The 72,089-nt window shown below is 36.5% G+C and overlaps 3 protein-coding genes across 3 annotated transcripts in view; 2 read left to right on the top strand and 1 right to left on the bottom strand.

Moving 5' to 3' along the window:
• The window catches only part of LOC126964548 (ABC transporter G family member 7-like), a 4,132-nt gene extending 3,542 nt beyond the window's left edge, over positions 1-590 (top strand). The window contains exon 3 of the mRNA XM_050807741.1: positions 1-590. This exon is cut by the window's left edge and continues 196 nt beyond it. Coding sequence (XP_050663698.1) covers positions 1-276 — 276 coding nt within the window. The 3' untranslated portion in view covers positions 277-590.
• A 33,367-nt stretch (positions 591-33,957) lies between these two features.
• On the top strand, positions 33,958-60,602 carry LOC126964520 (putative cyclin-dependent serine/threonine-protein kinase DDB_G0272797/DDB_G0274007). Its single transcript, XM_050807697.1, has 6 exons — positions 33,958-33,981; positions 34,804-34,945; positions 39,788-39,861; positions 57,549-57,671; positions 58,454-58,861; positions 59,245-60,602. Exons 1-6 carry the CDS (start codon positions 33,964-33,966, stop codon positions 59,947-59,949), a joined length of 1,470 nt encoding a protein of 489 aa, XP_050663654.1. The 5' UTR covers positions 33,958-33,963; the 3' UTR covers positions 59,950-60,602.
• Positions 60,603-62,359: 1,757 nt separating this feature from the next.
• The window catches only part of LOC126964590 (uncharacterized), a 14,302-nt gene continuing 4,572 nt past the window's right edge, over positions 62,360-72,089 (bottom strand). The window contains exons 2-6 of the mRNA XM_050807791.1: positions 71,570-71,637; positions 69,378-69,499; positions 67,566-67,698; positions 63,362-63,422; positions 62,360-62,478 (exon numbers count right to left, since the gene is read on the bottom strand). Of these exons, the coding sequence (XP_050663748.1) occupies positions 62,361-62,478; positions 63,362-63,422; positions 67,566-67,698; positions 69,378-69,499; positions 71,570-71,636 (501 nt within the window). The 5' untranslated portion in view covers position 71,637 and the 3' untranslated portion in view covers position 62,360. The remainder of the gene's footprint in view (positions 62,479-63,361; positions 63,423-67,565; positions 67,699-69,377; positions 69,500-71,569; positions 71,638-72,089) is intronic.

Below are 72,089 nucleotides of genomic sequence, written 5' to 3'. Positions count from 1 at the left end.
AGGCTCAGAAAACGGTCGTACGTTGAAAGGATATGTCCATTATGCAGAAGACGATTTAAAGCAAATAAATCTGAAGGTCGAGGAAAATTATTATCTAACTTCGATAAGACAGTACAAAACAGTAGAGAGTTTTTTCGGCAAGTAAAACCTGATAGCGACAAGATTAAGAATGACGAAGAAGGTGAAAATAGAATTCGGCAAACCTTTGACATCAATCAACCAATAAGAGATCGTTACAAGAAGTCCAATAGCGTTCGTAACGCTAGAAAAGAATGAAAGAGATAATACATACTCAATGTATAGAACATAAAAAGTTTGTTATTTAGGTGTACAAAATTTCTTATTCGCTTATTTGATAGAGGAATAATATATTTTATTGTTATTATAATCGGATTTATTATTGTCGGAGCCATAAAATCTAATCTTGAGTTTTTACTTCAGAGCATCATCCTATTGGCAAAGTAAGTAAAGAATCTATGAGTAGACCATCTGCGCGATAAAGGCGACACAAGTGGTTGATGGTACAGATAAATTAATTTCAGATAAGAATTGGGATGACTTAATCTCGCAATTACAAATTTTATACTGCATCTGTTGGCCGTCTTTGGTTACTCAATGGTAGGATATTATGTTTTACTAACAGTTCATTGCAAGTAAGTAATAAAAAAACTGCCTATAGTATCACGTAGATATGCCATGGAATGGCTAGGTGATTAAAAACAAAAGCTATCCTCACTTGGCAACGTTGGCCTTCAATATTGAAATGTTGTGCTAAAGACTTGTATTTTGTGCAATGAATATTATAACAACAATATTTTCATACATCAACACAAATATATTGCCACCTCCCGCGGGTTGATAAATGGTTCCAGATATTTCTTCCCTTCCAATTAGAGAAACATGGGCGCTTTCAAATGTACGTTTGAAAGACATGAAATTTATTGTTATAAAATGTAGGGTTAAGAATTCTTATAGTCTCGTAATGAAGGTATACTAATCTATAATAGGTCTAGTAGTCAAATAGTCTAGTCAGATGAGAAATAGAAATCTTTTTCTGGGGTAAAGGATGTAAAATGAACCAAAATTTATGAACGATGCGGGATTTGAAACCACGCTTATCATGTATATAAGACAGGTAATGAACGATAAATATATTATAAGTTATATGTCGAAGACCTACACTTCCAAAAAGTAAAGTTTTAGTGAGAAGAAATGGTAACTAAATCGTTTCCAGTTTATTAAATTTAGAAATTAAGCGTTTATTTCATGATTACAGTGAAGTATACATACTTTGTATAGGAAAGTACGCATTAAATTTTATTTATCCTTTTGGGACAACAACCAATATCCCACATCATTTTTATCTTAATTCTTTTAATAAGTACCCAGACAAAATAATTTCATATTTTATATTGAACTGTCAACAAAAACTGAATTAACTTCTGCCGAACATTCTTGCGGTGCCAAAGATATCCTGAAGTATAGTTTAGACAGAAAACTGTTCGGGGAGGTCTGTTTGCCACGGACGTAAATAATTTGAGCGGAATAGCATTTCTCAAACTGTGCTAAGAATGCGTGCACATGAGTAAGCTCAAGTGACGTTTATTCTGACACTCATATTCTAAAGGCGAAGTCCGTGACTCATGAAAATCGGAAATCAGCAATGTGTGTTTTACATTAGATTTCGCGTCAAATTTACATTTTTATTATTATTTTAGCTAACCCGATGTTTCGTGACCTTTCCAGAGCACGTTTACGCAAAATCCTATGTACAAACACAGTGACAATTACACGGGTTTTTAATCCTTTAAAAAGTGTTTTATTTAAACTACCTACTGGCTTTCGCCATAATCTCTGATTGCCTCTGGGGAGATATCACGTAAGACATGATTAAGATTTTGTTATTTAACTAACAATTCAAAAGAAAAGTGATAGAAGAATGCTATGTTCTTGGCACTGCAAGCATCTTTAAATTACATTACTTGTTATCGCTTCGATGGTACTGCCAAGTTCCTTCAAATATTTATTCGATTATTTCAAGTTAAAGCATGTACAAGGCGTAAAGTTCATGTTGGCAGTGCCTGTGTTACGTTATAATACTACTATTAATAATAATCAGACGAATACTTTTATATTTATACTCTTTTACATAAATTATCATGCGCCAAACTAGGCATAGTCTGCTATGTGTACAATTTTTTTTTTTTGCGCCCAGACAAAGGGCTACTACCCTCCGGGATAACGACGGGAGAGAGGTGGTTAATGCTCATGCATACCAATGCAGCCTAAGTCTGCGTTAGCTATGTGGAACTCACGTAAAACCTAAGTGAATTCCCACTAAACACCACCTGAGGTTGACTTTGGGCAGGTGCCCTCTAAGTCTTCATCGAAGTCGACCTTCTCTTGGGGACAGAGAGGCGCAAGCGGCACTCCCTATGGAGTATCCGCTGGGAGTGCAAGACATTGATATTTATTATTCAATACGAAATACATACTTAAACGTACATAAGCACATCTTATACATATAATCCGTCACTCAGAAACAAATATCCTCATCATGGAATCTTTCGTGAGACATTAATAACTTTATTTTGTTTAAATCGGCTTTCGCTATTCATCGGTGTTGCTACCGACTTATTTCAGACCATTTGGAGGTCTATCAGAGTGTAGCGGGTTTGAGGTAACGCCCCGGCTCGCACTACCTACGGATTTTGCGCGTCTTGACAGGGCGCGGGGTACGCCTAACGTTCGTATTATAATATTTATTTGGAACGTCTTGGGGCTTAAGTGTGGTTTCAGCTGAGCGATACTATCATACTACAGGTACAAAACAATAATTATTATTCATTAGAAGTAATTGATTGTAGATATTTTCAAAATTCATAGTAATGGTAAGAATATAACAGTAATCAAATTTCTTGGGATGGGTATAAATGTTAAACTCGCGCCAAACACGTGGCCTGATCGAAAATTCGTAAGACACTCGTTGAAATTATGGATGAAAGATTTATACTTTGGATTTATAGTACGGCTATTTTAACTTATTGGTCATATAGTCATTGGACCAGTGGTTGATACATTGTGATTGCAAAGCCGAGATACCGCGAGGTCGAGGAATCGCATCTCAGCCGTGAAATATTTATAAACTTTATAGTGTAAAATAATTGTAATAGTTCTGAAGTTTATTATGTAATATAAATTGGCATTTTTGTGTACGATAGCGCAATAAATGAATATTGTACTTAAGCACATAAATGCAAATACTTTACTACTGATAAATAAAGCAATTCGTGCGAAATTATTCCCTAACCATTCCAAAATATTCAAAAACGCACAACGTTTATGTTCAAGATTTCTCTTCTGCCGCCACTCTCGGAGTGCAAGCCGTATTTTTAATCACTAATTATTATCTTTAAAATAAAGAGACGATAAACAATCAAGTTATTAAATTAATACCGATAGCTAGAGCAGCTAAGTTAGTAAAATTTGTTCTCTAGCAAGTCCCAAATTACATTTAAGTGCTGAATGTGTGGGTTAGGTCACAAATCAGAGTTATTCGCTCAGGGAATTGGTAATTATTGTGTGAAAATGGGAACGTAGCTGTTATTAACTTTACTGGAATATAAATGAAACTGTGTTATATTATATAGTATTGGAGCATCCTTCTGTTAATTGTTTGATCTTTCTGTTTTGTGAAATAAATTACACCAAGTCAGATTATTATTTTTTGAAGAGTTAATTAACAAGGACACGAAGGTTTGTCATAAATAACTTATAATGTTATACCACTCTACAAAAAAATAAAAGTAACTGACAATGCCACGGCTATGGATATTTTGTTATTTGCTTATTATTATCATAATAATATCTGACAAATTCGGTTAACGGCCGCTCACAATATTCAGTCTATCTCTTACTTGAGATAAAGATCGTAACTATCGTTGACTTTTCTGTCCCAATAAACTTATCGACGGTAAGTCAGGGTGACTTACGTCGTCTCAGGGTGATCCGTGCACGCTGTCTGTCAATGGGACGACGTATAGCTTACCAGCGATATAAAGTTTGTATGGAAATTGCAATTCACGCGTCCCAATATAAGGCGATGAGAATGACTTATTGGGTATATTGGGACAGCTTCAGATTATTGGCAGCTTATTACTGACAGTAGAAGGTAATAATTTATCTCTATCTGTAGATAGTATATTGGGGACGGCCGTTAGTTCACTTACGGCCGTTTTCAATTACCTATCTATCCTTAGTTAAACTTACTAGAGGTAGACAAATCTATCCTCTTACGCTTACTTACATTTCAATAACCTATCGTCAAACATCTAACCTATATTGGACATAACTATGGATAGATAAGATCTTGTCATTAAACGATGACAGCAATTTATCCGTAACTAGAGATACGTTATTGAAAACGGCCGTTAAACCATTGCTCTGAAATTAAATTATAAATATCAGGGACTACGCCTTTTGTATATGAGTGCCGGAATAAACGCTTTAGCACCGGCGTCAACTCAAATACTATCCGCGTCGTGTCGAACGACTACTGACTAAATAAATTTGCTAACGAAACAAAAAGACATTGTGTGCAAAAGAATTTTCGTGACTTGGAAGTTATCCCGTGCCATAGTTTCGCTAATATCTTTTACCCACAAGCAGTGAGTCCCGACGAGCACTCAATAAATTCCGTATTATCTTGTCCGCAAAGCTTGTTCAAAATGAGCGCTTATTACGTGAATAACCGGAAATATTTCTATGAAAACGTGCTGTGAATTCATTGGCAAATAATTTTATCATCACAAACACTTATGAAATTAATTTCTGTTTCGAATTAAATCTAATTAAAACCAGATTTGCTGACAAAATATTTTGTTAATTATTATAATATATTAATGCTTAATTAAATACTGAGATTTTTTTTTTATGATATAAAGCAACGAGACGAACAGGATGTTCATGTGATGGTAATTGAAACGCCCTTCCCATTACAATGCAGTTCCCTTCAGAATTCTTGGAAAACCAGAAATTCTGAGCGACTCTACAATAATTTCGCTCGTCATCTTGAGACATAAGATGTTAAGTCTCATTGGCCCAGTAATGCTTCCACATTATTGCTTCACGGCAGAAATCGCGCCGTTGTACCCATAATCTATCTGGCATCCTGTGCAAAGGAGCCTACCACTGGTAAATGACCAGTGTGTGTTTATCCATGTTTGAATTCAACAGTGTAGTATAATATGTTTAACATGTATTTATTCGAGCAGTACGGATTTACTATAGAGGGCCGGTTGGACAGTAAAGTCCTCGAATGGCGACCGAGTACCGGAAGATGCAGTGCTAGGCTAGGTAAAATCGCCAGAATACGTTAGATGAGGGCAGTGCAGGACCGATCGTCATGGAGATCTTGAGGGGAGGCCTTTGTCCAGCGGTGGACGTCTTAAGGATGAAAACAAATATAATGTGAGAAGAGAACTAGAAAACTCATTACCACTCCGTCAAGTCGCTATTCACATCTTTGCAACAAAAATACTAAGAAGATTTGTCTTATTTTAGTAAAAATGACCTTTCACGGCTGTTTTTCACGACGACAAATGGATTGCATCCAAATCTGTAGACGTAAATAATATTTTGACAACATTTACGGTTACGCGGCTCCTAGTCTCCGCTTCTGTCCGTTCGTGTGTGTTATTTCGCGGATTTATTCCGATCCTGAATAGGAGATATTGTATTTCGCTGCAATTTCTCTCTATTTGAAACACAGAAGTTCGAAAATAACATTAGACATTTTAAATGGTGTGTAATAGTTTCACCAAATAACTTTGCGGGGAAATCTTTCGTAGCAAAAGACGAAACATAAAATAGCGCGATTGGCGCCCAGTGGAGCAGACGCATTCATGACATAGTCATTAAACTTGTCGCGGTAGCGCGACGTTGAGTTTTGCCTAATCGTTCCAATAAACTGGCGTACAATCAGCTTGAATATGCTAACCTAACTTAGGTCCTTTAGAATCAATAAGAGCAAAATTTAAAGAAATAAACATCTTGACTGTTGCCTGCCAATATATTCTTGATAATGTTATGTATGTAACAAACATAAACTTATAATGCCGAATCGAGCTAAAAAGTATTTTGTGGGGCGATGTATATGTATTTACAACAAGATCCTATAAAATATTCAAAATATTGCATTGCGAAATTCAAAATAATGGTTAAAAACGTTGTGGTAAAGGTTACAATAACATAAATGACTTTCATAATGATACCACAGATTGTGAATGGAGCGACCGTCCTCAGGATTTTAAATAATAAATTTTATTGTACGATTTATAAAAAAAGAAGCCCGCTGAGTTATTTTGCGCTGTACTTCTCAGGTCTGAGGCATACATTTTGGAATCGGTGGTAAGTTTTTGACTTTCAATAAGTGATATTATATACTATTTTGAATAAAATGATGAGAATTTGAATATCCACAAAGCCGTGCAAAACTCTACAGTATTGCCAATTACGGGTTGATGTTGACGCGGTGCTACTTCGTTGGGATTATAAAGCAGTCGTGAATGCAGCATAAGTTTATACAATGATAGAAAAAATACCTGAGCTTGAGCCGTCAATCAAGAACACACTGCAAATAAGTAAAGGTATAAATATTATTTTTTAATTAAGAAGGAGGAGAAATAAAACAAGTCATGTATTTTAAATTAAACAACAAAGAGATACAGTTACACGCGTTTTAAACCTTTAATAGGTGTTTTATTTAAATGTGTAACACTCGCGGTAATCAAAGAAAAAACTAAAACATATAATGTTAAGTGATCAATGCATTTCCAACGGCATAGGATTTTTTTTTTGGGCAAACGGGCAAGATCCTCTCGGGATGGGGAGGTGTCAAGAGATGCGTTGCCGGCCTTTACGGAAAGTCTACGCGCCTTTTATGAAGGTAACCATGTCGTATCGTCCTGGAAACACCGCACAAGGAAGCTCATTCCACAGCTTCGTAGTACGTGGAAGAAAGCTCCTTGAAAACCGCACTTTTGATGGATGATGACCTAATTTGTGGCGTGTCGTGCGAAGGTGGAATTTGGCTCAGGAATCAAGTGAAACAGCTCGTCGGAACACTCCCTGTGATAAATGCGGTAGAAGACACAATGAAGCGACGCGGACGTCTCTACGCAACGCCAAGTGATCCAGCCGTTCACAGAACACTGGGTTCCCGACAATTCGAGCTGCTCTATGTTGTATGCGGTCGAATGGATCGAGCTGATGAGCTAGTATGGCAAGTTACACTAGTCTGTACATAGCCCATTTATTTAGAAGCGTACATCAAACCAGATTTCGATCTAATCGAAGTGAACATACGTCAGGAATGCTTCTATTTCACCAATTACAATCTCCTCTATATTGGAAGTTCAGTAACATAGTCTATCTATTAATTAATACATCTATGGAATAGATGCAGTCATCTACTTCACACAGACGTCACTCTCTACTCTCTACTGTTAATTGTAATTAATTTGATTGTTAATTATTGGTTAGTTAACTGGGTAGTAAGAACGTGAAGTTACTAGTACATAATAATAATTAATGAACTATATCATAATATAATACAAAGTAAAAATAATAAATGAAATGTTAAAACCGCCAAAATTATATTACATTCATGAAAATTCTTTATACAAATACGTTTCAAAGACGCAATTTTTCACCGTGAGTTCACTGACGAGTAAAAAAAGAAGGACTCCGCGACGTGATATTAGCAAGTGAAGCATCGTTATGCTAGTGTGTGTGCGGTTACGGGGGATACTAGTTACACAACTTTTTCTCCATTAAATAATCATATATGGCCACAAATACTTATATAGTATCGTTTTTACACTTTTTCACAACGCACGACAGCATTTTTTAAATATTTTATTTAGACGCAAACTGATCTGTCACAGACGATGACGATTCTCATAATGGCCGCATATCGGCCTGTAGTAGTGTGTGTGCGTTGGGCTATGTATTTACACGCTAATCGGCTTGTTTTGGTGCTATACTGTTATGTATGGTGACACGGAGTCCTTATTTTTTTACTGTGCTTCACTTGCTAATACGTTGCTTCACTTGCTAATATCACGGCGCGGAGTCCTTCTTTTCTTACTCGTCCGTGAATCCTTAATATTATTTCTACGCCTAAAATGACTGCTGAATTTAAAATAAACTGAATGAAAATAATCTGTGCTAGATACAGAAAACATATATCACATCAAACATGAATCATAGAGGATGAAAATTCTACGTAAGATGACAGTGTAACACAGGACTTCTAGAACTATTATCTATTTACAATACTTTCATTGACAAAGTCTCGAAAATCTGTCTGATTTTGAAATCGACAAAACGAGATTGATCTCCTTTATTGACATTCAGACAAGATATTGTTAATTAATCCATGCCTTCGAAATTATATTATTACCAGAAATTATCAAATTTAATTTGATTCGGATACGAAACGCAGAGTGAATAATAATTGCCGATATAAAAGATATCGTTTGTTGAAAAAAAATAATTTAGTCAATCTCTATGTTACATGATTTCGAACCATAACATATAAATATGTTTGAGCGCGGGTTGGTGATACCTGATCCAGTGATTGCATTTGATTTGTACTGAGGCGCCAGAGAACGCGTCGTTGTTGGCTATCAGGAGGATAAGCTCTTTTGATTGATATTTTTTACGACAGTAAGGGACGAGACAAGTAGGACGTTCAGCTGATGGTTGATACGCCCTGTCCATTACAATGCAGTGGCACTCAGGATTCTTGAAAACCCCAAAAATTCTAAGCGGCACTACTATTGCACTCGTCACGTTGAGACGTAAGATGTTAAGTCTCATTTGCCCAGTAATTTCACTAGCTACGGCGCCCTTTAGACTGAAACACAATAATGCTTATATTGCTTATAATGTATATAGATATATATATATATATATATATATATATGTATTTGCGATAAAAAAAATTATTGTGCTGCAGAAAAGAGCAATTCTAGCAGTCTATAAAATGCGTTCAAGGGATTCATTGAGAGAAAAGTTTAGTGAAATAAATATTATGGCAGTACACTGCCGATATACGAGAACCTCCTATACGCTCATAAAAATATTAGCCAATTTAAAAAGAATAGTGATGTACACAGTGTCAATACTCGAAACAAACATAAACTCGCAATTCCATCTACTAGGCTCCGTAAAATTGCTAAACCTTTTAAAGTAGATTGTGTTATATTTTATAATAAACTCCCAAATGAAATTAAAATATTACCTATTAAAAAATTTAAATGTGTCGTAAAAATAAATTAACATAAACAAGGCCTATTATAATGTTAAAGGATATTTGAATGATAAAGATAGTTGGAATTAATGTTCTAAATTTTGTTAATGAATATTGTTATACTCATTTGAATGCTATTGTAACTTTTGTACTTCATCATGACTTGCACTAAATAACTTATTAAGTTTTACAGTGAATAAAGATTTTTTGACTTTGACTTTGACTTACACATTTCTGCTTCACGGCAGAAATAGTGCATCCTGTGCAAAGAAGCCTGGTAAATAAGAATAGCACATGATACTGTGAATATTTCCTCATTACAGTTTTATTAACTTTTCTGATTTTTGATGTAACTTCTGATTCTATTTGATGTAATCTATACATCTATACATATAAACATATAAATAAAATTGAAATGCCTGTTTGTAATATTGAAATAACTGTTTTTACTACATGTATATTATATGAATATATATACAGTACATACACGAAAATATTTTTTTTTTACAATTTTTGTCGGTATGTCTGTTTGTTGCGGCTAATCTCTGAAATGGCTGGACCGATTTTGACGGGACTTTTATTGGCAGATAACTGATGTAATAAGGAGTAACTTAGGCTACGTTATTTTAGAAAAAAATCTGTTATTTTAGAAAAATAAAGTAATGTTGCAATGTCCAAGAAACGGTCAACTCTAAAAATAATTTATATGGTAAAACAACATTTTCCGGGTCAGCTAGTTAAAATATAAAACTAATAACAACACGGGTCAATTGATGGTAGGTGAACTACGATCACTTACAACAATAAGGATGTGCATGGATTCTGAGATACTGCCCTGACTGCTTCCACTTGCATCAACTCTTTGGATACAGGTGGAGAGAGAAGAGATGGTCGCACACATCATTCTGAAGTGTGGCCACAATAAGGTCACCTAAGACTCTTCCCGAAGTAATGGGTGACATCAGATATTTGATAATATCCTTGATGATTTGGGATGCCGAGATGCCACCCCTGCACGCAATATAAGCGCACTTAGGTCATCGGGTTGCGGAGACCAGCCAGAGATTACCTTTACGCGTACCTTTTCAGTTCTTCTCCCCATGTCATAGTCCCTTTCCGAAATGATGAAGATTCATGGCGTTTACCAAGTGTTGTTGCAATCTGTTATGTTATTGTATATACCACTCCCGATGATATACAAGTTAATCTATTCTATCTTAGATATAGACTTAGCCAGTTTCATTTACAACCCCAACTGGTCATGTATGCCCACATCCTTCTATACAAATTCGTCAATATTTAATCTTTAAATTTCATTGAAGTAGGTGTTACTTTGCGGAAATCCATAATTATACAAATGATTTAAGTTTTCTTTAGTGTTAATTCCGCCAATATTTGTTTTTTAAACAATTCGACACGTGTTTCGCCTCTACACGAGGCATCCTCAGGACGTGTTGAAACTCTGGCACGATACCTCGTCTCAGATTTTTTGGCGAGACAACACGTCCTGAGGATCATTTGTATCATTAAATTTTTGTAGTAAATTTATGTTCATCCATTTATTTTTATGGAATAGGAGGATGACCCCGCTATCTTAGAACAAACCTACCAGCGAAATGAAAGGGGCTTTGCTGGCATTCTGTGTTAGGCCCAGTATCAAAAAAGGGGAGATGTATTGTTTTTTGGAAGAGGAGGACATACGAGCGTACGTGTCACCTGGTGTTAAGTGATCACCGCCGCCCACATTCTCTTGCAACACTAGAGGAATCACAGGAGCGATTGATAACCAATTAGATTTCGATATTAGGTACCATATCTCTTCTCCGCTTAGCTTCGATGGAAATGGATCAAGCGGAGAGGAGAGGAGATGTGTCATTTGTCTATAGAATATTGTGCTGCGTCAACTTGATATTATGTATATATTATATTATATCTCTTTCCTCCGCTCTCTTCTCCCCGCGCCCCGCATACTCAAAAGCGTTGTTATAAGCACAGCTCAGATCTCCTCTCCGCTTTGGTGGAAATAACCTGACAGCTTCGCGGCTTATCTCCTCTCGTTTCCTCTCCTCTCCACTTTGATGGATACCGAGCTTAAGTGTACGTACTTTGATGACAGTACCTTGTTGTACGCGGAAAAAAATATTGAAAACATTGTTGAAGGTCGCCACACTTGGAGGCGTGTGGTGAGATGCTTGCAGGCGGCAGGGATCAGGTTAACGTTTCTTTCCAAAATACTCCCCGTCATAAATGCGGTAGAGTGACGGCGAAAACGACCAATAGAGTGACGTCACTACGCAGCGGCACGTAATCGAGACGTTCACAGAGCACTGGATCAATACACAATACTGAGCCTCGGTATCAAAATTCTCAATAACATTCACTTCATCTTCTAATATCTGATATAACCTGGGACACAACCCACAGAAAGTACACGATGCTTATCATTTCATTTGTATAAAATTAATTTCTAGTAAACCCAAACACCACCAATCGTCAGCACAAATAATGACGTCATAGTTTATGACAATAAATAGACAAGTAGAGAGGAATGGTTGTAATTGGTTGAATCGAATCAATCGCGTCGCTTTTCAAATATTTGGATTTCTCAGAAATACACTTTAACTTACTTTATACTAATTTGGGTGGTTTTGCCATGTTGGCGGTTGATGCGGCGAGGATTGGATGAGGGCAGCCACTGGACCGAACGTCGTGGAGATCGTTGGCTGGGGGCCTTTGCAGTGGACGTCCTCCGGCTGATGATGATGATGACACCTTTTAGAAATACATTTCTTGCTCGAAATAATATTATCATCAAGAATATTGATGCAGACATAATTCTAAAGCTATAAATATTAAGATAAATATTTTTTTCTGCTATTTAAATCAATAGTTAGATTATGTAACAAAAAAATGTATTTCATTGTATGTATATTTTTGTTTTTTCAGTCTTAAAACAATGATAATTTCGTAGTAACGAATAATCGATGTATGAGCAGGCGCGATAGTATTTGATACATAGGTACTACCGGGTATCGGACATAAGAATACATCGCTAATAGTAAGAAAAATGGGACAGACAATATAAATTATTAAATTGAAATAAGTCCTTGACCAATCCGACATTTTGAAGGAGTCGAAAAGCTAGTAAAAGTATTCGTTACTGTTATTAATCCTTGAAAAGTGTGCGATGTTTTAATTCAATACGACAGTTTAAAGTAGGGGAAAAGAAATCGTATCCAAATTCTCTGATATTTCGAATAATCGATATTATTATTATCAACATACCATATAGAAATTAGTTAGCCTCTATTATGACCTACACATTTCCATAATGAGTATAACAGTATGCTTTTTAGTAAAATTAGTATAATATTGTGAATATTTAGCGATGATAACTGTTGACTGCTACGCGCCTCATTTCCGCGCATTATTGTTTTATGAACGATAAAGCCTTTACGACTTACAGCAGGGTTCCCGTTGATACATCGCTTCACTTTCATAAGCACGATTAATTCCTTATTTTTAAAAAAGTCTACAAAATATGATTCAATAGAAATCTGACACTTCAATTAGTAAAATGTTATGACGTAATTTTTAATAAGAACGCATTTATTACATAGTAGAAAACGTAGTAGATTGTATATCCATAAGGGAGCAAAATAATATTTTTTCCCACCTCGATGAAAAGCTCACTTTTAGTCCCTGGTACGCGGGAGAAAAGTGGCCGATTCTCTCCCGGCAAGATGACTTTGTCCCTCGTACCAGGAGGTCTACTCGCAAAATCGACAACGATATATTCGGAACGATACGATAATAACCCGAATATATCGCACCTACCCGTTTATCGTAACAACATCGTAACCATAGACTAGTTATTTGATGTCGCTGCTAAGTGTCAAAAGTCAAAACATAGCTTAGGCGATTAGAACCATGCCAGACTCTGCACCACCAATTTACATCATTTACACAAAATGTCAATATTCAAAAATTATGCAATGAATATAATATGACCATTTAAAATTGAATAAATAATACAAAACTTGCGGATAATAAAATGTAAAAAAAGTAAGGCAACCCTTCTCGTCGTCATCCTATTTCTCAGGCGGCCATTTGCATTACTTTCTACGCATAAACGATCAACAAAATGATTTAAATTACTTGGTGGCAAATAAATCCTGTTTAATAGTAAATTACATATAATTATTTTATTTATTAAGTATGTATGGCAAATATATCTATACAACTTGAAACGATAATAGCAACGACAGCTTAGAAGGTGTCGTTGAGATATCGTAAAAGTGACGTTTGATTGTTTGTCGAATTCGAATACTCGTCTCTGACATTTTCAACTAAAAGTAGGGTTAGGACCGACAATATTGAAAATTGTTTCGTTCGTTCAATCATCGTTTCGACATTGAATACGATGTAACTAAGAGTAGGATTCGACACGACTAATGCCACGATATATCGAATTTCGATTTTAGGAGTAGGCCCCCAGGGACTAGAAGACAGCTTTTCATTGGGAAAAAAAATCGTATACGCACGACGTTAGATAGGTAGGACATTGCCACCCGTGATTGTCACATTGTTAATATTCCGCGGGTGAGAATGACCTACTTTTCTCCCTGGGTGCGTAGTATAGAGCAAAGTGAGGGATTCTTTGGTAGAATCCAGATTTATTTGAAACTTTGCACACTGGTCAAGGAGTGTTAATTGACATGATTTTATAATTTATATTGTCTGTCCCAAATTTATTACTATTAGCGATCTAATCAAAGACTATCGCGCGTGCTAATACATCGATTAATCGTTACTACGACATTATCATCGTTTTATGAATAAAAAAGCAAAAATAAACATGCATTACCATAAAATACATTGTTTGTTAATAATCCAACTATTCGTTGTTTATTCTCATTTAAAATTGTTTTATAAGTACTTTTTTGTTTAGGTTTTCTAATATTTTTTTTTTATGTTAAGCTTGTAAGAAATGACTTTACACCAACATAAAGATGTGTGTGGACTTAAGTCATCACATTAAACGGATAACTCTCGCAGCATTACAACAACACAAACACACTGACTCCCCTACACTTAAATACTATTATTATTAACGTATGTAATAATACCAGCCTAAAATAACAGATGTATTCCTATTAAATTTTGTAATTCTTAATCCTAAATTGTCATATTTGTAAGTTTATTGGAATGTTATATAAACCTGTTGGTTTATTAGTAAATAGACCAAAATGTAGCATTATCATTACATATTAAAAAACTAAGTCCTCCGCCACATCTTTCTGTTTGTCTGTTCGCGATAAACTCAAAAAGTACTGCGCTCCTTTCCATGCTGTTTTTACCAACGGAAAGTTGGGTTCTTGAGGAAAGTTAGTACATAGTATTTTTGTATACATTTTTGTAATCACTTATACACATATTTGTTGATATTAGAAAAAAATAAGCCGTCTGTGAGCTTTGAACGAAAACCCTGTCTAAACCCTTTAAGATATAACAAAATAATGTATGGCGGAATTGTGTATCATATGCAGGTCTACAGAAAAGTTCGCGAGGGCATATGTCTATCTCTTAAGGATAACATACTATATCCATTTTAATACTTTGGTAAACATTTTAATACTTTAAAAAATTGGCACTTAAAAAGCGGTTACGTAAAAACTGTTTGCACAAATACGATATTAACCCTTACGATATTCTTTTGACAAAACAGCGTCTGTCTGGTTAGCTATTATAACATAAAAAATAGAAAATAATATGGATTATGTGTCACATAATAAAATACAACTAAGTATTAATTAAAATTTCGTAATGTTTCCGTTTCCTGCAAAGTTTCCATCAAGTATTGCCGTCGGCATAGTTTTTAAGCCGGATTTTTGCTTGACCTGAGATTTCTTACCAATGACTTACTTTCTGCACGGTTACTTAATACGTAAGCCGTAAACTTATCGACGGTAACTCACCTTATCCGTACACGCTGTCTGTCAATGGGACGACGTAAAGCTTACCAGCGATAGAAGTTTGTATGGAAATTGCAATTCACGCGTCAAGATTATTGACAGCTAATTACTGATAGTAGAAGGTAGCAATTTTTTCTTTATCTGTAGATAGTATATTGGGAACGGCCGCCGTTATCTGATGAGTCTACTGAGAAGTTTTTGACAGTTCCATTTTATTCTTATTGTCATAGAGGTCATAGATTTAGAATAGTGAATTTTGGTTACTATTTTATCTGAATTTGCGTGTGCCACGTATAATTTGCGTGCTACAAGTAAACTTTCAACAGTTTAATTTACGAAAAAACTCACGCGAAGTTTAAAATGGGCAAACGGCTCTTTTTCAACCACAACAGCGAGTGCCAAGATACTACTTTTCCCGCATGAGTAATACAAAAATAGATTTTAGAACTAACCTCTACTTTTAGCAACTCACGCACACTAACACAAAGTGTAATACAATTCGCTAGTGTAAGACGTAGCTTGTCACGCACACTAAACTAGTATTCCTGGCCTGTTTTTATCGGTTGTCTAATGCAATGAGACTCTTTCTAGATGTATAAGTTATCTAAGTTGTAATGATACGGGTACACCGATCAATATTAAGTAAGCACCGGTTGAGTTTAGCGCTTGTTATATCAGTTAATTTCTTAATTTATTTTATTTTTTTTTTGATACACGTCACACATATTACCTAGTCCCAAGTATATATGATATAAGTATACTTACAAAGTTATATATGATTAATAAACGAAAACAATTTTTTGAGTGTTTTTAGAGCGATAACAGTATGATATTGTGAGCAGATTATTTCCTCCTTATATTCTCCCTCTCCTTTCCATTGCTCTTTGATTGCTCGCAATTATCTGTTTGACTTTTTCTGTAAAGGTCCACGTTTGACAGCTGTACAGTAACAATAATAATAATACCGACTTAAAAAGTACATAAATATTAATATAAAATATCAATGACTCGGAAAACAAAACATTAATATACAAACGTTTGCACCTACCGGGATTCGAACCCGGGAGTCCTAGCTACATACAGACAACTCAGTATAATTTGAAAATAAATGACTTTTAAATACTTGACAACCCTAACAGGAGTCACCTGAAAATGTACACATTACCAAATTACTCTCGGCAATTATATGGAATTAGCTGTTTTATGATCCACCTTACTTGCTGATGCGGCAACAACATTTTATACTTGCGAGAGGCGCGCTCCGGTGGATAATACAAGAGTTTAATTCTGTTTGTAAATGTGAATATACATCCAGCGAAATTATTGTCTTGATTAAAACTTTGTTATGTCTTTCAGTGCTTTATAACTTTTACAGTTAACGAACTTAGGTAATTGCCTAATTTTATATTAACAACATTAACATTAAGAGTTTTTTTTATAAGGGAATTGATGCCCTGACCATTATAATGCAGTGCCGCTCAGGATTCATGAAAAACCCAAAAATTCTGAGTGGCACTACAACTGCGCTTGTCACCCGTCTAAACATAAGATGTTAAATCTCATTTGCCCAGTTATTTCACTAGCTACGGCGCCCTTCACACCTAAACACAGTAATGCTTACATATTACTGCTTCACGACAAAAATAGGCGCCTTTGTGGTACCCATAATCTAGCGGGATCCTGTGCAAAGGAGTCTCCCACTGGTAAAATTAATATATACATAACATTAACATAGAAATTTTAAACCGTATGTTAAAGTTAATATTAATGAGTACCTACATCGTGTTATAGTCGGATCTGATATAAACATTGTTTGGTATTTTTGTCCATAATTTATTTAAGTTAAAGATATACGTTTTGACCATTTAGACCATGTCACCTGCATGCATAATGTGTCATTTAGACGATTGGCAAGTGGTCAAAGCGCGGAGCGTATCTTGAGAGTCACGGCGTCGAATATTGCATTGGCCATAAATTTAGTATATTTCGATTCATATTATATAGTGAAATTTTACTTTGAAAATAAATCTTATTAGACACAAATTAACTTTAGGAACAAAATTTATATACGATGCGGCACTCAAACCCTCGACCTCTTCGCGTTCCTTGTTCGCTCTTTTACTTGAGAGTTGAACAAGACATAAGAATATATCAAGATTTAACGATACGTCACTCGAACGGTTGGCTCAGTGGATAAAATTTCTGAAGTAGGCTTTACTTTGCGGAAATCCATAATTATCAAAATGATTTGAGTTTTCTTTAGTGTTAATTCCGCTAATATTTGTCGTTAATCAATTCGACACGTGTTTCGCCTCTACACGAGGTATCCTCAGGACGTGTTGTCTCGCAAAAATCTGGCACGAGACTCGTGATGAGCGGAATTAACACTAAAGAAAACTCAAATCATTTGGTTAAATTTTCGATAAAAGTAAATTTGTGTAATGAATCCCCATGCAAAATTCAACTTATTGAGGGATCAAAATTAGCCTATAAAAATGTGAAACTTTCCATCTTCTACCTGTGTAACAACTGCAAATTGTCTTTACGTTGAAACAAAACAAAAAGATCGATTGAAATTTAAGCAACCAGCTCTCACTTAAACTGTGGCAAATAAAAAGATGTGAGAAAAATTGTGGTACCGGTAGAAAGCAAAGAGGATGTAAATACTACGTAATAAGCGGCGGGACTGCCTAAATAAAATTGAAATTTAGTTGAGTATGAAACGTGCAGTCATTTGACGTAAGTTTGAAATAGTAGTAATTACAGTATCGCTAGGCTAGGCCACGAAGTATAATCCGTCTAAGTTTGAAAGCGAACAGATGCTTCAAACGTAGTGGATTTCGGCTACCTCCATTTTTTACAAGATTATAGCCGTCATCTGTATACCTATCAATGACTGCACGTTTCAAACAATCGATTGAATCGCTTTTTTATTAGAGAGTTTCGCTAGCCTGGTAGAAAGGGAGCGGAAATAGTCTGGTAGTGTTGTCGGTCGACGGCGTGAGGTAATATGACGTAATGGAGGTTGTTGACGATACACATGTGTGGTGAAAGTTGATCTTGTTTGCAGTAACAGCGGATGGCAGGTCGCGTAATTCAAACAAGTGGATTCGATTCCTGCATTTAGTGTGTTGCTACGTGTGTTACTAGAACTAGGACAAATTACTAGTTACTAATAAAATTTAATATTATTAAATATTTTTTATGGATAGGAGGACAAACAAGCGTGCTGGTCACCTGGTGTTAAGCGATCACCGCTGCCCACTTTCTCTTGCAACACTAAAGGAATCACAGGAGCGTTGCCGGCCTTTAAGAAAGGTGTACCTGCTTTTTTGAAGTTACCCATTTCGTTTCGTCCCGGAAACACTGCGCAAGGAAGCTCATTTTACAGCTTTGTAATACGAGTAATAATGTATATAAACTGTTCAATTCAAAATGAGATAGAATAAACATTGTCAAAACAATAATATGTAACAATATCATGCGAAGTTTGCAAGCATTCATCGTTGAAAACCATTTTCAAATCTATTTAGCCGTCTTTGAGATAATTGTGCACTAAGGACCAGAAAAACTAACAGATGGAGTAATTATTTGCAAAAATTTCCCTCTGAAAAGTTGCTCCGAAAAATTCACGAAACGTCGCGTTAGCTAAAATAATAATAAAAACAGTATTAAAAATCCTTTAAAAAGTGTTTTTTTTTTTATATTTTCATGCATATTACAATTATAAAAATTGTAGCTTAAATAAAGAAATAACACGAATAACGTAAAAATGAGAATCAAAATTCTTTCCAGGCAACTGAAGCTATTGTTTTCTATTTCGACAATAATTATCAATTAGTACATAACCACTATTGTCATTATTATAATTAATGCAAGTAACACACTTCGTAATTATCACGAGCGTGAGATAATTATAATTTAGTTATTTGGAAACTAGATCGTAGACTAGCAGTGATAACATCCAATCACCACAAGATTGAGAATTGTTACGTCTGTTAAAATGTTTTGGATAATAAACGCTATGGGTTTACTTAAATTATCGAACTTCTAGTGAAAGCATGACTGAATCAAGCAGGGGGAAACGTTGCGGCTGGTTAACTCGGAAGTAATGTGCACGAAATAAGCGATATTCTTGATATTTTCTTAACAAACGCATATTTTTTAAATGTCACGTCACGTGTGTCAAGTAATTACCCCGTATTAAAGGTAAATTTGTTAGTTTTTTTGAAGTGGAAACTTCTTTAGCGATAGTTGTGATTTGAAAGTTGATGAAATGAAAAAGCGAGACAAATGAGACAGACACATAAATTTATAAGATTTAACGTGGGAGAAAATGAGGGAGGAGGCATTATACAGAATTTGGTACCAGGCGATCATAGTTGAAGAAGATATTGTCTTATATATGAGATGAGTATACTTTTATTATTATTCTGATGTCATGCGATGACGTATTACTACATAGACACCAGGAGAACATAAATATGGTAGCGGTGACAGTAATGTCTTTCATAGCGGTTCAAATCATGTTGTGTCATTCTAGCAACATGTTCCAACAATCTAGTATTTGTTAACAGAAAGATTTAGATACTATCTAATATATTAAATTCTCGTGTCCCGGAATTTGTTACCAAACTCCTTCGAAACGGCTGAACCGATTTGTATGAAATTTTGTGTGCATATCGGGTAGGTCTGAGAATTGGCCAACATCTATTTTTCATTCCCCGAAATGATAAGGGTGACCCACCCCTAAATATATTTTTTTATTTTTTGACAATATATTTTTATTCTTTTATGATTCAGCATTCAAAAATGCGTTCAAATTTTCACTCTTCTATGGTCTACTACTATTTTTGTATCGCGATATTAATATTATTCTGTTCCATATACAAATCCGCTATAGGGTTGCAAGATGGCAATCGATAAGTCTGAGAATCCGGCGCATCTATTTTTTATACCCCAAGTTTATGTTTAATTTTTTTGGGCTTTGCCCACAAGCCTGGCTGGATTCTAGTGACTTGCGAAAATGATTTCAGCCGAGAGTGGCTTGTGGACAAAGTCAAGGATCTGAAGCCGTGGCCGGAGGCAGAGCTCTCATGCATGTCGGAGGAACAACTGCCCAAACCCTCCATAGCCACGACTTTTCTGCCGAATACTGAGGCTGACACAGTCGAAGAGGCACTGAAGCTGATCCGAGCGTAAAATGCGGGACTGAACACCGAACACTGGAAGGTGCTCCACGCGAGGGAGGACAAGGGAGGCCAAGTGGTTACTTTTTCCTTGGACGATCCCTCCGCGGAGACTCTGAAAGAGTCCGAGTGCAGAGCTGCCCTTGGTTTTAGAAAGATCAATTTTAAGATCAAGGGCGTCTCTGAGGGTTCCGCAGCAGCGAGTGGACAGCAACCCACCCAGACCAGCGGGCCTGTGCGACCGGGAACATCCGGGATCTCAAAGACCCCGCTACGGCCGGCTGCCCCCACAACTACGTTCCGGGGCAAAGGGCCGATGTCGAGGAACGTCTCAGGTCCCCTCAGGGGAGGGAAGGATCAGAGTCGGGCTAATTCTGGCCGCGGGCGGAAACACCCATACCAGAAGACAGACCGACCTAAGCCTTCCACCTCCGGTGGGATCCAATGACGCTCCGCAGAAATAGGGCGAGGATACTCCAGGCAAACCTCCACCACGCCAAAGCTGCTACTGCAGTAATGGAGAAATGCCTTGCGAGTGGTGAAATCCTCTTTGCCCTACTACAAGAGCCGTGGGTCAATACCGGCAAAATACTGGGACTGAACACCGCTGGTAAGTTAATCTACAATACCAGCGGATCAAAACCCAGAGCTTGCATAGTCTTTAACAAGAACACTTATTTCTTACCTGTTACAGAGGTCTGCACCGACGACCTTGTTGCGGCGTATTTCTGTTTCGAAGGTTGGGAAGGCACCAAAGTGATCGTTTGCTCGGCGTACCTTCCATATGAAGAAAGAGACCCGACAACAGAATTGGCGAGAGTGGTCGAGTATGCACGACGCAACAACGCCGAACTGATTGTCGGGGCCGACGTCAATGCGCACCACACAACTTGGGGAAGCAGCGACGTCAACCACAGAGGTGAGCAACTTCTTAATTTCTTAGACACTAACGGCCTACAGGTACTAAACAGAGGTAATAAGCCAACCTTCGTTACCTCAAACAGGCAGGAAGTTCTAGATATTACTTTCGCTACCGACAACATTGCCAGGCGAATATCAAACTGGCGAGTCAGTGATGAAATTTCGCTATCGGATCACCGTCACATAGCATACGACATCTTGACTTGCCTCGAAAAACAACTATATACGTTTAGGGATCCAAAGAAAACAAACTGGACTGTCTATAAAGAGAAACTCAGGAGTAATTTGGAGAATATCCCTAAGCGCATCAGAACCCTGGATGAGCTAGAGTTGGCAGTGAAAGAAACCACGGATGGCATCACTGACGCCTACGAGGCTAGCTGCCCTCTCTCCTTACAACACTCAAACAGGAAAGTGCCTTGGTGGAATTCAAACTTGAACAAACTAAGGCAGAAATCCAGAAGGCTGTTTAACAGGGCTAAAAAAACCCAAGAATGGGAACCTTACAAAGAAGCCCTAACAGATTACAACAGAGAAGTTAGGAAGGCCAAACGAGCATCTTGGAAGAGGTTCTGCGAGGATTTAACTAAAATTCCCCAAGGATCCCGAGTACACAAACTGCTCGCCAAGGACAAACCTAGCCAAATCGGCCTGCTTAAGAGACCAGATGGATCTTTTACAGCCGACGACGTAGAAAACGTAAGAGTACTGATGGTCCACCACTTTCCGGGGGCTACCTATCAACCAACTGTAGCAACGCCTACACAACGGCCTCTTGACGAGGACTGGCGTAGAGCGGCAAAGATAATCAGACCCCGGGATATAAGGTGCGCCATCAAGACTCTGAAACCCTACAAGTCAAGCGGTCTAGACAACATTTTTCCAGCGCTTCTTCAAAAAGGCCTGGATATCCTAGTACCGCTACTAGTCAAGATATACCGGGTAAGCTTTGCCTGGGGCTATCTTCCAGAGCAATGGACTAGGGCTAAAGTACTATTTATACCTAAGGCAGGCAGAAAGGACTACTCCCTGCCAAGCTCCTTCAGACCCATTAGCCTAACCTCCTTTCTCCTGAAGGTTATTGAGAAAGTCTTGGACAGACACATAAGAGAGCATGCTCTAAGCCTAAAGCCCATTCATAGTTCTCAACACGCCTACTGTAGAGGCAGGTCTACAGAAACGGCCCTTCTACAACTTGTGGATAGAGTCGAGAAGGCGTTACAAGACAAACAGATTGCACTTTGTGCGTTTCTAGACATTGAGGGCGCCTTTGACAATACCCCGACAGACACGCTAGTGAAGGGACTAATTAACAAAAATGTAGACTCCACCACTGTCAAATGGGTAAGGTCAATGCTCTCAAATCGCAAAGCTCTAATCTCCCTCCATGGGACATCACTGGAGCTATACACTACGCGAGGTTGCCCACAAGGTGGCGTTCTTTCGCCACTTCTATGGACACTAGCAGTAGACGAACTACTTAGTAAGCTGGCAGAACTCAGAATTGATGCACTAGGGTACGCAGACGACCTAGTTATTATCGTCAGAGGTTTCTGCCAAAGCTTACTAAGCTCTATACTGCAAAAGGCGCTAAACACCATCTCACACCAAACACAACAAACTGTCAGTCAACGCAGGAAAGACTGTTATTGTGCCATTCACGAGGAAACGGAGACTTAACAAACTGAAGTCTCCCACCTTGAACGGCTCTACTTTGGAATTCTCAGCTGAGGTTAAGTATCTGGGAGTCACATTCGACCAGAAACTCACATGGAATTCTCACATCGACAAAGCCGTGAAAAAGGCTAAAACAACCTTGGGTGTATGTCGACGTCTGGTAGGGAGACATTGGGGAATGCGCCCCAAGATCCTCCTATGGCTATTCAAAGCAATTGTGAGACCAACAATCACATACGCCTCCATTGTGTGGTGGAACAAAGCCAACCAGAAAACAACTGCAGACAGACTAAATAGCCTGCAGAGACTTGCCTGTATGTTGGTAACCGGAGCCATGACGTTTTCTCCTGGTGCGGCCATTGAAGCAATGCTAAACCTACCGCCTCTTCCACTGTTCATACAGCAAGAGGCGAATCGCCCAGGGGGGTTCATGTAACTGGATGTCGCAAACGCTTAGGACCTTAGAGGACTCAGTTCTGCGAGACCACATATTAGGCATGTTACCTGATCAGATGATTCCACAATTAATCTCTGTTAAACACTATATCGTGGAACTACCTTCCAGGGACGACTGGATGAACAACAAAGTCACGTGGAAGGACGGGAGCCTCATGTGGTTCACCGATGGGTCCAAAATGGAAAATGAAGTCGGCTGTGGGGTCTATGGAGAACGCCCCAGGTTTAAATCCAGCACAAACCTGGGAAGCTTTACCTCCATATTTCAAGCAGAGGTGTACGCCATCCTGGAATGCGCGGAAACAAATATCCAAAAAGGCTACTTCAATCATAACATATACATTCACTCTGATAGTCAGGCAGCATTGTTGGCTTTAGACGCTGACTTGACGTCGTCTAAGTTAGTCAATAATTGCGTCGAATGCCTGAATTCATTAGGCATGAAAAACAGAGTGATTCTCAGATGGGTCCCAGGGCACGCCGGAATCATAGGCAATGAAATGGCCGATGAGATCGCAAGAGCTGGGGCTAAAGCAGTCCGATATGGTCCGGAACCCATTTGTGGACTGCCAAAGAGCGCCATCCGACACACCCTGAGTAACCAATGTAAACAAGAAGCACTTAAACGCTGGAACAACTCTTCAGGTTTAAACCACTCTAAAGCACTGATAAGGGCATTCAACAGTAGCTATGCGAATGAAGCCCTATCATTGAACAGGAAAAATCTATGCATACTCACTAGGATGCTAACCGGGCACTGTCGCCTAAACAAGCACCTCAGTGTGGTCGGCATCAGAAGCGACAAGGCTTGTAGGTTCTGCCTTGAGGATGATGAAACACCTATTCATCTACTCTGCGACTGCGGCCCACTAATGCATAAGCGTAACACAATCTTTGGCAACTACTTCGTACCACCAGATAGTGTTTGCAACACTCGCGTCAAGGAACTACTGCGGTTTGTAAAGGCGGTAGGGCTTGACGATGAGCTTTAGTATGAGTGGCGAACACAATAGTCCAATTCTGGACGCGGTGTTACTAGGAACCTTTTAGGACCAGGAAATAGCCAACCTCTTCAAATAATAATAATATGTTTAATTACTTCATATGGCAATACAACGTTTGCTTGGTCAGCTAGTTTTCATATAAATTTTAAATTATCTTGTTATAAAAGATATGTTTTGTTTTGTAGACGGTATTTTTTCATAATATGTTTTTTGTAAACAGAATCTATTGATTAAATAAATTTTAAGACAGATACAATTTGTGACAAAAAAATCTATTTAAAACGTGAATGAATCAGGAAATCAAAAACAAAATTTTGGTTATTTTAAAGTGTTCTACGTTTGTAGCACCTGATGTTAAGTGACCAACGCCACCCACACGCTTTTATAACAGAGGAGTCTCAGGAGCTTATCCTTGCTTTCAGGTAGCTTTTCATACCTTTATTGTGAGTAGTCATGTCGTGTCGCCTTGGAAGCGATGGGAGAAAGTTAAGTGGAAAGAAGTGCATGAAATTCTTAAAGAAAGAACGGAATCTTTATGAGCGATTGAAGTAAAACTTAAAAATAATTAACTTTAGGAAAAATTTACAGATACATAAATACATCATATACATTAATTAAGGCCGTGTTACCAACTAAGCATTCGCGTATTCCTGAAGAGCTAGGAGCATTGTTAGATTTGTTTGCTATTTTTTCATCTCTTTTGAGCAAAGTTGGCATTTCATTAGACACCTACCTACACCTAGAATAAAAAAAATATCTTTAAAATTATATTTTTTTAACAAGTGAGATTTTATTTATTTTACAATGAGTGATATAGAGTTATATTATTCATTAGAAAATAAACACTTACATTTTTTACAGGTTCACAGGTTTATCGGGTTCTTGATTTTCTCTTTTATTCTTATTTATTGATGAAAGAAATGTTCCTGGGATTCCACCATTTCATTTAACTGATTATTATTTTCATTTTAAATTCTATTTATAATTCATTAATACCACTTGCACGTTTTAAATTTATCACTCATTAAATAAAATAGTTAACAATAAGAATTTTAAGGTTATAATATTAATTTTCACACATCAATATGACGTTGTTATTCTATTTATAATTAATTAACCCGTCAGTGGCTAAGCTGTAAGCACAAAGCGTGTGGCACCCTAAAACTTGCACGTTTTAAAATTTTTACTTATAAATTAAATAATTGAAAATAAGAAATTGAAACTTACATTATTAATTACCACATATCAATATGAGGTTGTTATTTAATATTAGCGAATATGGCTGTATGGGCTCGAACCCTTTGCCTGTCCTAATAATGGACGAATAAACCAAAATCCGGTTGGTACACAAACATGACGCCATCTTGCCGTGATGGACTTCCGCTTCCTGAATTGACAAGTTTTACTTAAATAACTTATACAGTACGTAAGTGTCATGAAATAAAAACAAAAACAATACGAATGGATTCAATTTTAAGTAAGCGGTTTCAATTAGTGAGACTACGTTCACCAACGTCCAATTCTCTTAATGTAACGGGCCGGGTCTAACAACGGCAGCTTGCTTCACCCTAGAAACCGCTATTTTACAGACAAGAAAAGCCTTTTAAAATATGTTTCTTATTGTGTTTTTGTAGTTTAAACTGTATTCATTTGGGATTCCCTATCATTTCGATGTGAAAACATCTTTAGCCGCGTTAGGCACTTTTTGGTATGGCAAAATCTTATGGATTCGTGACACCGTCATTCTCATGACTGGTGCACGCGATAAATAAATATAAATATATATTGTGAGGCACTTTTTGGTAGGACTACATCATATGGATTCGTGACACCGTCATGCTCATGACTGGTGCACGTGATAAATAAATATAAATATATATTGTGAGGCACTTTTTGGTAGGGCTACATCATATGGATTCGTGACACCGTCATTCTCATGACTGATGCACGCGATAAATAAATATAAATATATATTGTGAGGCACTTTTTGGTAGGACTACATCATATGGATTCGTGACACCGTCATGCTCATGACTGGTGCACGTGATAAACAAATATATATTGTGAGGCACTTTTTGGTAGGGCTACATCATATGGATTCGTGACACCGTCATTCTCATGACTGGTGCACGTGATAAATAAATATAAATATATATTGTGAGGCACTTTTTGGTAGGGCTACATCATATGGATTCGTGACACCGTCATTCTCATGACTGGTGCACGTGATAAATAAATATAAATATATATTGTGAGGCACTTTTTGGTAGGGCTACATCATATTGATTCGTGACACCGTCATTCTCATGACTGGTGCACGTGATAAATAAATATAAATATATATTGTGAGGCACTTTTTGGTAGGGCTATACATCATATGGATTCGTGACACCGTCATTCTCATGACTGGTGCACGCGATAAATATATATTGGGAGGCACTTTTTGGTAGGGCTACATCATATGGATTCGTGACACCGTCATGCTCATGACTGGTGCACAGGATAAATAAATATAAATATATATTGTGAGGCACTTTTTGGTAGGGCTACATCATATGGATTCGTGACACCGTCATTCTCCTGACTGGTGCACGTGATAAATAAATATAAATATATATTGTGAGGCACTTTTTGGTAGGACTATACATCATATGGATTCGTGACACCGTCATTCTCATGACTGGTGCACGCGATAAATATATATTGGGAGGCACTTTTTGGTAGGGCTACATCATATGGATTCGTGACACCGTCATGCTCATGACTGGTGCACAGGATAAATAAATATAAATATATATTGTGAGGCACTTTTTGGTAGGGCTACATCATATGGATTCGTGACACCGTCATTCTCCTGACTGGTGCACGTGATAAATAAATATAAATATATATTGTGAGGCACTTTTTGGATGGGTGAAATATCGTGAGTTCGCATCACCGTACAACATTAGTGCTGTGTAAGTATAAGTGACATTGAATGGATGTAGTAAAAACTTCTATGTGTATATTACTGAGCGTGGTTGAAATAGTGTTTATTATGATTTAATTTTTTATTTATTTGTTTTTAAACATTATAAAATATCTATTTTTTTATACTAGAAGTTCACTTCTATCGCCTATCTCTACAAGTGCCATTTTTTTAATGGAAGAAGAGTATAAAAGAGCATACATACGGGTCATCTGATGAATACTCTATTGTATATAAGCACATTGGGACGTGGCGGGCGAGCATCAAACCTGGGGTCCCGTTCTGACAGTAATCCGTTCTATCTATTGCATCACCGACACATTTTGACCTATTGCAACGTAATGAATCCAATGATTTTGAAAAGTTTCCTCACTGGTTATGAAAGATGAACCATTTAGATATACACACAGATACTAACGTGAGAAAAAGGTCGTGTTTAAAATTTAATTCAGTTGTACAGAATGGTGAAGCCCGGTTAGGTGCGAAATAGAATGATGCTTAACGAACGGTTTGGAGTAGTATCGTTTATTATTAGCGTTTAGCGCCAGGCAATATACAATTTAGATTTTACTCTCAAAAGTTGATGAGACTCAAGCAAAAAATTCAGTTCAAGTCAAAAGATATATAAAATAATTTTCCTGGTCAAAACTTCTGTTAGAAATCAAAAAACTCCTGGTGTTGATGTCCATGGGCGGTTGCCTAATAACTCCCCACTACGTGAGCCACTTGCACTTTCCCTCTGGTATATACATCTCCAGTTCAAGTTTCAAGAAGATTCTAATATTATCTCTATTAGTAACGACGACCCATATTGCCGAATGGTTAGCGAGCCTGACTACTAAGCTAGAGGTCCCGGGTTCGAACCCCAGTAGGTGCAATCATTTATATGATGAATATTGATGTTTGTTTCCGTGTCATGGATGTTTATTTGTATTTATGTATGTATATTGTATTAAATATATCCCATAGTACAGGCTTTGCTAGTTTAGGACAAGATAATTTGTTTAAAATTGTGTCAATATAAAAAAAAATATTATAATTAAAAAAAAATATGAATTTTGTAATGAAAATGTTAAAGTATTAATAATGTTTATAGCTAGACTATGTAGTATTATATAAGTGCAACACATCTGGGAACTATTTACACTCTGACAACTTCATGAAATTGTATCAAATTAAAATAACTACAGCATATTTAGATCGTTGTTGATGTAGACATTGCGAAACATATAGTAAAATATTAAAGTGTAATTGAAGAATTTATAAGATTAATATGCTCCATATTAGTGCTATAATTTAAATAAATTAAGTAAATATGCAGTACGTAGACCGTGCATTGGTAGAATTATCTTGTTATGTTACTATCACATTTAATTCAACTACAAACTAAGCAGTGAAAAGCTTATGAGAAACGTTACAGTTTCTTGTTACAGAATTGACTCCTTAATACTCTTGAAGGTGTATCTCCAATTAATTCTTATCATATGGTTTGCTAACAGATCTGTTTTTTTTATTCTTGAGTGTACCGAACTTTGAAGTTCAGAGGAATTGTGATTTTAGCTTTTGAGAACAAAATCTGTCCAAAAAATTAACAGGCACATAATCTTGACTTGGCATGTGATCATGTGAACAGCGTACTCAAGACTGGTCGATCGTTTCAAAATTAACGTCGCAGTGGAACAGAAGCCACTGGTTCCGATACCTGGAGTGTTCACACAAAAGAAAAGAACAATAAAATAGAAGTAATCCAAGGGGCAGTATAGAGAAATCTACTTGGATAGGCCTCGAAACGCAAAGCAACCCCAAAGCACCAATGGCGTGGTCACATTGTGATAAAAGAAGGTTCCTGACGGCTGTGAAAACTTGATGGGAAGACCGCAAATGCGCTGGAAAGATAATAATATTAAATGGATTGCAAGGGTGAACTGAGTTTATACTCGTAAGATAAAAATACATGGCACCAGGTAAAGGCGACTTACACTATTAAGGAACCTACAGACCGAAAAAATATGTATGAGATAAATAGGAAATTACAAAAAAAATATTGACACACTATTACAAAATTTATAATTATAAATAGGTAATCATGCATCATAATAGATTTCATATTTGAATGAAATACTTTTTAAAGGATTAAAACGCGTGTAAATGGTTAATGTATTTTTACATAATTCTCGACTCCTGTCAACCACAGACCACCGCAATGGTTAGTAAAAATATCTCCTTTACACAAAAATAAAAATACAGTTACAATTTCACGCGTTCTAATCCTATAAAAAGTATTTTATTTAAATTCTAAACACTTTCGTGAGACATTATAAACTTTATTTGTCTAACACGGCTTTAGTCACGGTTTGATAAATTGGTAGGGTTTGAGACGGAAATCACTGAACTTACCCACGTGAAGGACTTCCGAATATCCTAAACTAGTCAGTACCAGCTCCATGAGCAAAGCCATCTTTGACAAATAAAGTATATAATTTAAATGTGAAACACTTTCGTTACTTAGTACAGCTATGTAATGTGTATTAATGACGAATAAATATAAAATTCCAATATTGACAATCAAATATTTGTATTTATTATTTGTACCAATTGTTAAGAACTGTGTTACCACGATTCATACAAATAAATTAATTTCATTTCATTTCAATCATAAATGATTTCATATCTCTGAACGCGGGCTATAAGTCGGTGTTGCAGACTTTTGCTTTGTAGACAACCGCTTGGTTTGTGAACAGCCTTATTGTAAGGGACACGTGTCACGTCGCACACACTGTGTCAAATAATGTGATGGATCTGAGCTTTAGTTCAGAGTGGGCCTTTCACAAGATCTTGTGAGAAACAACGTATTTACTTGTAAAATATATTATAACAGTATTCTATCTTGCGAAAATATTGTTATCTTATGAGAATATGTGATAGTAAGACCAGTGGGAGGCTCCTTTGCATAACGGCTAGATTATAGGTACCACAAAACATCAAACTGTAAACATTATTGTGTTTTGGTCTGAAGGGCGCCGTCACTAGAGAAATTACTGGGCAAATGAGGCTTAACATCTTATGTCTCAAAGTGACGAGCGCAATTGTAGTGCCGCTCATAATTCTTGGGCTTTCCAAGAATCCTGAGCGGCACTGCATTGTAATGGGCCGGGTGTATCAATTACCATCAGCTGAACGTCCTGCTCGTCTGGTCCCTTATTTTCAATAAAATGATATTATCTTGGTAGGTGGATTGTTAATCAAAAAATCACCACAGAGCAAATCATGATTCTCAATTTCTTCTATCGTCTTAGTTTGACGATGACGTCAGTGTTCAAATTTAAATTGTACTCGAACGGTGAGTCATTATAATTTATGTAATAGTGACTAGTGACCGCGGGATCAAAAGCCGTTACCTACAAAGTGAATGCGAAAATGCGAAAGTGCACTTCGATGTTTTTGCATACTCTGTGAATGCTGGATCGGTCTACTGGTACTAAAATAGCGTTACAGCCTGGGATCACACCCGGAGACATGTCACTATCGACAAAATTGAATCGTGCATCACCTTTTCCTACAATGATACTAAACAAGTAGGTCGAAATTCGCTTGAACATACATTTCCTAAGTATAATTTTATTAGATACTGACCGTCAATCAATGTTAATGTAATATTTTTCGTACAAATATAAACCTAACTGTACTTATGATTTTAAAAATACATAATACTAGGATGCCGCAATCGCTCGTCGTACCGCTTCGCTGAGGCGTATATTTGAGCGAAGCAAGGTAAACTAAGTCTGTGTACAAAAACAAAACAAAATTAATTCAAACAAAAAGAATACGAAGTATATTTTGGAATTTGTCGCCATATTTAAACATAAGGAATTAGCGCCTTATACGGTCACATGCGATTTTTTTAAATAAATATATAAAGCGCGTGCTAATTTAGAATAATTTGTAAATCATCTTTGTTTTTATTATAATATTTGAATCAATTCGAAATTCAATATTCTGTCTCGACAATAACCTAGAAAATTTTGAAAGCTTTCTATGAGTTCAATTTTTTTATAAATCGGTCCAGAAATAGCCGAGAAACAATTTAACACAGAAATCAATTGGAGACACCCACTGGGAGCTCCGCTCAACTTCGCTCAATAAAGTATCTAATTTATACAATCACCAGCAGAACTTCGTCACCCACCAGATCACCAGAAATTCGTAGTGACGTGTTTGCGTCCAGCCCGACTGATGCCCTTCGACTCCTTCGGGGTTGATCGCCAGGACCCGCATATACCAGCGCCCAACTCAATGGACATGACACCTGAGTTGAGGGAACATACGGTCACTCAAATACAAAAGATCACAAAGGGGAGCATACGCTTCCTCAACCATAATAACCATAAAAAATGTAGAAGAAGATAGCAGGAAGCAACCACTGTCAACCCAATGACATGCTCATATCAACGGGGGGAGATTGAAAGTTGCAGGGGAAGTAGTCCCGAACAGTATTCCCCCACCGGAGAAGAAACCGAAGAAAACCACGACGCGTAGGTCCTGATGTGTTCTTCTCTTGCAAAGAGTATGATCACTTATAATAAAGTGACCCATACGCTCGTATGTCCTCTTCTTTCATAAAAACGGAGCTTAAGTTTTTTATGACTCTCCTCAAGACAAAATTATTTTTACACACTTTTATTAGCTTAATTAGTATCCTATGTAACAGAATTTATAAACGCGATTTTTAAACACGTTGCATTGAAGTGAACCTTTACAGAATCACCAAGAAGAAATGACCGTTAAATTATTTATAAAGTCAAATCCATTACTTCTACCGGGCTCTATAGGATTAGCGATTTTTTTTGTATCACACACCAAAAAGACGATTATGCCTTGTATAGGGGCAAAACATGTGTCAAATTGTGTGTTTATTATTATGAATTTCCGCGTAATAACGCCACTACAATCAAATCAAAATCACTGCATGTAGGTCACGGAAATGACACTTATGAATGTCAAAAAAAATATTTTTCTAATTGAATATAATTTAATAATATTTGTAACAGAGATAATAAATAAAACTTAAAAAAAACTTAAAAACGCACTTTAATAGAAAACTACACTTAAATTTGAAAATAGTATTTAAAACTGTAATAAATACTTATGAACTTGTTAATCTTGCCATCAACTATCTTGCCATCTCTACTATAAAGATAAATTTAGAAATACATGTTAGACAATATTTTATATATTTATTTGGATCATCAACATTACTCATATTTTACAAACTTATGCTAGGTACATTTCTGATTTATGTAACCATTAAAGATGGACACATCATTCAATGGAAACAGTATGGAATACATTAGTCTGGCCATAAATATTGTTACAATTAAAAATAAACAAAATATTACATTTGAATTTGGAATCTGTCATTTTTATATAATGATTGTTCATTGAGTTTCCTCGTTTTGGCGCCAATACATTGTACAATATTTTGCGAGTATTAGCTAAGAAGGAATGACTGATCACTTTTGTGAAAATGGTATCACAACATCGGAACAAGTTTATCGAGATACGATTCTTGGGAAGGTAGTAAAGCCCCTTAACACCATTATCAATAACCAAAAATGATCCTTTCAGAAAGACTCGGCACCGGGTCATAAAGCTCGGTCTACGCGGTCTTGGTTGGAAACGAACGTTTCGGACTTCATCAGAGCTGAAGACTGGCCGTCGTCTAGTCCCGATCTCAATGGCTGCATTATGATTTATGGTCAGTTTAAGAGAGTACGGCTTGCTTTAAACGCCATGATAATTTGGAGTCCCTAAAACAATTCTTACGATTGGCAGTGAAGAATTTTCCCATGGAAAGGGTGCGTGCGTCTATGCGCCAATGGAGACCACTTCGAATAAGCTCTTTATATTTTAAATTGGTTTGTTATTTATGTATTAAACTTACCCATTCTAAATGTAATAAATGTTATTTGCAACAGAATTTTTTTTTCTCTATTTCAGTATTTATGCATCTTATACAGTCAAAATATCTAAATACTGAATTTATTTTAATTAGGGAAGCGAGAAATAGAAAACAGTTCTTTTTTTAATAGTTATTGTTTGTATATAATGGTAAAAAATTTTGGTATAAATTTGATGTATAAATTCAAAACAAGAAACTCTCTTATGTTTTTTGTATGGTTTTATAACGAATATAGGTAATTAATACTTGGAGAAAGTACAGAAAGAAAGATTTAATTGAAAGCTCCCCAATTTTTAATAAAATTAATTGGAGTGATAAATTATCACACAGCCAGCTACCTATTACATCGAACTGACATAGAATGTGATATCTGGTATCGAAGCTTTGATCGCCTTCTTGAGTTTGACTACCACGCCTTGGCCAGCTCGTATGTTACAAATGAAAGGCATATAAGAGGTGCAGTGTGTCAAAGCACATGTAGTTACATTGCTATACGCCATGAGGGTTCTAGTGCCGGTTAGTGAATTGTGATCATTTGTTTTATATTAAATTATAATTAATAATTAGAGTTTCTCATTTTTAATTCAGAAAATTTTATTATTAGCTGTTTTCTTGAAATATAACTGTTGAGTGTTCTAGTAAATTATGCTAAAGTTATTTGTTCTATTGGTGTAAGTGTGTGAGTCCTATTTCTTGGAAGGTGATCAGTTCAGCCCGATCAAAACAGTCATGCTGTTGTTAAAGGCATTTATTTTCTAAAAATTGGTTCCTTTAGAATTCTTTTTGATGTCACATGTAAAATACTAGATACAACTACCGCTTCGGAAACATATGGTGCTCTGAGAGAGAAGAAGCGACGCAAGATACTTTCCCAGCATTCTTTTTTGCGCTTTTTTTTTGGCAGCTCTAGTTTGTCAAGTGCCATGTATCTAAGATCCCGAGGAAAGGAAATTTACAACTCCTGATTCTTTCACCTAAAATCTTATTTCATTTGACCAGTTTGTAAAGCTTCACTAAGTTTGAAAGTCAAAGTCAAATAAACTTTATTCAAATAGGTTTAAACTCAGCGCTTTTGAATCGTCACTACAAATCTTTCTTTTAAATTACTGAATTTACTATATGTTCGTAAAACGTTGAGCTCGTGAGAAGAACATACAAGAAACTCAACGGCCACACTTTTACTATCAAATAGAGTATTTTACAATGGCTGTTATATAATCGTACATATCAAATTAGTTTGAAAGATCTATTCCATTTGATATATTTTTACTCTTATAAATTAGAGGCTTAATAGTCAGAAATATGAAATATTATTTAAATACCATTGTTATTATTTAGATACTTCTTTTGTGCGTGGCGTCAAGCTGGTCTGCCAAGGTGACGAGCACCAGGAGTAAGACCCAGCATGAGAAGGCAGACAAGAGAGAGCAGTCAGTTGGGAACAATGGCATTGAGAAGAGAACCCCGCTGCTACCTACAGGTAAATAAAAATTAAATCAAATCAAATATATTTTATTTCGTAGGTAAATTACAATACACTTGAAATATCTCATTTTTTTTTCATACAGCTCATTCGGAAGGCAGATTTCCTTAGAGAAGAACAAGCAAGAATCTATAAGGTTGCTTTTTTAAAACAGAATAGTACTACAAGTTCTTATTTTCAATTAAATTTACAAACCATTTCAATTATTTGCATATATTGATATGCAAAGTGATGCAACAAAAATACTCAAACGTCAAATACTAAATGCCTTACACAAGTGAGCCAAAAACTGTTAATTAATAAGTAAAACCACAAGAGTTATTGAGTACATACGTATGTTGAGTATATACATATAATGAGCATACAATACATTGAGTCATGGTAATATGTTCGAGAATCGAAGTTCTCTATCGGCCGTTCCCAATATTCAGTCTACCTCTTAATTGAGATAAAAATCGTAACTATCGTTGACTTTTCTGTCCCAATAAACTTATCGGCGGAAACTCACCCTATCCGTACACGCTGTCTGTCAATGGGACGACGTATAGCTTACCAGCGATAGAGGTTTGTATGGAAATTGCAATTCACGCGTCCCAATATAAGGCGATAAGAATTACTTGTCGGGTATGCTGGGACAGCTTCAGATTATTGAAAGCTAATTACTGACATTAGAAGGTAGTATGTAATTTATCTCTATTTGTAGATAGTATATTGAGAACGGTCGGAAATCGTATCGTTTTTATAATACAGCAGCCGACAGATGATTCCATAAAGCCATTGTAAAATTCATATAGTTTTTTTTTCTCCCATTATGACGTTATTTCCGCTGGTGTGTCGGCTGCTGGTGACTCCCCGTGAAATATGCTGTTCAAGATGTAGAGAGAACATCTGTGCAGATGCAAGGCTAATAAATCAGTCCGATCCGAGATGTCTTGACTGTCGATGATTCAAACCGCTTTTGGCTGCATGGAGACATATGAAATAAGCCCTACTGGGGAACCACCGCCCAGATGTTTAAACAATAATTCATGGGGCCATTTTGACCTTTCCTCCCAACTGACTATTGACGGAAGCCTCATATAATAACCATATAATATATAAAATATAATAACGGCAATGTCAAAAGATAATGAGGCATTTAGGAGAGCATTCTCAAGTCAATGAGATTTTTAAACACTTTTTCGCAGTGAACGCACCAACTTGTGTCTCCTTAGCGTGAAACTGGGCTTAGCATTTCTGATACTTCGCATAGCACAGCCTATATGTCAAAATACATTATACATGTTTGTAACTTTATCGACCCAGTTTTGATAATCGAGTCTCTTGACTGAATTTCTATTAACCTTAAAGAAAAGTTCCCAAACAATAATTAATAGAACCATAATATAATAACCAAAGGTTATTCCTTAGTCACGATATGATATGATAGTGGTCGGGTCAAGGCCTATCACGATACAAACAGGGCGAGTATTTTGTTACACGCGTGTGAAAGTATATTTTATCACATATACCCACGTATGTCTTGTTCGCGGTCCTTGCTAAGCTGTTTTGATTTATGTCTTTCTAACAGTACATTTGTTCACATAAGGGAGAAATAAACTACAAATATAAATTTTACAACTTGAACTTAGTAAGTTATTTGGGAACTTTAAAAAAATTATAACATTTACATGCACAGTATGTATATTTATTGTAACTTGCCAGTATCGTATTCCTTCGAAAATTTCAATATCTAAACAAAGTTATTCACCATATTTATACCTAATAAAAATATTATTCAAAAACCTTTAAATTAGTCTTCGCATGCATCTTAGTCTTTGGAACAAAGACATTACCGGTCATGTTTTAGCATGCGCCTTAGTCTTTGGCACAAATACATTACCGGTCAAGTTTTAGCATGTGCCTTAGTCTTTGGCACAAAGACATTACCGGTCATGTTTTAGCATACGCTTTAGTCTTTGGCTCAAAGACATTCCCATGCACCTTAGTCTTTGGCACAATGACATTACCGGGTGTCAGATAATATATCGCTTATCCTGAAGATCCCTGTAAGGGTAATAAAACAGACTATTCAAATTATGACATTGCTATCGGTATTTCATTCAGGCATACTCATATGCCTTAGATAATTAAAAAGTCTAGATAGAGTCTCTTGCTGTTAGACAACCGATAAAAACAGGCCAGAAATATTTGTTTAGTGTGCGAGACAAGCTACGTCTAACACTCGTGAATTGATGGTCACTTTGTGTAAATGTGCATTCCTCAAAATAGAGGTTAGTTCTAAACTTATATATTTACGACGTTTTCACAGCTGTCATAGTCTATCTAGACGTATAAATGATCTAAGGAGTATTATACAGGGTGGTCGAGAAGTTGACGTCCAAAGCTAAAATTTGAAAGCCTCATGGTGATGAGTATCCGAATCACCCCTATGAATGTTCTACGATTTTACGTAGTGTAGGAGATAATAATTTTTTCCCCTTTTATCCGCTTTTTTCATCTAATTGTGGTAAAGGACTTATTTCTAATTTTTTGAACACTTTTAGTTAATGTTATTGCTGATAATTATTAACTACAGTTGCAATAACCATATAAGAAACTATGAATAGTTTAGACAATGCGGAACTAGTTTAGAATTGAGTCGTAAGTTCAAGATAACTGCACAGCTAAATTCATGAAAATGTTCAAGGTATCAAAAAATAAACAAAATGGGGAGCCTATGGCTTCTAACTCTTTTTAAAAACTTCCCAGAACATTGGCCAATAAAATGACCAAAATTCAAATTTTAACTTTGGACGTCAACTTCTCGGCCACCGATATATGATATATGCAGTGTTCTAAATTTAACGACGATTTGAAGTGGTCAAAAATTAAGATTATTCAAACATATCATGCTAATAAAAGCCTTACAGACTTTTTTAAATTATTGTATGACAATCGGTCGTTGATAAGTGTGCGAAGTTTCACTTCAATCTGACGTTATAGAGTGAGGGGAAAATCACAATAAAAGATTCCATTACATCGATACTTGTATACCTAGCTGTGATATAATCATATAAGTGTGTTAATGATCCACTTTCGGCCCAATTGTTTCATCAATACGAACGGCACTTTCCGAGAGGATGTAGAATAAAATACATTCACACTCACTTATCTCCCAGACACATAGATTACAGACGGGTTTTGGCAATATTTTCATGCAAGCTCTCTCTTACTCTCATTAGGTACTTTTGATCATAGACTTAGTATATACTTACATATAGACGACCTGACAGCCAAATAATGTGTAACCAATTTCGCTTTGCCAATGTATGCGTTAGATGGTAATTTAATATTCAAAATACTAACTGGCTGACTCTTTACGACTTGAAAGTAAAACACAAATAGTGATACCCAACTTCTGTAGAAAAGACCCTCCCACTGACAGTAAATATATAAAAATAAAACTACGTTTAAAAAAACGACTTCTAAAAGTAATAGTAGAAATTAAAGTAAATTAGTAGAATTTTAATTTAATACACATGTGACGCCAACCTAATAACTTTAATATTAATAAAAATATACTATATGACCCTAAACAAAATAAAATTAATTATTCGCATAAACAGCTGACTTACTGTAATTAATAAGGACGTTTGCCCGCGCGTGTCTGACCGTGTGGGTTATTTTGTTCTAAAGTTAAAGTCAAAAATATTTTAGTGACATAAAATCAAAAGATTGCACGTCAACGACTAGACGATGCTATCCCGGTCAAAGTCACGCGTGGCGAGTCTAGGTACCTACTTGGCACCGACTTACAACCTATCAATATGTAGCACATACAAATAATAGTATTTTATTAATATTAAAGGTAAAGGTTTTACTTTTTAGTGTCAGTCAATAAGCATAATATATAAAAAATAATTATGGGACGAAATGACATCTATTCCGCATCGAACTAAAGAAGTACTCCTTCCTGAAGTCGGTTAAAAACGGCTCCTTCAAAAATCGGCCTAGTGAGTCATCTTTTTCTTTTGTGTATATGAAATGAAATGTGAATAACTTAATCTGCTTTGAGAAATATCATCCACTCGAGTTACATTTACTTCTCCCATCTGTCAAATACTACAACCTCAGAAATTATTCTGATCTATGTCGCATCTAGCTAGCGTTCGCAATGTAAGCGCAAATAATGTAGACATTTAGGACATCACAGAAACATCTAAAACTATCAGTGTTTCTCTCCTATATTAGGCATGTATTATACATATAAACCTTCCTTTTGAATCACACTGTCTACTAAAAAACCGTATCAAAATCCGTTGCGTAGCTTTTAAGAATTAAGATCTAAGCATACATAATATATACCTAGTCTTGCCATAAATACTGAAACAAAGAAAAATAAAAAATTTCTATTGCAAGTAACATTTATTACTTGTTTAATTAATTGTTTAATACATAAATACAAAACAATTTAAAATATAAAAAGCTTATTCGAAGTGATCTCCATTGGCTGCAATATAGTCCTTTAAACGTTGAGGCCAGTTATCAATAGAAGCCCGCACTCTTTCCATGGGAAAATTCTTCACTGCCAATCCTATGGATTGTTTTAGGGACTCCAAATTATTCACTCCATGTTAATATCGCAAAATAATGTACAAGTTGTACAATATATTGGCGCAAAAATGAGAAAACAATCATATAAAAATGACAGATTCCAAATTCAAATGTAATATTTTGTTTATTTTTCATTGTAATATTTATAGCCAGACTAAGTATATAAGGACAGACAGCGGGAAGCGACTTAATAATAAACTATGTAGCGATGATTACAACTAATTCGTATGTTATTACGTGCAGTGTCATCGGCAGAGTCTCCCGGCATCCAGTACGCTGACACAAAAGCCTCTCTACCTGACAGGTCACCAAGTCAGGTAAGCGATTTAATTATATTTTGTATAATTTTAATTATTATTCAAGTACTTATTTATAATATGTATATATTTATTCAAACAAAACAGATCTTTTGTCTATATGTACAATACTATGACTACATAAAATTAAAACTATCATTACGTGGAAGCGTACCAAGATTACTGGCAGCATTTCTGCGTTGGATAGCTAGGCGGATCCGTTGACCGAAATAGCTGCCAGCGCTTGGGTTTCCAGTAGCCTTATTGAGGCGTGAAGATAGTACTTTGTACATTCGCCGCGCCTCTGGACCCCACGGGCCAAGTGTCTGTACACCAAACGGCACAAAGATATATGACTCACTTCAAATCATATTCTTTCTGTCATGGAAAGCAATTCTTCTTGTAAGGATCTGAATTATACTGGAAGAATTTGAAAAACATATTATTAAGTAATTTTTTTTATTACTAAGTATAAAAAAATATTTCTAACATACGCTTCGTGTTATTTTGCATTGAAATTAATAAAATACAAAATACTTACTGATGATATGTGATCCCAGTGTCTTTCTTATTTCTTGTAGTATTATTGTTACAAAGTTCTACTACGCAAACTGGCATTTAAGTTTCAATTAGAAGCAAAGTTTCACAGACACGTCATTGTTCGAGTTACTACGCTTGCGGTATCTATTTGGAGCGCAGCGGAGTTCAATCCTTAATCTAAGTATAAAGAAATCTTTCATAGAAATTAAATATATATATTATAAGTGAATATAAACACACAGTAAAATTTTAATAAATGACACAAAAAAATTCAGAATGAGTTAATTATTTCATTGCAAGCAATAAATTTATAACAGAAATTGTTCCAATCAGAAACAGGGGCAGAAAATAAGTATTTTGATCACAGCAAAGGAAAGTTACAGAGAAATATTATGTAATGATATATCCACTCGATAAGGTAAAATGAATTACATTTCCTTCTCGGGTTCACCCTCAACTACTTGATAAACTGGATTATTTACGTAAATTTTACATATTTATCAGAAATGTCTCTCATTTACCTCGTGAGGCACTTAATCTTAATACGGTTTAGAATTTTGATATGTCCTTAATCTTTCCAGTTTGTTTCTCAACCTTTCGCATTGGATGTTTGGAATTCATAACAGCTGTCCCTTTGAATTGACTCAAAGAAATAGTGGCAATGAGTTTGTTAATACTTCTCATCAAAGTTCGCCTTTTTCGAAGTGTTTGTAAATGAAAGATTGTGTAGTTTTGACTTCCAGAAGTATAACTTTTTGATACAAAAGAACAAAAGATTTTTGATTTGATTTGGATAAGATGAGAAATGTTTATATTTTTGAAATGAAAACTTCTTTAGCAGCGTTGAGCACTTTTCTTGTGATGGGTAAAAAATGATATACTCGCGTCAGGACACGTGACCTGATTGAAAATTCGTAAGACAGTCGTTGAAATTATGGATGAAAGTTATTTTTATGAGACATAAACTTTTTAATGAAAAATAATTTTAATAGTTCTGAAGTGTTAATTTTTTTATGTAATATAAATTGTCATTTTTGTGTACGATAACGCAATAAATGAATATTGTACTTAACCATATAAGCGCTAGTAGATATTTTTATACTGATAAATAAAGCAATAAGTGCGAAATTATTCCCTAACCATTCCAAAATATTCAAAAATGCACAACGTTAATGTTCAAGTTTATATTAACTGCTAGTGGACCCTCGACGTTGCCCTGTACACACGTCTAAAATTTGAAAAATCGGTCCAGCAGTTAGGGGGAGTTCACTAACATACACATGAGCACGAGAATTATATTATATGGACGGAATTGACAAGCTAAACCAATCTCAAATTCACTGGAACACACAAAGAAATCATCGGAATCGGTCCAGCCGTTTAGGAGGCAGTTCAATTATGAATATAAACCATTTTAGAATCCACCTGAAGACACACAGAAAGTTTCATCAAAATCGGTCCAGCCGTTTAGGAGGAGTTCAGTTACAACAGACGCACAAAGGAAATATATATATATATATATATTAAGATATAAAGACAGAATTGAGAATCTAAACCAATCTCAAATTCACTGGAACACACTTTTTTAATTTAATAAAATTAAATCATAACGTAAATACAATAAAAATTAGCTTATATTATTTAAAAATAACCGTGACTTCAAATAGGTAATTTATCTAATAAATAGGGATATTTTTGTGACGTTATATACAATAGAAAGTAAGGCAAAATAATTATAGAAATATTTTCGGCAAAATATTCGCTCAATATTTAATGGTTACCTCGTTCATTTGTTTTGGTTAGATCATTTAGACATCTAGATTTATTATGAAAATATGGGACAAGACGAGCAGGACATTCAGCTGATGGTAATTGATACGCCCTACCCATTACAACCCAGTGCCGCTCAGGATTCTTGAAAAACCTAAAAATTCTGAGCGGCACTATAATTGCGCTCGTCACCTTGAGATATAAGATGTTAAGTCTCATTTGCCCAGTAATTTCACTAGCTACGGCGCCCTCCGGACGAAACACAGTAATGTTTACACATTACTGGTTCACGGCAGATATAGGCGCCGTTGTGGTACCCATAATCTAGCCGGCTTCCTGTGCGAAGGAGCCTCCCACTAGTAATATCTCATAGGCAAAAATAAAAAAATAGACTTTAAAACTAACCTCTACTTTGAGCAATTCACAGTCAAAGTCAAAGTCAAAAATATTTTATTGACATAAAATCAAAAGTTTGCTCGTCAAAGTCAATCACTAAAAATACAATTCAGATACATACATTATTAGTTTTAGTTATTTCTAGTGTTCAAATTATGTTTGTCGCTTATTTTACTCTATAAATTATAATGGTTATGTACGTGCAGGAGATTGTTATAAATATATTTGCCGTACATGGTCATAGTATGAATATCTTTGAAGTTTGCCTTAGAGATTCTCGTGGGCTCATTTGGTATATGGCACGTACAGCACTTTTTTGAAGTATGAAGATATTATTTACTTCCGCTGCACTACCCCATAGTATAATTCCATACGACATAACGCTATGAAAATAGCTAAAATAGACAATTCTTGCTATTTCTTTGTCAGTAAGTTCTCGTATCCTTTCTACAGCAAAAGCTGCTGAACTTGTTTTCATCGGATGTCTAACAGCAAGAGACTATCTAGACGTATAAATTATCTATGTTGGTTCGTTTTTTTTTTTTTTTTTTTATGGAATAGGAGGACAAACGAGCGTACGGGTCACCTGGTGTTAAGTGATCACCGCCGCCCACATTCTCTTGCAACACCAGAGGAATCACAAGAGCGTTGCCGGCCTTTAAGGAAGGTGTACGCGCTTTTTTTGAAGGTACCCATGTCGTATCGTCCCCGAAACACCGCACAAGGAAGCTCATTCCACAGCTTTGTAGTACGAGGGAGAAAGCTTCTTGAATACCGCACTGTGGAGGACCGCCACACATCCAGATGGTGGGGATGATATCCTAACTTGTGGCGTGTCGTGCGATGGTGAAATTCGGCGGCAGGAATCAGGTTAAACAGCTCTTCGGAACACTCCCCGTGATAAATGCGGTAGAAGACACACAATGAAGCGACGTCTCTACGCAACGCCAAGTGATCCAGCCGTTCACAGAGCACTGAGTCCCCGACAATTCGAGCTGCTCTACGTTGCACGCGGTCAAATGGATCGAGCAGATACTGGGGTGCACCAGACCAGAGATGACAGCAATACTCCATGTGTGGCCGGACCTGCGCTTTGTAGAGCGCTAGAATGTGGGCCGGCTTGAAGTATTGCCGTGCTCTATTGATGACGCCCAGCTTCTTCGAAGCCAATTTGGCTTTGCCCTCCAGATGGCCACGGAATTTGCAATCGCTCGAGATTTCGAGACCCAGTATTCCGATACTAGGCGCGGCTTTAAGAGAAGTGTTCTCGAAGAGCGGTGATACGACAAATGGGGTTTTTTTAGTGGTAAACGCGCAAACTTGAGTCTTCTGGGGGTTAAATTGGACAAGGTTCAATTTACCCCATTCCGCGACCTTCTCGAGAGAGGACTCGATAGAAGACACAAGTTTCTCCCGGCACTGGTCGACGATTTCCCGAGAGAGACCTGCATGGCCCGTGTATACGGCATCACCAGTGCTGTCATCTGCATAGCAATGCATGTTGGAGGTGTCCAACATATCATTGATATGCAGAAGAAGCAGCGTAGGAGATAGCACACAGCCTTGGGGCACTCCAGCATTCACGGGCTTCGGGTTCGAGCAATATCCGTCGACAACGACCTGTATGCTACGCCCAGTGAGGAAGCTGGAGGTCCACTTGCACAAGCTCTCGGGAAGCCCAAATGATGGAAGTTTTGAGAGGAGCGCCTTGTGCCATACACGATCAAAGGCCTTCGCTATATCCAGGCTAACTGCCAGGCCTTCCCCCTTGCTTTCAATAGCCGCCGCCCATCTATGTGTTAGGTATACCAGAAGATCACCTGCCGACCGTCCATGGCGAAACCCGTACTGTCGGTCGTTGATCAACTGGTGACCCTCTAGGTATACTAAAAGCTGGTGGCTAATTATGCTCTCCATGATTTTGGAGAGCAGGGAGGCAATAGGCCTGTAGTTCGCCGGATCCGAACTGTCTCCTTTTTTTTGGATCGGATGGACAAGGGCTGACTTCCATGAGTCAGGGACTACGCCTTTGGAATAAGAGTGCCGGAATAAACGCGTTAGCACCGGCGTCAACTCAGGGGCACACGTTCTAAGCACGATTGGAGAAATGCCATCCGGCCCGCTCGACTTCCTGACGTCCAACGAAAACAGAGCTCGCCTAACAGTTTTCTGTCTGAACTGTACTACAGGCATAGAGCTCTGACACGGCGGGATGGTCGGCGGTGTTTTTCCGTTGTCGTCAAGAGTCGAGTTGGAGGCGAAAAGAGCGCACAGGAGCTCGGCTTTCTCTTTTGCCGTATGGGCTAGGGTGTCATTCCTCATGTGCAACGGCGGCATGGACGGCTGGTTGAAGTTACCAAGAGCAGCTTTCGACAACGACCAGAACTTGCGTGTTCCGGTCGGGTAACTGGAAAGCTGCTCGCCGATTTTGACGACGTGCTTAGACTTCGCACGGGCGATTTGCCGCTTAAAAAATCTGGAGGCACGGTTATATTTCCTCTTAAGAACTTTACAGTTCGGATCCTTTGTGCCCAGCGCCGCAACCCAAGTTCGATACGCCTGTTTTTTGCAGTCAGATGCTGCTTTAACTGACGCATCGAACCAGGGCTGTGATCTGCCACCGATCGGTACTACAGAGCTTGGTATAAAAATATCCATGCCCTGCAGTATCACATCGCCTACTGCAATGGCGCAGGCACTAGGATCATCCGAAGAGAAACAAACCTTGCCCCAAGGGTAGGATGCAAAAAAGGAACGCATCCTATCCCAATCTGCTGACTTGTAGTGCCAAACGCGGCGGGTCGCTGGTGGTCTGCGACGTTGGCGTCGGATAGGCACTACACTCCTGACCAGGCAATGGTCGGACGTTCCAAGAGGGGCGTCGACAAAGACCTGGTAACCATCGGGATGTGTAGTCAGCAGAAGATCTAATAAGGACGGCATGTGGCTATCCACATCCGGGAGCCGCGTTGGCGACTCAACCAATTGGGACAGACCATACGCCAATGCAAAATTATGCACAGATCGCCCTGCGTAGTCTGTGGTACGTGATCCAAGCCATTCGGCATTGTGCCCGTTGAAATCACCCAAGACCACGATTTCAGCGGAGGGGATCTGTGCAAGCACGACGTCAATTGCAGCTTGAACGCAGCCCATGAGATGATCGGTTTCTGCGTTACCACTATGGGACCTGTAGACACACGCATAGATACGGACTCGGTCGTCTAAATCTACGCGGAGCCAGAGAGTAGACAGGTCCCTACCCTCAAAATTGCCGAGACGGCGACAGCAGATATCCTCCCTAACGTACACACATACCCCGGCATGAGGCAAAAAGTTGTGCTCAATTTTGTACCCGGGGTACGTTAAATATGACGTATCGCTAGGTCGAGATATCTGCGTCTCCGTAAGGAAACACAAGGCCGGCTGCGCCGTCTCAAGGTGGTGGTGGACGGCGATTAAATTGGAGTGAATTCCCCTGATATAGCAAAAGTCCACGTTGAGCGTGGAGCGGGGTGCCGTGGTGTTACTGCCTCGTTTGTCCTCGGTCATGCGCGGTTCAGTGCCCACCCCAGAATACGAAGGGCGGCCCGAGCGAGAGTGCTCGGGGAGGGATTCTCCGGCTCTGGTAGAGCTGGTACCCTCCTGGGGTAATATCTTATTACGGACCGCTCTCATAATTTGTGTGGGGGGGGGGCGAAGGGATGGCCTCCGGTCCTCGACACTAACCTATGCGAAACATAGCGGCACTAGGCCGCTACTTCACGCCGGTATTCTGTGCGAGTGTGGTAATTAACCCGGACGAGTCTGGCCCGATTGTGCTGACGTCATAAGACGGCAGCGTGACTCTCCCACTTCTAGTTTGTATTATAAAAAAAATAATAAAGATATATACAAATTAATTAATTTAAAATAAAAATAATGCCAATCATTTTATTCTTAACATTATATGGTTGTTATAGTTAGGAGTTGTAATAACTAATTAATAATTAATCAGTACTAGACAAAAGAAAAGAAAATAGGGTCAGGTAAGATTTTCCTCATATATTTATCACGAAAATCGCCTTATAGGGACAATAATAGTAAAGCCTTCTTATTAATTATTTATGTTCTGTTCAAATGAAGGCTAAACTAAGTTGAATTACATAAGTTACTTACATTAGTAGTGGCAATATTGAATTAAGATTATTGTTACCGCTACATTTGTGGTAAGTATTAGTTTTTTTTGTGTTTAAATCAGGGACGAGACGAGCAGGATGTGCAGCTGATGGATTTTGATACGCCCTGACCATTACAATGCATTGCCGCTCAGGATTATTGAATTACCCAAAAATTCTGAGAGGCACCACAACTGGGCTTTTGCATTTGCCCAGTAATTTCAATTTGAAACCCAGTAATGCTTACACATTACTGCTCCACGGCTGAAATAGGCGCCGTTGTGGTAACCATAATCTAGTCGTCATCCGGTGCAAAGGAGCCTCCCGCAGGTCCGCGTGTCTGTGTACACGAAAGTACACGAATGTTGGTACCACTAGATTAGTATAGTTATTCATTTATTTTCATAGCATCATGACGTAAGGGTATTTTACTGTGGGGTCATGCTTCTGAGATTGATATAGTGTTTGCCCTACAAAAGAGAGCTGCTCGTGCTATATATCAGCTTGGTTATAGACAGTCTCTCAAAAAAAATTTAAAGAAATAAATATTAAGACATTCATGAAAATTTATTATACGTTCATAAAATCGTCACCTTTTTGCTCTAAATAGTGATGTTCGTTATTATAACACTAGAACTAAGGAATTGCTTGTAACTAGTTCTAGTAGACTTCATAAGATACATAATAGCTTTAAGAGTAAATGTATTTTCAAAAACCCTTTATCTACGCGGACGATGTCTTGGACATCAGTTAGTAATATAAATAAAATAAAAATTTATATTATTTTTTGTAGCTTATTTTAGAACTTACAATTCAATTTTCCCAAATGTTTTGTTATATTAACATAGCCAATAAGTGACGTAATATTTTGTTAAGTGATCACCGTCGTCCATATTGTCTTATAACACCAGAGGACTCACAGGAGCGTTGCCGGACTTTAAGGAAGGTGTACGCGCTTTTTTTGAAGGTTTCAACTTTTAGAGCGCCATTTATTTCGGTAGTGGTAGTAGTATCTAATACATTAGAAATAACATCAAAAATAATTCTAAAGGAATCAATTTTGAGAAAATAAATGCCTTTTGTGCCTTTTATAAACTTATACTTAAAAAATAATATAAATTTTTATTTTATATTTATAATACTAACTGATGCCCGCGACATCGTCCGCGTAGATAAAGGGTTTTTGAAAATAATAAGCAAATTGTGGAATTGAATACTATCTCATGTACTATTCCAGTTCCGGTTCCCGTTTTCGCTCCCGTTCCCAACATATTATATGAATCTTATTTCGAGGAAGTATGCTATGGGAAACTAAACTTACTATTGGAACAGTTATAGCTCATCGACGTGAATTTCAGTTTTTCACAAATCCCGCGGGAACCATTGATTCCGGGATAAAATGCAGTCTATATCGGTTCGCCAGCTCTAGTCAATCGCTGTAGCAAATATTATTTTTGGTTCAGTAGGTCCGGCGTAAAAGCGTAACAAACAAACTTACATTCACATTTATAATATTAGTAGGAATATTAAAATCGAACTCTTCAACGGTGAGCCTCGTTAATTTTCATTGAGTAAGGCATAAAATTTAATACATTTAGCAAATTGCTTTTGGTTATTCATTCTTTACATTATTCTGTGAAATTTCAGCACATTTTGTATCGCAACCGTTAATGAAGCAATAATTGAAACTGCGGAACAGCTGAAATTGAACAGAGCTGTAACAATGTATGCTACACGTACATACATTGACTATTTGCGGTTTGAGTATGTTTGTTGCATCACTTTACATATTATATTATTCCTTGTAACTAATTCTAGTAGGCTTCATAAGATATATAATAACTTTAAGGGTAAATGTATACACACTTTTATAATAAAGTCCCAGCCACTGTTTAGGCATTATCTATAAATAAATTTTAATGTTTCATTAAAAAATGGCTCTGTAGTAAATCATACTACTCCACAGCTGAATATCTAAGTAATCGGACAGCCTGGGACTAGATTATTATTATTTTATAGCAATAGCAATGACTGTACAATATTGTAGATTTTTATTAAAAAGAGCCCAAAAAAAGAATGCTTGAAGAGTTTCTTGCGCCGCTTCTTCTCTCTCAGAGCGCCATTTGTTTCCGAAGCGTGAGTAGTATCTCGTATATTAGAAATGACATCAAAAAGAATTTTAAAGGAAACAATTTTGAGAGAAAATAATTGCCTTTGATTCCTTTATTGTAATTGGAATGATTTGTAAAACGATGAAAATGTAAATCTTGATTTAAAAGAGTGGCAATGAGTTCCCTGCTACTTCTTCTCATTAGCTCAACCCAAAAACTGTTTTTTTGACATTCATGAGTGTCATTTCCGTGACCAAAAGGAATAGAGTGATTTTGATTTGATTTATCTGTATTTACTTCTATCTGGTTCTACAGGTACATTTGCGGTAAATTCACACAAATTGCCCTTTCCCTGGTTACATTGTTATAATTAACACGAGGTAAGCCGATTTGCGAAAATAATCACTTTTACATTTTCCCGGTGCACTTTCGTGTTAATTAATCTTATAATGCAATTTTCTGCTCTATACAGTGGTAAAGTATGTAATGCCAAGCGCGAACGTTTCTTGTGTTTTGTAAAAACGGTCCCCGCTGCGCTGCAACTAGATACCTCACTACCTAAGAATAATAGCTTTTTTATTACGGCAACTATTAGATACTTGTGCGTGGCTTGTCTTTTTTATGCCCGTATGTATGCTTGTTTGTCCTCCTCTTACTCTTACCTCATATTTACTTGAAACATTACAAAACTTTCGTCAAAAATGAAAGAATAGATAGAATCTTAGATTTAAGATTGGTCTCCGTTGCGCTCCAATTAGATACCGCAGTGGAAGTCGCATAGTGCGGCAACTAATACTACGCCCAAGTGGGCGTACTCGAGCCAGTTTCGAACAATTTGCTAATAATTGAAACTAAAACGTCAGGTTGCGAAGTAAAACTTTGTAAGAATAATACTACATGAAATTAGAATGACACTGGGATTACATATCTTCAGTATGTATTTCGTATGTAAATAACTTCAATGTAAAATAACACGAAGTGTATGTTACTAATTAAAAAGATGCCATTGAGTGTCAAGATTCCACTCACACAAGCATCGAATAGTAGCAGTAATAAAAAAGCTATTGTTCTTAAGTAATGCGGTATCTAGTTGGACCAATCCTTAATCTAAGCTTAAGGAGCTCAAGGTAATCCTCTATACATATATGATATAAAACACTCGTATCGACATGAAATGACCATCATTCGATGTGAAATTTATTCTAGATGGTTTATGGCTACTTATTTTTTTATTCTTTATTTTTTTGTTTCATCTTAAAATTCGCCAGTAAAGCGGGCGGGTATGTTTTATAACTATAATAATAAGAATAACTAGTTAACGCACACTTTGACAAATAACAAATGGTCGCGCACTATCTCACCACTGACGTTTTTATACTCACGTTTAATTAATCACATTGTAATTAATACTAAATTGAATGTTATTTCCTAAAACCGCAATACAAGATATTAATTAGTCGGAAATTACGTGACATTGCGAGCAAAAAGTCTGTGAATATCAGTTAATTAGCTGTTGTGTGAGTGTTTGTTACCGAAACGCCGTGGGAGCGTTACGTGTTCATATCCCAGTAATTATATAAAACTACTATGTGTTACAGCTCGCCCATACTTCTATACGGATATGAGGCGTGTACTATTTAAGAAGACTTAGGAAACGTATAGAAGTTTTCGAAATGTGATGTATGTTGGCCATTAGTTGGACTCACAAGATCACAAATGTGGAACTCATGCAAACCATCAAGATCAGTAATGTCGCATATTTGGGGCACGTGCTTAGGCACGAGAGGTACGAAGTCCTACAACTAATCATGATGGAAAAAGTTGCTGGAAGAAAAGGCGTAGGTCGCAGAAAAACGTCATAGCTGTGAAACATACGAAAGAGGATAGTCAGAGAGGCACGCGTAGAAAAGATGAAGAAGAATTGTTGTCCCGTGATATAGAACGCTGTAATGCTTTCTTTGAGCAAATAATTATATTTTACCACACCACAGTTCATAGTTAACGGCCTGTTACATATTATTATTGAAAGGATGAAGATGAGGAGAAACGAGCGTACAGGTAATCTGATGTTAAGTGATCACCGCCACCCACATTCTCTTGGAAATACCAGAAGAGAAATATAATTATAGTTCCCAAATCGAAATAAAAACTATCCTATCTCTCAATTTGGACTAAACTGCACTCCATCAAGCAATCCCAAATAAAATCCGTCCATTAGTATATCAGTTCACTGGAAGACACTGGATTTATATAATATATTAAGATTGGGTTAAAGAAAGTGCAAAAATACTTTAAGCTGGTTTTGGTGAAACAAGTTTGTTGCGCTTATTTTATGTAACATGGTTATCGTAATGAGATAGTTCATTGAAGACATACCTTGGAACCTGTTTTCTTTTATATAACTTGCTACAGTTTAAATTAGCGAGCTTTCCGCTGTGCTATTGCCATACATTGTGATAGTATTTCTGAGGCAACAAGCTAGTACTTTTTATGACAGTAAGGGACGAGACGAGCAGGACGTTCACCTGATAGTAATTGATACGCCCTGCCCATTACAATGCTTTACCGCTCAAGATTCTTGGAAAACCAAAAAATTCTGAGCGACAGTACAATTGCGCTCGTCACCTTGTGACATAAGATGTTAAGTCTCATTTGCCTAGTAATTTCACTAGCTACGGCGCCCTTCAGACCGAAAACAATAATGCTTGCACATTACTGCTTCACGGCAGAAATAGGCGCCGTTGTGCCGCCGGCATCTTGTGCAAAGGAGCCTTCCACTGGTAATCAATGGAACCCTTTTGCGGGTAAATGTCTGTTAGCAAAATTTATTTAATAATTATTAATAACATCATAACTAATTACTGCAAAATAATTCCAGCGGATAATAATCAAAATTAATATTTAATCTCTGTCATTTAATAAGAACGTAGTAAAGTGGGTAATGAAAAATGAACTTTGATATGCGTAAGGCAATATGTATTAATATGGAAAATTTAATCAACAGTGATGAAGTGCTGCTTAACATTTCGCAAGGCACAGATGATATAATTTATTAAAGGTAAATGAACAAAGTGATCCAATCTCAATCCAGACACGTGACACTCCACACTTACTTACACCACGAAATAATGTGGAAAAATTTATGTTTTTTTATGGATCAGGAGGACAAACGAGCGTACGGGTCACCTGTTGTTAAGTGATCACCGCCGCGCACAATCTCTTGCAACACCAGAGGTATCACAGGAGCGTTGCCGGCCTTTAAGGGAGGTCTACGCGCTTTTTTGAAGGTACCCATGTCGCATCGTCCCGGAAACACCGCACAAGGAAGTTCATTCCACAGTTTTGTAGTACGTGCATGAAAGCTCCTTGAAAACCGCACTGTGGAGGACCGCCACACATCCAGATAGTGGGGATAACAATGTTGTGATTTATTTAAAACTGTAACAATTAAGTTACGCTAGAAGAATTGTTTTACTTTAACAATTTTGTTTGTTGCATCACTACATATATTGTAATTGAACTTATTTGTAAAACGATAAAAATGTAAATCTTGATTTAAAAGAGTGGCAATGAGTTTCTTGCTATATTTTTGCTATATATTCTTCTCATTAGCTCAACCCTTTACGAAGTAGCGGTAGATAGAATAAGAAAAAAAAATTGACATTGTTGTGTGTCATTTCCGTGATCTACATGAATAAAGTGATTTTGATTTGATTTAGTTTATTTTGATTTTGATTTTGATTTGAATTATTCACAGCTTGGATAACGCTATGAAAGTAGTTAAAGAAGTTATGCTGTTTAGGGTAAAAGGCATTTATTTTCTCAAAATTGATTCCTTTACAATTATTTTTGATATCATTTCTAATAACTACTAGGTAGGTAAATAAGTAAGAATGTCAGTTAATATTTGATTTATAAATTAACTTATAATGAAGGATGAGATGAGTGGGAAGATGAGTAGCAAGCAGCATAGGATCTGTCACGAAATGCTACTAAGAGATCGAGATGTACTGAGTAGATAACAGTTTGGGATTTGGTAGCATACTGGTAAATAATACAAATAAATTACTTCTCCCTACCAATATTGTAAATGAGAATGTAAATTTGTTTGTTAAGCTTTTACTACTGTTACGCCCTAGCTACTGAATCGATTTTGATGAAATTCGGTACAGTGATAGTCTAGAGCATGGGAAGGGACATAAGCTACATTTTATTCCGGATAAATCCGTGGTTCCCGCGGCATAATTGAAAAACTGAAAATCACGTCGACGAGCTACAACTATACCAATAGTAGGTTTAGTTTGCCATAGCAATCTTCCTCGAAATTAGATTCATATATTCGGAACTGGAATAGGACATGAGATAATCTACAATTCAATATTATTTGTAGAAACTTAACATGACCAGTAGTTAAGGTATTACGCAGTATTTCCAAAAACCGGATGTAGGTACATACGTACATACATACATACATGTATATTAGAAGACAAATAATAGGAAAATACGAAAGTATTATCCTAATATATGTGACTCATAACCTTCAGGCACTCTGTAACATTGTTTAATATATTTAAACTAGTGATACATCAAAACACAGATGGAGCGAAACGTAAACATAATAGTATTGAGTACACTAGGATGATATTAACCTTAGATAACTTATACGTCTAGATAGAGTCTCTTGCTGTTAGACAACCGATAAAAACAGGCCATGAATATTAGTTTAGTGTGCGTAACAAGATACGTCTTACACTCGCGATTTGTATGACAATTTGTGTTAGTGTGCGTGAATTGCTCAAAATAGAGGGTAGTTCTAAATTAAGTTTTTTCGACGTTTTCACAGCTGTCATAGTCTATCTAGACTTATAAATAATCTATGATATTAACTATGTTCAATATAGTTCTCTATTACAATCAGGATATTTTTTCTGTAAAATAAAATAATTTCAATCTTCGACATCGTTACATGTAGACGTCTTAGAAAAGCTTTTTTTTTAATATAATAAATACTTTCAGTAAATTTTGCGTGTCTAACATAGAAGGCATTTATTTTCTCAAAATTAATTCCTTTAGAATTCTTTTTGATGTCATTTCTAATATGCTCAATACTAATACCGCTTCGGAAACAAATGGCGAGAAGAATGAGTCTGAGAGACAAGAAGTGACGTAAGAAACTCTCCCAGCATTCTTTTTTTGGGCTCTTTTTAATAAAATATACAATATTGTACTGTCATTTTTATAGCTATAAATTAGTCGTAATCTAGTCCCAGACTGTCCGGTCACTTATATATTCAGCTGTGGAGTATTAGGATTTACGCGGAGCCTATTTTAAAATAAAACATTTGAATTTATTTATAGATATTGCATGAACAGTGGATTGGACTTTATTATAAACTTGTATACATTTATACAAAAGACATAGTCTAAATGATTGCGAAACTGAAGTGGCAGTGGGCAGGACACATAGTTCGACGGACAGATGGCCGTCGGGGCAGTAAAGTCCTCGAATGACGCCCACGTACCGGAAGATGCTGTGTTGGTAGGATGGACCGACGAGCTGGTCAAGATCGCCGGAAAAGGTTGGATGAGGGCAGCGTAGGACCAATCGTCATGTAAATCTTTGGGGGAGGCCTTTGTCCAGAATTGGACGTCTTCCTGATGATGGTGATGATACATTTACCCTCAAAGCTATTATGTAAGATGACAATTAATTAATTAATTTTGTAAGTAAATTCCGGGACATATACAAGAATATTATTATTGCTTTCTTCGTGTTTTACAGCTCGATATAATCTATCCCCTCCGCGGCTCCGTCTAAGCTGTTGTGTAGTCCGTGCAGATCAAAAGCCGAAGCTTTACGAGCTAGAGCGCGCTAACTTCACAGTACCAGCACAATAATACGAGATTAGAACTAGTCATACATAAACTTATAATTGGCGTCTTGCTGTAGCGTACGAAACAGCAGAACTATAAAGTTGTACTGCTGCCTAGAGATATCAAGCTTTAGATGTTGTTTAATTGTTAAATTATTTCAAAATTATAACAAACCCTTCTAGAAAAGCTTACTTGAATAATTAAAACACATTAAACTGTTAATATTATAAAATACTTACACTATGTACGCATGGTCAACAATATTATCGTAGGCTTCAAAATGGAGTTGTAACACCCGTGGTTAAATCCAAAATTGTAATACATGAAAAAAAAAACACAACTTACACTCCGGGAGTGCCGGTAGAAGTGAAAACTTCATTCAAGGTAAGGAAATAATTTCGCACGAATTGCTTTATTCATCAGTATAAAAATACAAAAATTTATGTGGTTAAATACAATATTCATTTATTGCGCTATCGTATACAAAAATGACAACATACAAGTGTACAATAAACTGTAAAAATATTTCACGGCTGATATTCAATCCCTCGACCTCGCGGTGTTTCGTCTTCTTAATCACAATGATTCAACCACCGTTCCAATTACGGTAATGATCGTAAAGTTGATTTCAACTTTACGAGCCAAACTATATTTAGATAGAAATATAAATCATTTATCCATAATTTTTACGACCGTCTTACGAATTGTCGATCAGGCCACGTGTCCTGACGGGAATTTAACATTTTATACCCATCCCAAGAAAAGTGCTGAACATAAATTTCTCAGAGTGCCTAACAATTTCATTTAATTTAATTTTAAATGTTTAGTTATTGTTTAATTTTTTAACTTTGTCGTATTTTTTGCTCAAAATGACATATTGCAATAACCCAGCAGGGCGTATTTCAGAATAAAAGTATATTTTAATGAAAATCATACTGTATCTACTCAACGAAGCAATAAATACATTTGAATTTGAATATAAATATGCCATAGAAAGTCTTGTCAATAAAGCCATTTTGGAGATTACCCGGAACACACATACAGTTGGCACCTACACATATATGCACCCTGCAAGCATTTATACACATTCAGTAAAAGGCTTTTATGTGAACACAACAAGCATACACATCAATTTAGGTGGACCCTAAACCGCTATATCGATAACTTTCAAAGCTGCTGTGTACCAATTTATAATTAAATTATTCTGTTCCATTGAAAATATTGCCTTACAGCTACTGAACAATACACAAATGCAACACCACGCTTCGCCTTTTCAAGATGGGTGGGAGGTATCTTGAAAGTGGGTGATGAGACGCGAGGGGCCAAGGGGGTCGTTTAACACCACCCTGGACCCGATAAGGCGATTAGTGTCATAATATTATATAAAGGACAGCAAACCTACCGGGAAATTGACTTGAAACTTACCACGATAAAATATAAAGCTTTTAATATCACTTTTATTAAGTACAACTTGAGCTTACTTGTCTAGGACAAACTTACGTTTAATCTAAGGCTTCAGATTGCAGATTGCTTTACGAGTAACTTGTACGATTTACACACGATTAATATATTATACACGTTTACTTTTATTATTTCTTAGACTTAACATAAGCATGTATTATTATTATAAAACTTAAATTGTATTAATGATATTTTCATTTAAAGACGTTAATTTTAAGTAATCTGTTTTTTTAAGTTACTAGCTGATACCCGTGACTTCGTTCACGTAAAAAAAGGGTTTTTAAAAATTATACGCAAGTTTGGAATTGAACATTATCTCATGTCCTATTCCAGTTCCGGTTCCAGTTTTCGTTTCCGTTCCCAACATATGATATGAATTATTTCGAGGAAGATTGCTATGGCAAACTAAACTTTACTATTGGAATAGTTATAGTTCATCGAAGTGAATTCAGTTTTTCACAAATCCCGCGGGAACCATTGAATTTTCTGTGATAAAATGTAGCCTATGTCGTTTCACAAGCTCTAGTCTATGGCTGTACCAAATTTCATCAAAATTGTTTCAGTAGCTCCAGCGTAAAATCGTAATAAACAAACTTTCATGCACATGTTTGGGTGCAGTCGCTTTTAACTTTAAAGCTAGTAACTTATTTTTAGATTCATATACTAAGTCCTCACCAATTGTTGCAGGCTGACCCCCTTGAGAAGTACTTATGGGTTTTTTTGGAATACTTCTAGCCACTATTTCGAAATTTAAAAAGCTCACCTCTGAAGATAGTTCTGGACAGATATGTTGCTATAAATCACTAATGATAATAAGCCCTTTTATTCCGAAACGATGTACATACAATTATATAATTCTTAAAACCAAATTTGCAAAATTTCCCTAATTTAGGCATGCCTTTTGATATTCTTAAGTTTTCCATTGTTTTCTGTCTCGTGTGACTCTCCTCCAGTTCGGACTCGCTGTTAACTTTATTTCATCCTCCCATCTGGTAAACTGCCTACCTCGGTTTCGCTTGCCATCCCTTGGATACCATTCTGTCACTGCCTGGCTCCATTTTTCTTCTGTGTCTCGTTTCAAGTGCCCTACCCACCTCTATTTCTGCTTATCTATTCCTTGCAGTATGTCGGTGAGTTTCGTTTTTGTACGGAGAACAATGTTTTTTATTCTATCTCTTCTTTTCTAGCCTAACATGCTCCTCTTCATTGCCCTTTGACATTTGACTAATCTTTTCCTCAGAGATTTGGTCAGTGCTCATGTTTTGCAACCGAAAGCAAACATGGTAGAACACTTGCCTCAACGGTCTTCTTTTTCAATACCATGCTTAAGTCTTTCTATTTCATAATCATCCTTAAGGACCAGTAAACCACTAGTTTATAATTAATATTTTGTCTCCAGCAAATCTACGCTAATCAGGAGCCGCAGCTGACAAAGATATCGGACGTGCTGAGCCAGGGACCACCGTTCCAGGCTGCCATCGCAAACCAACTTTACTCACCCGTATCTATTTATCATAACAGGGTAATTAATATACGCATGAATTTTCTTTTGTTGCTTAGACTTATAACATAGACTTATACATAACAATATAAAATATAATATAGCAATAGGACTATGGTACCTTCGACCATGCTCTCATCATCAAAGCCGGCAACGTATCCCTAGACTGTACAATTTATATGCATTATTTTTATTATTTGGAGTGGGTGGCTATTTTTCTAGTCCTAATAAGTCCTAGTAGCACCGCGTCCAGAATTGAACTATTGTATTCGTCACTCAAACTTATAGCTCGTCGTCAAGCCCTGCCGCATTGACGAACCACAGTATCTTCTTGACGCGAGTATTACAAACATCACCTGGGAGCAGGGTGTAGTCGCCAAGGATGGTGTTATGTTTATGAATTAGTTAGCCGCAATCGCACAGAAGATGAAGAGGCGTTTCATCAGCCTCAAGGCAAAATTTGCAAGTTCTTTCGTTTTTGATTCAGACCACACTGAGGTGCTTGATTAGGCCACAGTGCCCAGTTAGCATCCTGATGAGTAATTTATATGCAAACACGTGCTTGAAATATTTAAATATTCAGAATAATGAACTTTATTATAAGAGCCACGATATCGAGCTACATATAGAGTGTCGCACTCGGTTAAGGCCATTGCTCAATAGTATTATCGCAAATATTAGAATGACAAGACAATCGATTTAGGATTCAATATGGGTCATATTTTTACGATCGTGACGTTCACTCAACTTCTTCTTCTTATATTTCTTACATTCTATTTTAAAAACATTGCATTATTTTTTAGTTTGCCGCACCAACAACGTATGAAGTATCACAGCCCGTTCCATCTCAACTAGCCTACGCTGAACACAGACTGTCATTACCAACACAGAACGCTATTCACGATGTTCAAGCCCCACGGTTCCAGAAGGGCAACTCAGAGAACTACCCTGGGCAGATAATACTTCAACAGCCATATGAAGCAACACTGGCACCACAGACACCAACAAGTTACCCGCAGCAGCAAATCCAGTATAATCAGATTCAGCAAAATTATGCTGAAAATCAAATAGCGTTTTCGCAAGAACAAAATGCCCAACCGGTCTCATACACTCCTGCACCAACCGGAACCACAGTCTATCAAACAGAGCAAAATCAAATCAAAGTTGAGCCAACACAGGTGACAATACAGCCACAGCAAAACATACAACAGGTGAGTTCTTAGATTCTAGAATATAAATTAATGGTCAATTTTTTTACAAAGAAAAAAAATGAAATTACAAGTTAAGTAACGTAATCAAGATACCTACTCTCTTATGGACTCTCAAAACACAACTAAATCGAAATTATACTGTGCAGTAGTAATTTTACCATCAGCAATTAACACTGTTTAAAACACGCTCTCGCTACAGCCACTAATAGAAACAAACATATATTTGAAAATTTTGTTTTTGTGATTATACAGAAATCCATGACACATCAAATGTTAATTCAAAAATACTTTTTCCCATTTACGACACAATAACAATTTATTATAGTTTGCAATGCTAGACTATATTGAATCATAATACCAATCAATAAAATATAATTTTTCAGGCCCATAACCAAAACCAGGGAGCTGTTAGTTACGCATCATTCGCACAAAATCAGCAACAGCAACAGCAACAACAACAACAACAACAAGCTGGGATTCAGTTGCAACAACAGAATACACAACTAAATTACCAACCACAACAACTGATTAAGTATCAACTACAACATCAAGTACCACTTCAAGTTCACCAGGAAAGACAACCTCATGTGCAAATACAGCAATATCAACCCCAAGAGGCACAGTACCAAATTCAGAACTACCAACCGCAACCCCAATTCAATCAAATACAGTCTCAACAGTATCAAAGCATACCACAACAATATCAAATCCAACCACAACAATATCAAATCCAACCACAACAATATCAAGTTCAACCACAACAGTATCAAATTCAACCACAACAGTATCAACCTCTGTACCAACCTCAGCAGATAAACTTGCAGCCTCAGCAGTACCAATCTGACTCAAAGCTCCCACAATATCAAATAGCCTCAGGTCCAGTACAACAATACCAGATCCAGCCGCAGTACAACGTCAAGAGTCCAGTGAACAAACAGTACAAACCAACTGCAGCAGCTGCACAAATCCAGCCCCAGTACTCGGCAAGTCCAGTGCAGAGCCTCGGGTATCCGGGTCATTTAGCTCTGCCCACTTTCCCCCCAGTACAATATTTTGGTAAATTCGCACATTCTATTTTCGGGCATTGAAATATTTACATTGGAGATACTGCACTTGTAGGCATGTCAAATTATTGATAGTAAAACAATGGCGGAATATGTTAAATGTTTACAAATAGACAATTTGCTTATGATTGGTTTATTTGGACGTATAACGTTTCCGTGTTTATTTGTAAGGCTGCCTGACATTCGGAAAACTTCTGAATTATCATTGTATTGACAGTGTTGTCATCGATATAGTCAACATTTTGCATATTCTTGGCTTATTCTCAGGTATAACTTTATGCCATTTTTATTTGTAAGGCCGTGGTTGTTGTTAAGTAAATGATTATACCGACTGAAACATTTTTAACCTTCAATGAAATGAAAGTCTAAAGAGATTGATATGTAATTATTTTAAATGATTTCTACCTTTTATTTGTCATTTTATATTCAAATGTATATTTTTGAATGTATATTATGGATAAAAGTGGATAAATACTTAGTTCAGTCTACGCTCATCGCCGAAAATATTATGAATGTTGATATTCTTGTATCTAAAACTTCACGAATATACCTGGTACTCAACTGGTACTATGATAATGAAATTAAATATAAGTACTTGAGAATATTTTAACTAATAAGTCTATATTTAAATGTAAATATAATATATAATAGTACTACAAATATAAACTAAAATTATAGATTGGTTTGTATTTTATTTTTCACGAAACATATCGTGCCTAGATATAAATGGTTTTAGAAAAAAGAAAATGAGAATTATTATGTCATAAATAGTTATGGACAGTCACAGTTCATTATTACCCATGTACCTATCTAGATTTTAAGGAAATAATAAATAAAGAAATTAATAATTTGTCCCGACAAAATTTCTTAAAACTTTAAACTCAAACGCAAAATGATTTATTGGTACAAAAATATACCTGCACATGAATGTCCAAGTTACACATTTTATGAACAAATCGTAAAAGCTGAGCTTTAGTTAACAGAAGTGGCAAGAATCTCAATGCTCTTATTGCAAATATAAATTACAAATTAAGACATCTTAGAAGCAATTTTCAATAAAAATAGTTTAACGTTTCAACTTTTTCAAATAAAATAAAATAAATCTAAGTAAATCATAAATTATACCTCAAAATTTATTTCAAATAAAAAAATTCAAATATTTTTATTCAAAATGGGATGTGACATCACTTATTGGAAGTCATAAAAACGATCACCCATTCCAAAATGAATGCCTCAGGCTTGAGAAGAATGGGCGCAACAAACTTAAAATTTAATAACCTGAGGGCGGTCGCTCCATTCCCAATCTGTGGCATCATTAAGAAAGTCATTTATGCTATAGTAAACTTTACCACACAAACGTTTTTTTAACAATTCTTTTGAATAACGTAATACATTTATTTTGAACATTTTCTGGTATCTTGTTGTAAAAGCATATACATCGCCCCACAAAAGACTTACATACTCGACTTAGCCGAGTAGTAGGCATTATAAGTTTATGTCTGTTCTTGGTGTTAACATTATGGTTATGACAGTTTCTAGCAAATTCACTTATGTGCCTATAAACATAGCTCTCATATTGAGAAGCAACAGTTGTTTACCCAAGCTTACCACATCTAACTATATTATAAATAATAAACCATAATCCAGGTTGATACCAGCACCTGAATCCATCCGACGGACAGTACGTCCAACTGCGATATTACACCCAAAACATATTAAACAATACAACTGCGCCAATACGAGAAACACCTTGTCTCATACAGCCACTTGTAGAATCAATTACCAGCTGCAATTTTCCTGAACTTGCATGTCGCATATGCAATGGAAATTCAAAACAGAAGGTACAGATTGAAGACCAGCGACGACCATGTGATTTCTATGGTATTGTGTGGGCGGCGTTGATTACATAAACTTGCAATTTTACTTCATTCCCATTGAAGTGTACTATCAAGTGACTGATTTCTTCTAATAAATATAATATACTTAGCATCACGGACTAGTAAAAATGAGACTCCGCGCCGTGATATTAGCAAGTGAAGCACCTTTATGCTAGTGTGTGTGCGGTTACGGGGTATACCATTTACACAACTTTTTCACCCTTTAATAATCATATATCCACAAATACTTTTATAGGATTGTTTTTACACTTTTTCACAACGCACGTCGGCATTTAAAAATATTTTATTGCGACGCAAACTGATCTGTCACAGACGATGGCAAATCTCATAATGGCGGCCGATCGGCTTGTATTAGTGTAAGTGTATGCGTGGAGCTATGTATTAACACGTTTACCGGCTTGTTTTGGTGCCTCACTGTTATGTATGGTGACACGGAGTGCTTCTTTTTTTACTCGTCCGTGACTTAGCATAATTTTACAGATGAATGACCGCAACATCACACGTTTAAATATTACGTTCTTATTAATAAAACACAATTTAGATTTCGTTAATATTTATTTCACATAAGTAGGGCTGTCGTCGATGGCACCAGTAGTCTCGGAGACCAGGGTTGATGGGATCTATCGCGGCGCAGTGGGGCTCCTCAGGATCGTCACTACACAAACAAAATGCTTAAGCTTTCAGAAGAAACACGCTGATGAATCATCTAATCTTAAGACTAATTAATTAATTATTTTTTACCAGTGGGATTCTTCTTTGCACAGGATGCCGGATTAGATTATGGGTACCACAACGACGCCTATTTCTGCCGTGAAACAGTAATGTGTAAACATTACTGTGTTTCGGTCTGAAGGGCGCCGTAGCTAGTGAAATTACTGGGCAAATGAGACTTAACATCTTATGTCTCAAGGTGACGAGCGCAATTGTAGTGCCACTCAGAATTTTTGAATTTTTCAAGAATCCTGAGCAGTACTGCATTGTAATTGGCATGGTGTATCAATTACCATCAGCTGAACGTCCTGCACCTCTCGTCCTTTATTTTTATTTAAAAAAAATACTTTACGTAAGTAAAGTCTGAGAAAAGGCAACTGTGCCGCATCAAACTAAAGAGGAATCAAGTAAATCGGTTCATAAATCTCGGCGTAATCGGTGTATATACATAAAAAAATACCGATCGAATTGAGAACCTCCTCCATCCTGAAGTCGATTAAAAATGATTACTAAAATAGATTACCTCTTTAACATTTGGCTTGGCACCGACTTAAAATCTATCAATAGCACATACAAATAATAGTATTTGATTAATATTAAAGTTTTTTAATTAAGTTTACACTAGAGGTGTATTAAGTTATTTTATACTTTTTAGTTTTTTAAGTCGGCTTTTTAAATGTAGTTTTTCTATAACTGAAAATTAACAGTACCTGTAGGTTGGGTTGGTTTGTACCAACCCAACCTATAGGTACTGTTATACAACTCTGGCTGAGTTCATATCATGTATTTACAAATGTTTGGATAATGTATATCGAAGCTGTACATACCTAAATCCTTGTCCGTTATCTCCCGACCATGTCGAAAAACTGGAATCTTTTATGTTTTGACCTGGAAATATACAAAAGTATTCTCAAATATTAGCGTACTAAGCTATGTTGAGTGCGAGCAGGCTTCGATTATAATCAATGGAAAAAGACAGTGAAAATGTGACGATTGTATCGAATTATGCTTTTAGTTGGAATGAAACGTTACACTATTGACCAATGAAAATAGTACATTTTTAATAAAATATATATTCAAACAACACAAATCTTATAACTATATTTACATTACTATGACTACATAAAATTAAAACTATCATTACGTGGAAGCGTACCTAGAATACTGGCAGCATTTCCGCGTTGGATAGCTAGGCTGATCGGTTAACCGAGATGAGACCGAACGCTCGGGTTTCCAGTAGCCTTATTGAGGCGCGAAGATAGTATTTTGAACATTCTCCGCGCCTCTGGGCCCCAGGGGCCAAGTGTCTCTACACCAAAGGGCACAAAGATGTATGACACACTAAGACCAACATATTTACGATGCTTGCCGTCTTCGGCAGTCGAAGCAGCAGCCCCAGCACCAACTGACGTAACGACTGATACAGCCAGCCGATTTCAGGCCGGATAACCCGTAGCGACCAAGAGCATCTACCTGAACGCCGCATCTATATTGATGTGGTTCATTCAGTTTTATACCTAGCCGGAGTGACACGCATATTGACAATGTCATATTGTCAATAGCGTACGAATCGGTGCAGAAAATAGTTGATTTAAATCTGTTAAACCGTTGTGTGAGAAAGGATACTTATAATTGGAGTGAAACATAACACTTTACACTGAAAATCAAGGAAAATAGCTGATTTTAATATAAAAAGAAATATCGAATTTATGACAATATTTTAATATTGAATGGGCTTGAAGAACTTTTTAATATTTTTTTTATGGAAGAGAGGACAAACGAGCGTACGGGTCACCTGATGTTAAGTGATTACCGCTGCCTACATTCTCTTGCAACATCAGAGTAATCACAGAGCAATGCCGGTCCTTTAAAAAAAATGTATGCGGTTTTTTGAAGCTACCCATGTAGTATCGTTCTGGAAACACCGCACAAGGAAGCTCATTCAACAGCTTGGTCGAACGTGGACGAAAGTACCTTCAAAACCGCACTGTGGAGGAATGCCAAACATCCAGATGGTGGGGTGATATTTTAATTTGTAGCAAGTCGTGCGAAGTTGGAATTCGGCGACAGGAATCACGTCAAACAGCACTTCGGAACACTCCTCGTGATAGAAGCGGTAGAAGAACCGACGTTACTACACATCTAGCCGTACACAGAGCACTGGCAAAAATATTGTCAACTTGACCCAAATTTTATTTCTAGATTTCCCCACCGCTATTAAATATGCCCACAAATAATTGCATCCAGCCCGCAACGTCATTAACACTCGCTCATTACCGCAATAACATAATAAAGCAAACGAGGCGCGATATGCATCAGTTTAATAATCAGCCGATAGATCACATTAACGACAGCTCGTTTTCAATTACCCTGGGAACGTGATCGGTAGCTATCTGCTTTATTTATTGCTGCTTGTGTCTGAATTACGTACACTGCCAGCCCCCTGGGAACGGCTACTGCTTGCACTCCGCGCTTCCACTTAAGTGAGCGATTAATGGATATTAAAAATATAATAGCGAACGATTTTAGCCGCGCTGGGCATTGAAAACAAAAAAAAATAGTGTTTCATATAGTTCAACACTATTTAACTTTTTGTATTGTATCCAACTTTTTAAATTAGTTTAAAATCATGGTCAATGTTTCCGTTATATGGATACCAACGTATGAATGAAGCTAATAAAAGGATGTCAAAAATGTTCATTTTTGTTTTTTGAAGTATAACTTATTTAGGCGCGACTTGGGGGTAACTAAGATTTTTTTTCTGATGGAAGTAACGCTCAGTACAAAAGTCAATTGTAAGAATTTTTTTAGCCAGAATAATTTAATGGTTTTAAAAAATATTGCAAATTTTTGAGTATTTTTTTAAATCTCCAGCTGTATAATTTGTTTATTTATTACTACCATTGCAATAAATAATATATAAGTTTTCAGAAATTTTCTGACATTTGCGACATTCGATAATTTGTTTTTGGTTATTCGGCCGTTATTAGGACAGGCATAGGGTTCGAGCCCATACAGCCATATTTGTCAATATTCAATAACAACATCATATTGATATGTGCTAATAATAATGTACCCTTCAATTTCTTATTTAAGGCGCGGTCATACCTCAATATCCACAAAACTTGGTTTCTTAGAGAGTCGAATACAACATAACCAAATGAAAATATTCCGACACAAAAAATACAGTGCACAAAGAACGACTCAAAGAAAATTTTGAACCGAATAGAATATTTTTATATAATTTGAAATAACCAATAAAAAATTTGGAAGTTGCTTCCCAAAAGTAAACTTTGGAGTCAAAAATCTCTGAATTTTCAGCGATAACAACATTATTTTTTTAAAGAATTTAATAGAACTAGTACATTTCTAAAACTTAAACCGAACAATTATTCGATTTAATATCGAAATTTTGATTAAACAACAGAAAACCAGTAAAATAAATGCCCATTTGCAGCTTAGCCACATGATCAACACAAATATTGTAGTGTCGGTTGTAGCGTTTACACTTTACAATCCGCGCCTTAATGAGTGAAAATTTTAAAATTTGCGAATAGTAGTATTAAATTATAAATAGAATATAAAATCAAAATAATAATCTGGAATAAAATGGCGGAATCCCAGGAACATTTTACTCTTTCATCAATAAGAATAAAAGAGAAAATCAGGAATCTGATAATGACTTGACCCGTAAAGTAAATGTTTATTTTCGGATGAATAATAATATCAAAACATATGTAACATTATTTGTAAAATATATGAAATCTTACTTGATATAATAATATTAATATATATTAATAAAGGCATTTTTTTTATTTTAGGTAGAGAAAATGCCAACTTTGCTCAAAGATGTAGTTATATCGTCAGCATTTCCGAGAAAATTCTAGTATTTTGTTACTATTCAGGTACTCACGATATTAGGTAACTATATTATTTTTTGAAAACAGAATTGAAATAGAAATTGATAATGGCAATGGCATGCCAGTATGACTTCTATTCTGAAGATGTTATAGACTAATTTGGTTACCGCACACTCTTGCGTTAAAGAGTCAAATTAATTATTTACTGCTCGAAAAAATTATAACAGTTGCATTACGAATTTATCATCTATTTCAAAACCATGCATAAGTGTAGTATGGTTTTCAGGGATCACCGCTTCCACTGATTTTAATTACCTATTTCGTGGTTGTCTGCGAAATATAATATGGCAAAAATTCCGGTTGAATTTTTAATTATTTATAGTTCTGACAGAAATTTTTCAGATAACCTATTCGCGATGTACAAATATTAAATCTATATGCTCGTATATAAAAATGAATTGCCGTTCGTTAGTCTCGCTAAAACTCGAGAACGGCTGGACCGATTTGGATAATTTTGGTCTTGAATTATTTGTGGAAGTCCATGGAAGGTTTAAGAGGTTTGCATAAACATGATAAATGCACGGATTTAAATAAAAACAACAATTTTGATTTTCCTTTGAAGTGTCCCCCGTTCAGAAATCAAATTAAAATAATAGTTTATAATTAATAAGTAATTAGAACTCGTCCGATTTTTCAAATATCACACAATGATAGTTAAAAGTATACTATAATATCATTGATATAACACGTGTCTACAGGACAACGTCTGTCGGGTCTGTCGGTATATTTTTGATATAATTAAGAGGCATATTCCGGTCGCGTGTCGTTCATACAGATAAATATTATGGTTATTATTGTATTAGACAATATTAATTCTACATGAAATAATTGAAAAACAGCTTCCTGATATTCTGTTGGACATTATCTTTAATAGAATGTCTTTCAAATGAATTCTCTTTCGTTAGGAATGAAAGTGGAATATTGCCGGGTACATACATGTTTGATATTCTGGAAGGTAAGCCAAGATAAATTGAAATTTAAATGAAAAAATCTGCTATAGCAGCGGACCCTTACATCAAAAGATGCGTTACGGTACTACGAATACCTTGTCTTAGTGCTTCGGTACTAGTAACGAAGAATAGTTGAAAGTCAATACTGAAGGATCACTTACCGAATATGTTCTTCCATATCCTGTAGTCATCGAGATTGTTGATACCGAGCCATACGACGAGCGCCACGTCCCGGTTTACGATACTGGGGTAGTGCATACCTCGGACCAGCTTCTGCAGGAACTCAAACTCTTCCTGAAATATTACACAAATATTTGCTAAATACCTATATACGCTACAATTTTTCTAGGTTATAGACTATGGAATATGGGGACTATACTTCAACTTTTCTATGCTTGGACTATGGAATATGAGGACTAGGTCTGAGAATCGGTTGCATCTATATTTTATACCCCAAAAATTTTAATTATTGTATTTCTTTTAATACTTTATGTGGCAATACAACGTTTGCTGGTTCACCTAGTATATAATAAATAAACATATTTTGCGAGCATTTATTAGCCATTATAAAAAAATATATAATGACTTTAATTTCAAACTCATGAAGCAGAGTTTCCCGTAACAGTATCATCAAAAACTACCAGCACTACCACCCATTCAAAAATTTATACCTCAGACCTGAGATATTCAGGGGATAATCACCTGTCGCCATGAGAGGGAATAATCAGGAGGTGACAATATGCTTTAAGCTTTAAAGAAATATATTTATGTATTAATCCAGTGTCCTGGTGTTTGTTTTCAGTGAACTCCTAAACTAATGAACGGATTTTAATGAGGATTACTTCATGGAGTGCAGTTTAGACGAACTTGATAGATAGCCAGATAGGATAGTTTTTATTACGATAATAAGTTTTGTTTCCAAAATTTGTTTTGTATGGACATATTTTTTATGAGAGAATGTATTGACGCACGGTTTGACAGTTTCATTATAAAACAGGGACCATATTTTACGTAAATAATTCTTGATTTTATGAAATACTAGCTGACCCGACAGACGTTGTTCTGTTCAAAATGAAAAAAAATCTTACGGGTGGAATTTTGGAAAATTCGTTCTCAGCTGACCTCTACTCGGTGAAAATACAGAGATATCGTGATGAGTGACTATATACGTGGAAATCTCTTATATATATATATATATATATATATATATATAGATTATTGACAAATTCATTAAAAACAGTTTTTACTTATTATTTACAGAACAACGTCTGTCGGGTCAGCTAGTAAAATATACATCGTCAGTACCCGTCATAATAATAACTTTATATGCTTCAAATCAAATCAAAGAAATGTGGAAGTAGGCTACGGTCGATTAGCTGATATGTTGTCACAGTATATATGAGATCAATGAGCTTTGCAAAGTTTTATCATCATATGTCTATTCTACTTAGACTTTGTCGACTCTTTACCTTTTTTATGACAATAAGGGACGAGACGAGCAGGACTTCAGCTAATGGTAATTGATACCCCTGCCCATTTAATGCAGAGCCGCTCAGGATTCTTGAAAAACCCAAAAATTCTGAGCGGCACTACAATTGCGCTCCTCACCTTGAGACTTATGATGTTAAGTCAAAGAGTTAAGAGTTAAGAAATACAATAATGATTACCCACACATTACTGCTTCACGGCCGTAATAGGCCCCCTCACTGGTAATATGCTTTAAATCAAATCAAAGCGATGGGTACATGCTGTGGTTGATAGGCTGATATGTTTTAGGAGCTTTGCAAAGTTTTATCATCATAAGTCTGTTTTACCTTTATTTATTTTATTTCCGGAATACGTTGGATGAGGGCAGCGCAGGATCAACTGTGGTGGAAATCTTTGGGGAGAGTCTTTATAGCAGTGGATGTCGTCCGGCTAATGATGATGATGATGAGGTCTATTCTACTTAGACTTTGTTTTTGACTCTTCACCTGAGTGTCAGGAACAGCGAGATGTCCACCCTGGTCCTCGCATCTGTCGCGAGCGACTGGCCAGGTCTTGGACTGGTAGACCAGCCGGTACGCTGATTGCAGTGACTTGTTTACGATGTAATCTAAACAAACATCCCTTACATATTTAATACATGAAAAATATCATATTGAATGAAAAAAAGTGTGTGTACTTGCTTATGTAAGCAGGCAAGAAGGTATTCTTCTTTTTTTTATGGAAAAGGATGAGAAACGAGCGTACGGGTCACCTAGTGTTAAGTGATCACCGCCGCCCACAGGAATCACAGGAGCGTTGCCGACCTTTAAGGAAGGTGTGCGCTTTTTTTTAAGGTACCCATGTCGTATCGTCCCGGAAACACCGCACAAAGACGTTCATACCACAACTCGTGGAAGAAAGCTCCTTGAAAACCGCACTGTGGAGGACCGCCACACATCCAGATAGCCCCACATTCTTTAACATTATAAAACAAAATCCTTAAAAAACATCCTCGTGCTAGTTTAAGTATCTAGAAAAAACATTACTGCAATATATGAGGTATTAAATACAATAAATGAAAATATACACAAATAAAATTTGGTAACAAAATTTTATGAACGATGCGAGACTCGAACCCGCAACCTCTCGCGTTCCGTGCGAGCGCTCTTCCAACTGAGCCTTTCCAGTCACGTATCGTTGATAAAATCATGTATGCTTTGTTCTCTCTCTCTCTCAGGTATGGCGGCAATCGCAGAAGTGAAAATATTATTATACCGCATAATTTTGTTAAATAGCGTGTAATTTAATATCATTAAATTATATTTATACGGTTGGAGAGATTAAATATTATTTTTATTTTAATACTTGTACATAAATTCAAAATATTTATTGAGATTTATTTAATTCTCGTCCATTGGTTGTGGTTCAGTAGACATATGAGTTACAAGAGGCTTGGTAGCTGAAGTATGATACAAATAGTGTAGTTGACCAGCTAACCTCAGGGTGTCGAATTTGTGTGACGGTGTGCGCGCGCATCGTAAAAATTTACTCTAATAATTTTTCCCTAACGCGTCAAAGGAAGTATAATATCTAAAACTATTATATTAATAACCACGTCATTATTAATATATTTTAAAAGGGTACCTTTAATATTTCTCTAATTTGAAACTGTTGAAATAATTTCAATAGTTTTATTATCATTATAAAACTTTAATAAATATATAAAAAAAATAACACTTTTGTTAACAAAACCTCACGCATAACTTTGATGCATACTAAAAACCACCTTATGTCCAGTAACTTAAGTCTAAATCAATTTGCTTCTTGCACCGTCCTTGACTTGTAATAACGAGAATCGATAGTGGACATCAGAAATAAGGTTGATATTCAAATTGTTAAAAGTAAATGGGTAACTAAACTTAACAATAATATCGAGTAGGTATCTTAAAGGTGTTCGCACATTGCACCGACTCAACGTCGACTCCTCTCCAACTCAACGCAGAAGTAAGAAGATGTAACTCAATGAAATGTAAGCTTTATGTTGAGTTACATAAGATTATATTTGTCAACTATTAAGTTGAAAGTATACGACATGTGTACGAGGCATGGTCCACGCGTTGTTTACCTATTGACTGTCACCGATCCGTTGTCGAAGAATCGCGTGACGCGTTGCCAACTCGTTGCCCCTAGAGAGGGGCGAAGAACACGGAATGAAGATGACTTTTCATTCCGTGGTGGTTGAGGTCGAGCTAGTTGACAACGCGCTTCCCACTCCACTTGCCCACTCATTGACGCGTAGTTGTCCACTGGTGACCCTCGCTTTGATCGCCTAGCCTTCCGTAATCGGAATGTGCACCCGCGCCGCGGTATGCCATAGATCGGCGCGATTTCCGTAATAGATTGCTTAAAATTAGGATGATATGAGAGAATGTATAAGAATGTAATTGAAACAAGCTATAAGACCATTCAAAATTAACTATCTTATAAGCAAAATTATGGTCAGAACTTGGCCAGGGCATAGTATGCCGTACGGCACTTTATATATTGGTGTATATGAAAGATCTAGTGCCATAATGGGCACATCCCGATTTTGGAAGGCTAGTTCACAACTCGTTGATACCGAATCATTAGCTCTAGTTGGAAGAGTATTGCGTTAAGTCGGTGTAGTGTGCGAAGATTTTAGGCTACTTCAGCTTACCACTAGGCAACTGTCTTGTGCTGACACAGTTGATCAACGCCAACACCAACACAACTCTGGCAGCCATTCTGAAACAGACAAACAATTCACTGGATACGACATAATATTTATAAAGGGTGAGCCATCTAATGTTTTAAATTTGAAGTACCGATTACTTTGTATGACTTTTACTTTGAATGGTAGAATGACATTAATTTTTTGACAGGAAGGTAGTTTAATGTTTGGCATTTGCAAAGTTGGACACAATATGCCCGAACAAAATTGGGAAATATTAAAAACTTACGTTACTTTTTCGAATGGGTAGTTTTTGAAGTTTCATTAAGTCGAATTTGAATTTGCATACTGTTTTTGAAAATCGAATAATCAGACGAAATGCTGATGTCAATGGACCACCTCGGAGCTGTGATTTTTGTGATCACCGCGGCCCTTTGGATAATTTTCAGTGGGGAACCATTAAGGATAAATGTTACTCAAACCATCCCAGAAGAGATTCAAGCCGAAACAATCGAAAATGTACTGA

The sequence above is a fragment of the Leptidea sinapis genome, chromosome 5, assembly GCF_905404315.1.
Source record: "Leptidea sinapis chromosome 5, ilLepSina1.1, whole genome shotgun sequence".
NCBI classification, from domain to species: Eukaryota; Metazoa; Arthropoda; class Insecta; order Lepidoptera; family Pieridae; genus Leptidea; species Leptidea sinapis.
This window is presented reverse-complemented; position numbering and strand designations above follow the sequence as displayed.

What these genes read in the sequence shown, in the direction of transcription:
- LOC126964520 (XM_050807697.1), top strand. An exon ending in AACCCCGCTGCTACCTACAG is followed by an intron (nt 34,946 to 39,787) that starts GTAAATAAAAAT and finishes TATTACGTGCAG; the next exon opens with TGTCATCGGCAGAGTCTCCC. An exon ending in CACAGCAAAACATACAACAG is followed by an intron (nt 58,862 to 59,244) that starts GTGAGTTCTTAG and finishes ATAATTTTTCAG; the next exon opens with GCCCATAACCAAAACCAGGG.